The sequence below is a fragment of the Littorina saxatilis genome, linkage group LG1, assembly GCF_037325665.1.
Source record: "Littorina saxatilis isolate snail1 linkage group LG1, US_GU_Lsax_2.0, whole genome shotgun sequence".
Classification (NCBI taxonomy): Eukaryota; Metazoa; Mollusca; class Gastropoda; order Littorinimorpha; family Littorinidae; genus Littorina; species Littorina saxatilis.
The window spans coordinates 33,921,597-33,993,685 of NC_090245.1; the positions used below are offsets into that span (position 1 = coordinate 33,921,597).

Below are 72,089 nucleotides of genomic sequence, written 5' to 3' on the forward strand. Positions count from 1 at the left end.
ATTCCCCATTTTGATTTTTCTGACGTCATTTGGGATAACTGTTCTGACAGATTAGCTACTTTATTAGAAAACTTGCATCTTGATGCCATAAGAACCATTATAGGTGCAGTTCGTGGCACGAGTCACCAAAAATTGTACGATGAATCAGGATTTACAACACTGAAGGAGAGGCGAAAAAGACACAAATTGATTTTGTATTTCAAATTAGTTAATGCACGCGTGCCACCATACTTACTAGAACGTCTGCCTCCTCTCGTTGCTTCTGTGAACCCTTACCATAGACGAAGACCACTTGACAGACAGACTCCCCACTCTCGAACTGAATTGTATAAAAAGTCATTTTTTCTGTCTTCGACTTCCCTGTGGAATGAGCTTCCAGATACTGTAAAACAACTTGATTCTATTGGGTTATTTAAAAAACGTATTAGTTCTGATGATTCTGTTGTTCCCTCGTATCTATACACATCTGATCGAAAATCAGAAATTATCCATTGCAGACTGAGATTGAGGATCAGCAATCTAAATAGTGATCTATTTGACAGACATTTAATTCCCGACCCGTCATGCACTTGTGGTTATCCTGTTGAAAATGCGGAGCACTATATTTTTCATTGCCCCTTATCTCTTCAAATACGTGAAGTCACCTTGTCAACACTGCCCAACTATGATTTGCTAACCGCTGATGATTTTCTGTATGGCAATAGAGACAAGTCAGACAGCGAAAATGCATTGATATTTGACCAGTTATTCAGGTTTATCTTATTAAGCAAACGTTTTGAATAATGAATGCATTTATCTCATCCACCATGTGCAGTACTGTTTACATTTCTTTGTTCTGGTAGTATTCTATTTTCAACCATGTGGAAGTCATTGTATGCGTGTGTGTGCGAGTGAGTGTGCGAGCGCGTGTGAGTACTGTTGTTAGTTTAGCATTGGTTTTTTTTGTTTGTTGTTTTTTGTTGGTTTTGTTTTCACTTTTATTGTTACATGTTTGTCTACCATAATTTACCATTATTATTTTGACATTATTTCAAATTTGTTATATTAAAATCGTCCGCCAAATTTCATTTGCTTTTAAGAGTACGCTCATAAGCTTAGCTTGTTGTGCTCCATGTTCCTTATTTCATGTATGCGGTAATAGTACCAATGGAATTTACTGAATAAACTTGTTTAAACCAACGATCGACATCTATTCTATTCACCACCAATGAAAATATTCGTGATGATGTCGACTGTTAAGTAATTTATTCTAACATTGTACTAACAAAGAGAACAGTGATGAAATTGATATCCATCTTCCCTCAGTGGCAGAAAGTAATTGCCAGTTCGAGAGATGTGTTGGTAATACGCTTCAAACAGCATTGTCCCCGGCTGAATGGCTTACTCTCAGAGTTTTAATGTCCTCACCGGGCTTTTAACCTACTACTTTATTGGGGACATTCACGGATGATACGCCCAAAGACAAAAGAAACTGACTGGCTATTCCCGTTTAACGTCATCACAGCGGGCAACAATGACCTATTAGAGACAAACGCTTGATGCACGCCGCGTACAAACTTTTGGAAACGAACACTAACTTTTTTTTTTTTTAACTAAAGGGGGGAGTTAACGTCCTCTCAGAAAATGTTTCTATTTGGGACAAGAATTGGTGATACGCTAAGGTAAAACAAGTCGCGTAAGGCGAAAATACAACATTTAGTCAAGTAGCTGTCGAACTCACAGAATGAAACTAAACGCAATGCAACGCAGCAAGACCGTATACTCGTAACATCGTCAGTCCACCGCTCACGGCAAAGGCAGTGAAATTGACAAGAAGAGCGGGGTAGTAGTTGCGCTGAGAACGATAGCACGCTTTTCTGTACCTCTCTTCGTTTTAACTTTAGGAGCGTGTTTTTAATCCAAACATATCATATCTATATGTTTTTGGAATCAGGAACCGACAAGGAATAAGATGAAAATGTTTTTAAATTGATTTCGACAATTTAATTTTGATAATAATTTTTATATATTTAATTTTCAGAGCTTGTTTTTAATCCAAATATAACATATTTATATGTTTTTGGAATCAGCAAATGATGGAGAATAAGATGAACGTAAATTTGGATCGTTTTATAAAAGAAATATTTTTTTTACAATTTTCAGATTTTTAATGACCAAAGTCATTAATTAATTTTTAAGCCACCACGCTGAAATGCAATACCGAAGTCCGGGCTTCGTCGAACAATACTTGACCAAAATTTCAACCAATTTGGTTGAAAAATGAGGGCGTGACAGTGCCGCCTCAACTTTCACGAAAAGCCGGATATGACGTCATCAAAGACATTTATCAAAAAAATGAAAAAAACGTATGGGGATATCATACCCAGAAACTTTCATGTCAAATTTCATAAAGATCGGTCCAGTAGTTTGGTCTAAATCGCTCTATACGCACGCACACACACACACACACATACACACACACACATACACCACGACCCTCGTCTCGATTCCCCCCTCGATGTTAAAACATTTAGTCATAACTTGACTAAATGTAAAAACGAACACACTGCAGGTTGAGTGCTTTATACCGGGGTGCGTTGTCCACAGAGAAGGCCGGGTAAGGGAGGAGTCCGGAGCGGAGAGGGGGGTGGGGGAGTCGGTCGGGAAGGCACGAGTGCAGTAATGAGCTCGCCCCGAAGCGTCCCTCGTGGGGGCAAAACTCGCCCGACCTTTTTGACAGCCCCTTAAAGGTCACCGACTTGATAGATCTTTTTTCGGGGCACGGCGCCTATTTTTCACACGGAAGCCGGTAAAACTCCTAGCTCCCATCACAACATCGCCTGTGTAATGGTCCCTGTGTCCACGAGGGGGCCCTATGATCGATACGCTTGATGACCCTTTGGCACCCACCGCCTACACACCCCCCCCCCCCCTCCTCCGCATTTTTTCCTCCGTCTACCTTAGGCATCCTTACATCGTTCTTCACTTCACGCCAGTTCTACTTCTCTTTCGAGTCCTGCCTGTGAGTAGAAAGATATGAGAACTTTCGTTTTCAAAAAACTTTTCCCGCAGGTAACTAGAACCACACCAACAACAAAAAAACCACACAAACAACTCACACACACACACACACACACACACCATTCACACGGACACAGACGCAGACACACACAGACACAGACAGACAGACACTACAGACAGACAGACACACACACACACACACACACACACACACACACACACACAAGAAAAACACAAGAAAAACACATATATATACACTACTATCATGGTCTCCCCCAACCCCACCCCCCCCCCCAAATAAAAAAAGGTGTGTGTGTGTGTGGGGGGGGGGGGGGGGGCAAAAACCAAAAGGAAACATTACCAACATCAAACCAACAAATAAGCAAACAAACAAAATGTGATTACTTGAAAATTCGTATGAATCTTTCCATGTCAAACACGTGATTTCTGCCCGTCATTTGCAAATCGGAGATATCACCGTTTTCATAAAATGATCATCAGTGGAATGAATTCATGATTAAAAAGAGCGGGGGGGTATTTGTATACTTAGCCTACTGTGACAAAAATACAGAGAAAAATGGCGTATTTTTCATTCATTTCATTATATCATGTCACCACCCACACTCAACGAGTGAACATAAGATGTTTCTGTTTCCCCTTTACACATCACAGAACTATATGTCCCTGCACCCACTGCATATACCTCCCCGTTGTGTATTGTCCCGACAATATCTCAGATTGATTATGCAAAAGCTGAAAATGGCTAAACCAAATCCTCATGGGTCGATTGTGCCGGATGAATGCTGCCATTCAAATGTGACATGGAAATCAATGTGACTCCTGAATGCCCTGGCCAGGGATATTGTAACTGGAGCATTGTGTCAGCTTAGTGCACCAGCTGTGTATTGACCATTCCAAGAGCATCAGGTCTTGACCATTTATTTCTGTCCAGTCTGATGACCACTAAATTGTCTTCATGACCTGAGCTTTTTGTCCTGTTCACCGCCACTTTGAATTTTACTAGAAAAAAATGTCAACGGTTCCCTTGACAGAACGGGATTCCGCGAAAGAAATAACAAGCGGTGACGGTTATTTTTTCCACAGCTGAAGAGGCAAGCAGACATCGTATTCACCCATGCGCAATGTAATGCCTCACTTTGTCAGACTTCATTTTTTCTCCGGCAAAGGACGAACACCAGATCCACGTCGCAGAGAGTTGGAAAGAGCTGTTGCATTACCCAAGAGAGAAGCAATGGGTCGCAGCTGCTTTTTTCGAATTAATTTGTTGTTATCATCTAATCCTTTTGTTCTTGTTTGGTTGTTGTTGGTGGTGGTGTTGTTGTTGTCGTTGTTGTTGTTGTCGTTGTTGTTGTTGTCGGTTTTGCTACAACTACAGCTTCTGCTTCACACTAGTTGATCCAATTTTTCCCCCGAGTATCACATTCTTTTCAGCAACCACTAATTCAAGTAAACTTTTTTCTCTCCCATATTTGAACAGTTTATTATTCTACCGTGTCACTTATACCGTAAAAAATACGGTCTCAAACTTCTAAACTAAGAACAGCTTATCACTCTACCGAATCACTTATACCGTAAAGAATACGGTCTCACATTTCTAAACTAAGAACAGCTTATCACTCTACCGAATCACTTATACCGTAAAGAATACGGTCTCACATTTCTAAACTAAGAACAGTTTATCACTCTACCGAGTCACTTATACCGTAAAGTATGCGCTTTCACACTCCAAAACTAAGCTTATTAGGGAGTCCCTTACAAATTACATTCAACTATAGTAGTACTCGTAGTACACGCACGGGTGTACTAGATTACGGATAAATGGTGGATCAGGGTGTCAAACGGGGTCAGATGAACTTTTGCACGTGAACAAAATGCATATTAGTCGCGTACACGGCATGAATAGTAGTGTAGAACATGAGAGATACAGCTATTTTTTTTCTGTGCCTGTGCTCCTCTTGTCAACCAATGGACCTTGGCTGCACTGACAGCACGAATTAAATGCACGTATCATCAGCTTACTCACTGTTTGTGTTTGTCTCAACGCTCAGTCTTTCAGAGATTGCGATTATTTTTCGTATCGTACAAATCGGAAGACTGTTGGCAACAGCAAAGGTACATCGACATTGTATTGGTGATGATTGTTTTAGGCGATGAAGACCAGTTGAACTCACTATTTATCTACGCAAAACTATGCACATATCTGCGATGGTTTACACGTTGGTTTACACGGGAAGGAAGGTATGCTTAAAAAAGGATGCCCTGTAGGGTTTTCTGGCCAGGCCGACATTTGCACTTCTATTTCCGCGTAACCACACACAGCCAATCAAAAGGACCAAAGGTGGCCAGGTAACATTAATCTCAAAATTCGAATTTCTGTCGGTCGCAGGGTTACTCGTATTACTGTTGCACTGAGTTGACCAATCAGGCTCGACAAAGGTGGACACACTTAGGCCAGTTTGAGATGCCGTATTCATCTCTCTCGGCGAAGCTCGGGTTTCTCCAAGTTTGGACTAACCAATCCGAACGGCCCAAGGTGGCCAGGCTTGGGTGAAAATTGATGCCTTGAAAATGCTCTGGGCACAGATTAGTTTCCTGCTAAAAATATACTAACCAATGGAGAGAGACAAAGGTGGGGACAGGTCTATGCTCAGGTTCGACTAGGGTCACTTGTGCCGCAGAAATTATTTCAGCATTGAGGCTCATCAATTTTCTCTGAAACTGCACTCGCCAATCGAAAGCGCCAAAGGTGTATACTAGTGTAAGGTTGCAAGTTCACATCAAGAGCATTATAAGAAAAAATAATTCTCGTGTTTTCCGGTAACTGGATCTGAGCGGCCCGAATTCACAACAACAAAGAAGCACAGCAACGAAGCTTTTGAAAATGAATGCTTGTTCTCTGTCTGTCTATCTGTCTGTCTGTTTTTGCCACGTAACACTGACATAGCTTAAAAATGGGAAGCTCAAAGCGTTGGACTATGAACTATTGTGATGCTGAATTATTATTTTGCCTATACGTTGAACACTACGTTGATTTCTGCTGAGGTATATGTTTTATAAAAACTCGTCGAGTTTAGCAAATTAAATTGATCAGAAACCAGATATTTTGCGATCCGTTTTTTTTCTCTCCCAATAATCGATGAATACACCGGATACGCGTATAGTATTAGATTAACGCCTGCTGGGTACGTTGATGTTACAACCTCAGCAATGATTGCTGTTAAAAAACAACAACTGAAGAAAAGAAAAACACACACAAAAGAGACAAAACAAAACAAAACAAAGCAACCAACACACACACACACACACACACACACACACACACACACACACACACACACACGCACACACACACACACACACACACACACACACACACACACACACACACACACACGCACACACACACACACACACACACACACACACACACACACACAAACCACCACAACAACAACTCAGATGGTCATGAACTGTTTAATTGAACTGACACAGACTAAAAACAAACACAGAATATTAGAAAGGAGATTGTTTACACAGTTCTTGCGTTAAAAAAAACACGTCCGTCTTGCATCTACTTCTAATCCTTTGAGTAAATGCACCATACTAGTAGAGTCACTGAACGAATATTCATGAGTGATGCAATTTTCCTGCGTGAGACCGATATCAGATATCGTTCCGCAATTCAAGTCCAAACCTCTGTCTAGCCTTGATGTAAAATGGTAGAGCAAAAGACTGGCACTATTGTGCCAGATGTCACCGGCATTCATCCGATCCTCGTGAAACCCAGTCTTCCACGCGCAATTCAACTCTTTGATGGTGGCGCCACCTGGGCAGCCTCGTGATTGGTCAGCGTGGTTTTTCACGTGCTCGGAGTCCTGGCTGGATGACTATTAAATTCGGCGCCACCTTGATGACTCTGCGATTGGTTGAAACTGTGGTCACGTGACTGTGTCGATGCAGAATATGAAGATTTCGTACCACAGTTCTGTACCATTCGTGGCAATGAGATGCGTTAGAGAGGGTCCAGCCAAGAGTTCGGTGTCTCCGTTGCCGCACTTTCCTCTCTCTCATGACCTAGAAACCTACGACTTCAAACGACCGTATTTCCTTTGTGAACGAATCACATAGGAGATGTGCTGTGTGTGTAAAATTTAAAGACATTTAATCAGATCAATCGTTTTACAATTATATTCTTTGTGTATCAAAAAAGGCATAGTTACGCAGAAAACACTCCGTGGCGGGTCCTGATCGTCCTGACCTATCGTAGAACAAGGACAACTGATATAAATCGAAGACTGTCTTAACCAGAAAACGTAATCGCGCCTACTCATCTGATCGGTAAGAATCAACACGTTGATAAAAACCGGATACATGATATTCGCCCTGTCTAAAGCAAAGGTTCCGGAACCTTTTCTCGCGCCTAAATCAAGGATACACAAACCCTGTATCGCGCCTGAATGAAAGGTTCAAGTTCCCTTTCTCACGTCTAAATCAATGATTCAAGATCCATGCCTCGCACGTTAATCAAAGGTTGAAAACCCCACTTTCGTGTCTGAATCAAACGTTCAAGAACCTTTCCTCGCGCCTACATCAAAAGTTTTAGGAACCCTCTCTCGTGGCTTAATCAAAGGTTCAAGAACCTCGTCTCGCGCCTCAGTCAATCAAAAGTTCAAGAACTTCATCTTGCGCCTAAAATCAATCTCCAACACATCGACAACCATGTCGCGTAAGGCGTCCGTGACCTCAAGCGCATCAGGGGCGTCTGCAGACCTCGGGCGAGGGATGCGCAACATTCCAGAAGCCGATTCAGAATCGCTCTCCTCCGTGTCTTCCAAGTCCTCGGTGGTGATCTCCGAAGAAGGAGTGCGGCTGCGTAAACACCTTGGTCTGTCGAATGGCGTGGGGATCATCGTGGGCATAATTGTGGGCAGCGGGATCTTCGTGTCGCCCAAGGGGGTCCTGCTGCAGACGGGCTCCGTGGGTGGGTCGCTCATCGTCTGGCTGCTCTGCGGCATTGTCTGCCTCATCGGGGCCATGTGCTACGCTGAGCTGGGCACAGCCATCCTCAAGGTAAGAGAGAGGATGAGAGAGGCTGATGAGAGAGAGAGAGAGAGAGAGAGAGAGAGAGAGAGAGAGAGAGAGAGAGAGAGAGAGAGAGAGAGAGAGAGAAAAGAAGAGGAAGAGAGAAAGGAGAAGGTAAGTCTCATCCTTTGATGCGCCCATTCTCAAGGAAAGAATGTGAAGAAGGAGGACGAGAGAGAAAAAAGAGAGGAGGGGGTGAACGATGAAAAGAGAAAGGGGTTTGGCTGTCCGTTTTAGCTGGGAACGGCCATTCTCGATGTGGGAGTTTTTAAGAGTTTTTAACGTCCTTCATAAAAGTAGGGAAAAGATGCAGAGGGTGAAGGTAGGGGGAGAACAAGATTTTGACTGGCTTATTTTGTTTTGCCCGATCAAGGGTTGTCATGCAATTGCTTCTTTTTGGGGGCTTTTTAATCAGTTTCGAGAAAGGTACACAAGAGAGGAAGTGGCCTTTTGCGTTGAAACTTGTCAATGATATGAACTAATTCAACGGGTTTCTCGTCTGAGAAGTACTTTCTTTCTAATGATACCCGCCACGCCAGTCGCTATCCATATCTGTCCTGGCTACTACGTGGAATAAGAGCATCCTGCCTCTATGAGACACCCGAAACATCTATGCCCTTGCTGCCTCTGCGTAGAGTGGGATTTAAATAAAATCGTAGCGATAATCTGTGTCAATCTGCGCAATCAATTCAGGAACAGATGACCACTCTGCACATAAAGCAGCCAGGCTGTAGATGCTCAGTATGTGTCAAAGTGGAAGGATGCTCAGTCTTAACGCAAGCGAAATCTTGGACAGATCTGTGCATGGCGGCTACATGATCGTGTACAGGTATCTTTAATCATCTAGCTTTGGAGAACAGGTGAACAAGAATGAAAGCGGCCTTTTGAGTTGGAACTTCAGTGTGACGGACATGAGCAAATTCTAAAAAGTAAGAATTTTCAGGAGGGCAGCTTAACGTTGTTCCCACGCTTGGTTTACAGGTTGTAATGCTCACGCAATAGGACAGATCAGAAATGGCATGAGATATACGTTTGCGCTCATGTATCTTTCTTTCTTTATTTATTTGGTGTTTAACGTCGTTTTCAACCACGAAGGTTATATCGCGACGGGGAAAGGGGGGAGAGATGGGATAGAGCCACTTGTTAATTGTTTCTTGTTCACAAAAGCACTAATCAAAAAATTGCTCCAGGGGCTTGCAACGTAGTACAATATATTACCTTACTGGGAGAATGCAAGTTTCCAGTACAAAGGACTTAACATTTCTTGCATACTGCTTGACTAAAATCTTTACAAACATTGACTATATTCTATACAAGAAACACTTAACAATGGTAAAAGGAGAAACAGAATCCGTTAGTCACCTCTTACGACATGCTGGGGAGCATCGGGTAAATTCTTCCCCCTAACCCGCGGGGGGAGCTCATGTATCATTGTTATTAGTTTTAGATTGTTTTTTGTTGATTAGAATATATATATATAACCTGTTCCCGTTACGGCTTCGAGTTTCTATATTGCATGATACAACCAGAGACTATAGATACTCTATAGTCTCTGATACAACCCTGCTGGAGCTTATGCAAATCATACAGTTGTTCAACACATGAACACAATACCAGGAACATTATTTTCCAAAACCGTGAGATGAAAACAAAACAAAAGGTAATGACTAGATACAAAAATTAGCATTACTCATTCGTTGTAAATGCGAGAAGTTAGATGACAATCAAGTAAATGTATAAAGATAGTATGACACGCCACGTTTTACCCTTAAATTCTTAATTAGCTACTTAGGTCTTATTTCATGTACCTCGTGTTATATGACATATGCCTAATATAATGGCTATGGAGTCTCACAATAAAGAATAAATAAGGCCCCTTTGGAAATCTGCAACCGTGATATAAGTGCAAAGCAAAACAGGTTGAACATTTGCAATTTTATATACAGACAAATTTGATGCTTTCATGCTTTGAAACCAGTTTTATTATGTGTGTTATGTTTCTCTGAAGCGACAGCTTGTTGTATCCCAGATAAAACTTAATATGCAGGCAAAAAAAGAAGAAGAAAACGGATGGTAACAAGTGGCTTTCTTGCCAATGACGGCTGAAATATTGTCCGCACTACCCAACTTTTTTTCCCGCATAAAAAAATTAATATAAAACCAATATTAGCCTTGTCATAGAACATCGTAAAAAGTAGGAGGCCAAAAACTGCAAAAGGCACAATATTGGCCCCGTTCTGGTTAACTAATTGTAACTTGGTGTTTTATAAAAAAAAGTTTCAATATAAACGTGGGTTGTATTACAATTTACAAAGCATCGAAGCGCTCGGCCGTTGATCTGAAGATTCGTTGACGAGAACAGGAATAACCTAAGCTTCAGCAAATTTCCCGAGTTCATTGTTTGTCAATAAAAAAATACCTTTTTGCGGGGACGGCAGGGGGAGAGCCAAAGATATATTGCATGTAGATGTGCACATCTTCAATACTGGAACTCTACAGTGGGACATGAACATCGTAACCAACGCAACTTGGTACCATCTCAGTTTTGCACCAGTACAAAAAACGCTGACTTTAATTTGATGATTATGTAGCTTTTAGTTGTGAACTGAGAATACTTTTTTTTAAGTCAAAACTTTTGAGATAAATCCTAAAAGCTCACTTTTGTATCGTGTTGTATTGTCGTGTATTGGATTGTGTATTGAAGTCATCAAACCATAGAAGCTAGTGAAGTTAAAAAGCTTTGACTTCAAAAAACATCCGAGAACATGATAGATTTCCATGTTTTGCCTTTACCTCGACCCAACTGTGACCTGAAAATTGACGAGGGTCAACCAGACTTGCGGTATGTCTGGAGGTTATCGAACCTCATCTGATTACTCAGGTGGGTCAAAACAGAAGAGGGCGCAGTGCGGTGACCACATTTTTCAATAAATATCTTTGAATATTTTGTCAAACAAGCTTAGACCGGTCCGGATTATTGGGTTGCATTTCAGCTTGGAAGATTACAAATTCATTAACAAATTTGTTGATTAAAAGTCTGGTTGGAAATAAAATCGCAAAAAGATCAAAAGTGGTTTCATTGGATTGTCTTTAATCATTATTTCTTGAATTATAAAATATATACTGTACATGATAATGTGTTTGAATGAAAAATGTGCTCAGCGGAGTGAAAGATAATCCGCTTTATGCAAATCAGGTTCATTTGGCTTCTAGTCTGTCACCAAGACCACGGACTCAGCGGCGCTGTCTCGATCCAAAGGTTTTGGCCATCCCATGGTCAATAGTATCCCGTATGTTTTGATTACAATCTTGCAGGCCTACATCTTGACATAATGTTTTGATTACAATCTTGCAGGCCTACATCTTGACATAATGTTTTGATTACAATCTTGCAGGCCTACATCTTGACATAATGTTTTGATTACAATCTTGCAGGCCTACATCTTGACATAATGTTTTGATTACAATCTTGCAGGCCTACATCTTGACATAATGTTTTGATTACAATCTTGCAGGCCTACATCTTGACATAATGTTTTGATTACAATCTTGCAGGCCTACATCTTGACATAATGTTTTGATTACAATCTTGCAGGCCTACATCTTGACATAATGTTTTGATTACAATCTTGCAGGCCTACATATTGACATAATGTTTTGATATCAACTTGGTGTGCGTCTTGATTTGGAACGTGGGCAATCCATATGGTTCGGACATGCGGGATGCCCATAATTGGCCACTGAGGACTTAAACTCTGAATTCCATCATCATTACCGTTCCAGCCTTTCTTCCCTGTGTGTGCAGTCTGGTGCAGACTACGCCTACATCAACGAGGCTTACGGCAACTTCCCGTCCTTCCTCTACCTGTGGGTGGCGGTGGTGGTGGTCCTGCCCACGGGAAACGCCATTACGGCCTTGACCTTCGCAACCTACGTGCTGCAGGCCTTCTTCCCCAAGGACTGTCCACCGCCCGACACCGCCATCTCTTTGGTGGCCGCCATGTGCATCAGTGAGTCCACTTTTTTTGTACCTCCAGGGCTGGCAGAAACAACAATAGTGTGGTAACATGCACTAACAACAATATCGATGTAAATTGCACCAACCAGACTATTGTGATTACATGCACCAACGACAATATCGTGGTTACATGTACTAGAACCAACAACACAATCGCTGGTACTTGTACCAAAATTATAGCTGTAACTTGTACCAACAACAATATCGCGTTACGTGTACGTAGAACAATACAAAATGTGGTTACATGCACCAACAACAATATCGATGTTACCGTCTTGTACCAACAACACTATTAATAATAATAATAATAATGCAAACTTTTATAGCGCTATTCTAGAAAAATTTCTACTCTTAGCGCTTTACAATACATACATCGACCAAGCATACTATACACGCACAGGCAAAGAAACCGACCAAACATAACCAACAAACTATACATGCACAGGCAAAGAAAACGACCAAACATACAATACACGCACAGGCAAAGATAACGACCAAACATAAGCAAACATACGATGACCAAACATAACCAACATACTATACGCGCGCAGACAAAGAGAACAATCAGCGCATGTAATAATTACTGACAACTAATAATGCAGGCATACAGTGACAGTCCAATATTGTGGTTACGTGTATTACCAACAATAAAAAAAATTGTGGTCACATATGCACCAACAACAATATCATTGCTACTTGTACCAACAACAGTATCGCTTTCATTTGCAAGTTGTACCAACAACACTATCGCGGTTATACTTTTACCAAAAACAATATGGCGATTGCATGTACCAACAACAATATTACTACTTCGTGTACCAACAACATCGCAGTTACGTGCACTAACAACCTAACAACAACATAGAGGTTACTTGCACCAATACCAGTGATGATAGAAATACACAAAATGATTTATACGAGGGGGGGGGGGGGGGGGGGGGGGGTTCAGGCTGTGGGTGATCAGATTTTTTTTCGGTACAGGTAGATATAAAACAGCAGTGCAGGTGTCTGCAAGTTTGTCCGTGAAATCAAAAATTCTATACATGTAGTTTCTTCCTTTCTGGCTTGAAATGCAAGCAAGCCATGCTGTGCGGCATTTACTGTTACAGTGGCCCGAGCACCCCTTGTAAGACCTAAACAATCCGAGAAAGTCAGGTATTACAAAGGAGGACGTCTTAAAATGGAGCTTCATTTACAGAGGTTATGAACAAAACGTCTGAAAAAACTGGGTCTTAACAGAGATGGAGTCTTAAATTGGGGAGTCTTAAAAGGCGTGTTCCACTGCACAGAGTCAGTGGGGAGAATCTGCCGAACGGAAGACAGTGCAAGGAATTTTCCACGGCAGCGCTGCAATGGTGCTTGCGCGTGTCTGCGGGGTCATGGGGGTACTGTGACGCAACTCAGCATATCTGGTGCTCAAAAAAAAGAAGAAAGAAAAAAAGGGAAACCCAACTGCGTGTCGTGAGAGATAAGCGTAAGAAGCCGAACATTTTTTCCTGGGGGAACTTGAAAATAGACCCGCCACAGGCACTTCCCTCCACTATTTCTTTCGCTGATCAGTTTGTTACAAGAAAATAGGCCGTTATACTATTAGAAATTGGTAGCCCCCATTCTAACCATGTTTTTTTGTTAATGTAATTTACTTTGGGTTGCACTGCCACCAGAACACAACGATTATATACTTTCAATAGCCGGTCAGTTCAGCGACGGATTCCGAATGACAACATTGCATAAATTTACACTGCTGGAACTCATTTTCAAAGGTCATCAAATCAGTGCCTTACGGACTTCAGTTATGGTAAGAACGCATTGGGATCGAGACAGAAATCATACAAGCAATTCAACACAAACAAGCAAATTAAAACAAACTATAGTGGATTAAGGTTGCCGCTCGTGGCCACGTTGGTGTCATTTATTCTATTAATACACCTATGGCTGTGATTTTAATTATTTTTACAGGTTATTAGTTAAATATATGTACAGTCGCAGTAAAAACATACAACGTCAATGGTTTCCTTGCAGGTATTTAAGAGTAAAGCAATAAAAGCGGTAAGGACAGCTGAATACAAGGTACTTTTCAGGGCTGAAGCGCTACAACACGGGTACTGAGTTGGCTTCGAATGGGAGGAACTTCCTGTGCAGCTCCAAAAATAGGGGAGATAATAAAAGGAATTAAAGTGACCAGAATAGCAACCAGGAAAGGAAGGCAACATGTACGAGGCTAGCAGCATGTGAACCGTAGTAGAATAGCTATTTTAACACGGACTTGTATTCACAGTCCGGTAAATACCGCAGTATTGTCCGATATCGGTGCGTGCCAGAAGACACCAGCCTGGGCACCAAGTTCTGGGGACCCGCTGCCAACTGCTGAAGACTGACTGCGGACTTCATGGCAGCCACCGACCTGACGATATGACGGCCATAAATATCGAACGCAGAAGAACAAGAAGAAGAAGGTGCGTGATTGTAACAGGAAACAGCACTTCTTAAAAAAATGTCACATTACAACTTGAAGTTAGCCAATGATGAGGCTGCAACATGACATGTCTTGCCGGGGTGTAGCAAGTGTTCCGGCAGCGGTTACAGTGAGGGGTCAGTGCGTAGTGGTCATACTAATTGTTGTTGGCAATACAAATGAGTGGCAGGCGTAACAATGCGAAGCTGATTTCCTTTTCTGCACTTACCATAAACTCCTTTGTTGTGCAACAAGAATGTTTATGATGAACGGACTGTGCTAAACGGACTATGTCAAAAAGATGTTATGCCCAATAGAAGCAGTCTAGCCGACCGGTCGCGGAATGGACTTTTTGTAGAAACTGAGGACTACATGTATATGACGAAAGAAAGTATCGCGAATGGCATTTTAAACAGAACATCGCATTATTATATATTGTCCGGGCACCCATTTCCTTGACGGCTGACTTGATGTAGCTGGCGCGTGAGTCTCGGAGTTATACGGTCAAATCGTTTGTGGCTTGACTCGCACACTCAGTTTTTATATATCGTCCGTCTGTGTGTTTTACTGCATTGGATTTGAATAGAAGTTCCCCAAACCACCACCACTGCTGATTTGCCCAGTGTCGAAAATAAATTGACCAAATGATTTGAATGCCTTGTGCCCGTGGTCGAACTATCAACTGACTCAATATGGCAACACGGCAACAGACAAAATAAGCCGTTGCTGCTGCTGCTGCCGGGTCAGTCAGTACTAGCAGCCAGGTTGTCGATGCTGAAACAAACAAACTTCAAATCAGTCAGTCCGAAATCAGTTTGGTTCGTGGACTTAAAGGCACAGTAAGCCTCCCGTAAACCATCACAGATACTGTCAGGTTTTTACACACAGTACAAACACCCTTTCAGTTAAACACTCACCGCTTGAGAACATCCTAGGTGCCCTCCGTAAAGAGCGAGCAATTTTCAAAGAATTTATTTTTGCGTGGTTTATCTTACCCCTGAGCCATCGTGAACCCGTGTGATCCAGTTTCCCTTTTTCACAATGCAGTCGTCAGTTAGTAATTTGAATGCGACTCGCTGTGAGCTTATCTGCAATAGCACGTTATTATGTACCTCTGACTATGCACGAAACAAACGGCTGTGGTTCACAAAAACTCTAGCGATGGCTTTTGACTGTTCAGGGGAACTGGCGATAGGCATAAACCGTCGTCTGCTACGAGAACCACGACCTTGCGTGACCCTGCCTCCGGGCTTTTCTTTTTTCAAACTTTCAAAACTTCGAATTGTACTGATCTTGTCTTGATAAAAAAAGAATTCTTTTATGATTTATGAATGTTTGTGTAACAAGCTGTCAATTTGATATTTAGATTTTAATAGTTAGGTCTAGCGCCAAAACGCACCACGGTCCGATTGTGTGAGGAGACAATCCGCAAAATTAATTCTTTGAAAATTGCTCGCTCGAGGGCACCTGGGATGTTCCCGTTCGGTGAGCGTTCAAATGGAAGGGTGTTTGTACTGTGTGTAAAAGCCTGACAGTATATCTGTGATGGTTTACGGGAGGCTTTACTGTGCCTTTAAGTGTGACGGCCGGCTCTAAGCGGTTATGATTTTGTTAAATCAGCATTTATGGTTTGAGTAGATTTCCTGGGAATATTTGAAAGACTAGTCCATAAAAGGGCCATTGTAAACTCTTTGCCGGTAACTTAGTAGTGACTGATACTGAGTTCCCGGTGAGTAGATTCGTAATAGATCCGTCCTGCAGACTTTCCCGCGTATCGGGATAACAAAAGTCATCAAAGAACAGTTAGCCGGTTCCACTTGGACGCTTACCAAAATCAGGGGCGGATCAGTTGCTTTGTAAGGGGAGGGGCACTTTGAATCGAAAGTGAATGTGATGGGCGCGAAGCGCCCAAATTTGCTAGGGGGGTCCGGGGGCATGCCCCCCCGGAAAAATGTTTGGCCCAAAGAAGCAAAATGGTGCCATCTGGTGCCATTTGAACTTAGAAATAGTCATAGAATCAGCATTCCAAACCTTTTTTTCGGGGGGGGGGAGGGGGCACGTGCCCCCTGTGCCCCCCACCCCCCCCCTCGTCCGCCCCTGAAAATGATATACAGCCTGTTGCTGCTTTCTGTTGCCAGATTGTTATCAGTTCAAGTTTTGTGTGTGCGGCTAAACTTGACCAGTACTGAATTTCGCCACAGGCTTCCATAGGCTACGTGTCAGTCTGCGAAAATATAGTTTCAGCACAAAAGCAAACGACTGAAACACCCGCACTGTGACAAACAAGTGACGCGCACCGCACGCACTCAGTGCCGCTGGGCATACACACACACACACACTGACACCGTGACACACACACCGTGACACACACTGATTTGTTCAGTGTTTCACGCCGCACGAAAGTGAAAGCTGGTGATTTCATCATTTTCTTTGTTAACTGACTCGGTGTTTGTGGTACCCCAGAGTCACACTAGGCACCAAATAGTCGTTGTCAGTGGAGCGAAGCGAGTCTGATCACAGGCGGAAGGTATCGTCCACTGGACTACTACTATCACAGAAAGAAGTAGTCTTTCTGTGATAGTAGTAGTCCAGTGGACGATACCTTCCGCCTGTGGTCTGATGTGCTTGTCAGTCACAGATATGTGACCGAGGCTTCGACAAGGGCCTAATTGCCAGTGGTCTGTCGCAAAATCGGCTAAAATGCGACATGAATTGTGACAACGGCCCGCCCCTGGTTTCTGTTCTGAATCTAGTGTATACCTACGGCGCCTGTACTTGCCGCAGCCGACAACAAAGTCTTGACCGATCGGTGGGGAATGCGCATGCGCCCCAATCCAAGGGTCTTTCCCGCGAACGGAACCATGTGGCAAAGTTAGTGTACACAGCCTCTGGAGTGCATTGACACTGGATGTTAGTGAGGTGTGTGCATGTGTACGGGAGCACAGACAGCATGTTGGGAACGCAATATTCTATCACGGAGGCTGTTTGAGCCATTTCGGTTACCAGATCCTAGTCGCGTGGAAAGTTTTCACAACTTTGTGAATCAGGGCTCGCAGGCTTCTCCAGTTCCAACATGGGGAAGAAGGAAGTTATGATTGTGAACGAAGCAGTGGGGGGTGGTGGGGACGGCAAGATCCAGCTAAAGAAACAGCTGGGATTGATGAACGGTGTCGGCATTATTGTCGGAATCATCGTCGGCAGTGGAATCTTTGTCTCCCCGAAAGGTGTACTGCTTGAAGCTGGATCGGTGGGCCTATGTTTGACAGTGTGGGCGCTGACAGGCCTAATTTGCAGCGTCGGTGCAATCTGTTACGCCGAGCTGGGAACTTGCATTTTATCGTCGGGAGCGGACTACGGCTACATTTTACAGGCCTACGGCAATTTGCCGGCCTTTTTGTTCTTGTGGGTGTGTTTGGTGGTGTTAGTTCCCACAGGTAATGCCATCACAGCTTTGACTTTTGCCAATTACGTCCTGCAACCTGTATCCTGCAAGGAGGAGGGGCCCCCTCAAGCTGCCGTCACGCTTCTGGCTGCTCTTTGCATCAGTGAGTAATTTGTAAATCACCGAATAAGTGAATCACACGCACTACAATGCCTGCTCGATCAATTGACTGTTTAGATTGCTTGATGGGCTGTGCTGCAGTGTTGTTCGCACATGCTGATGAAGCACATGTTGGCAGTGATTGTTCACACTTAGTCAGTTTGTGTGTTTGCACACACATGTGGGTCAGTTTTGACAGCTGAGTGGGGGTGGAGATGTAGATTACTCCATTTAAAGGCTGTTGGGATGATGAAGTAGAGTAAATAAAAAAATGTATACTATAGGGCAAAAACCAGGTTTACTTTTAAATAAAATTCAGTAACCTAGTATATCAGCGTCTTTTGCTTGTTGCACCGACTTTAAGACGTTAATCTAAAGGCTTCAAAATAAGTGAAAATAAAAAGACAACGTTTTTATGAAAGAAAAATTATAGAAAGTTTCTCCCTCTCTTCGGGAGCTGATCGAGTCCTGTGTGTGAGTGTGAGGCATGTTAGTTAATTGTTACACTTTATTTTTTTATCACTAAATGCTTCCTACTTAATAAGTTAATCTCATGTGTCTTTAAAACTGAGACTGCGTAATGTCTTTTATATGTGGACCGGTTTAAATTTAATGGGAAACAATAGACTAGAGTAATACTACACACCAATACAGAAAACGCAGGGCAAGGCAGTCTGGGTTTGTTCCATTTCTGAATACCCTTTTTTTTTCTTTGTGACTCAACCTACTTTCTCAACTTCAAATCTGGTATAAAGCAAGGTATGCTGCATACTTAACAAAAGAAGAATAAAGTGTGTAGGTCAAGTGTGGGGAATCAGGATACCTCAGACTTGGGGGGTATTTGGATAAACATGTATACATGTATGTACTTGTTGGCATGTTACTTGCATGTTTAATTTGTCTGCAGAGCATTCAGGGAAGGTGATCATTTTCATCAACTAGGTTGTATGTTTGTTCCTATACAGCAGCATTTAGCCAGCATATTTTTGATAAGCTGGAATGCAAATTTACAGAAATCTAAACAAAGTACACATGACTTCTTTGAAGATCCCTTTCTTGGCTTGATCATGATTAGGCCAAAAAAAAAAATAGGTCTGTTTACGGTAACCCGACCGACCCTAGTTTTTTCGCGCGACCCTAGACTTTTTTTTGGCATTTGGGGGGGGGGGGGGGGGGGGAAATCTTGTTTTTTTGGCAAAATAACGTAAAAATATGGGGGTTTTTTTTGGGGAAAAAAAAATCCCGATCTACCGACCCTATTTTTGGGCCTATGTTACCGTAAACAGACCTATTTTTTTTGTTGGCCTTATGCCATGATACCTCGGATGTTTGCACTTATCAAAGAAGTTTGGCATTCAAAAAAGAAGGAACATGCAGTGGCAGTTTGCTGGTTAAAAGTTTCGCCCAAGAATAATGGACACACACTAAAAATAGAATGCTAAATCAGACAAACTCTTCACCGCTCTCCACCCACTCCCCCTCACCCCTAACCACAATCAAACTCAAAAGTGTGTTATTTTGTGTGTGTCTACGGTCAGTTCAACCAACACTGAAACAGGTTCACTGTCCGGGAGAAGGGAATAATAAAAGTGATATTTGATCAGCCACGCAATTGTTTGTACTTTCTTTAGTTAGCGTTTTGGGTTATCTTTGTAACCTTCAAATCAAAGTGAAGCTTCAAGTCAGAGGGTAGAACGCAGAGGAAAGTTCTGAAAGACGTATCTGAAGTTATTTTTAAACAGCAGCTCCCCTCCCTCACCCCCACCCCCCCCCCCCCCCCCCCCCACCACCACCAAGTAAAATCTGATTATGTACATAATATGTAATGTATGTATACACGTTTGTATAATACATATATACATTATACGTGTTTTAATTAAATAAGGCTGTGCTTATTGGGTAATGGATACCTTTGCTCAAGAAAACGTAGGGACCTGAGTATGGTTGTAATTTATTAGCCTGACAAGCACCTTTTCAGCAGCATGTATGGTAGCATTACTTGTGTCACTTGAGAAGAGTGATTGCTGAATACTGAAGTAAACCACCAGAGTCAGGCTAAGACAGGGAGGGAGTATGTATACATCTACTTGTGTTATTATTTGCATATATTTATATATGGTGAAATATGGAAGTTTTAAGTCCTTGGTACCTTTACTAACTTAGTCATTGAAAGGGGTACATAGTAAAGTAGTAAAAACAAACCAGCTACCCAGTGATGTCGATAGCCTTTTTTGTGTGTGTGCAAACCAGTACAGATCTCTCTAGGAGTAGGAGTAGGAGTACTGATTCTGATTAAGTTGTGTTAAAACTTCAGATTTTTTTTCAAAGTCTGTGAGTGCTAAAGTGCGTTATAATAGACTTGTAGGTGTAACAATACTTAAACTTTGAGTAACTACCCCTCCCCCTTTCCTAAGTGGTTCAAACGCTAAGTACTATGTCTAATCAGTTTTGTGATCATGTGAAATCTAGTACAGTTCAGGCAGAATAGTTTCTGTTCACTTGATTTACAATGCACGCTGAGAGTCAGATTAAGATAAATTGATTACTGCCTTTTGGGGTAATAGTAATACCATTTTAACTGTATCAGATTTTTATTTTTACTTCAGTTTCCTCCACAAAGAGGGTTGGGGGGGATTACATAGACAGTTAAAGCTGTCGATAATAAAATAAAGTAAAAGTGTATGCATGAATGGGGATTGGTTTTGCTGAATGTACAATTTTTCCTCCCAACATCAGGTCATCAAATGTTCCCCCTCTGTGGGTCACAGTTTGGTATTAACGCTGGCAGTTAAAAGGGGAATATTTGATCTCCCCTGAGATATTTATTTGACACTTCCCTTCCCTGGCTTGTAACTTGTATCACTTGTTCAAGTTGTTGGATGTATTTGCTGTGCCAAACAGGTTTGAGGCTGATGCATCTGATTTCTTATGTGAGGGAAGACAGTTGACTTCACTGCTGAAATGTCTGTGCCACCTGTGATTCAGCCAATTGATTATCTATGTGTCCAACGAACACACTGGTTGTGGCGACTTGATCTGTGTATGTTATTGTTATGTCAATATGTGTGTACACAAGACCGTTATTGAGTTAAAAATGTCTTGCAATTATGCAACACTGCACACCCTCACAATGATGTTTACAACCAAATTACTTCCCTTCGGTAATGCAACACTGCACACCCTCACAATGATGTTTACAACACAATTACTTCCCTTTGGTAATGCAACACTGCACACCCTCACAATGATGTTTACAACACAATTACTTCCCTTTGGTAATGCAACACTGCACACCCTCACAATGATGTTTACAACACAATTACTTCCCTTTGGTAATGCAACACTGCACACCCTCACAATGATGTTTACAACACAATTACTTCCCTTTGGTAATGCAACACTGCACACCCTCACAATGATGTTTACAACACAATTACTTCCCTTTGGTAATGCAACACTGCACACCCTCACAATGATGTTTACAACACAATTACTTCGCTTTGGTAATGCAACACTGCACACCCTCACAATGATGTTTACAACACAATTACTTCCCTTTGGTAATGCAACACTGCACACCCTCACAATGATGTTTACAACCAAATTACTTCCCTTCGGTAAAAATACGTCCCTTGCATTGTCATTACAGCCGTGGAGGGTATAAAGTTTATGGTATTCAATGTACTGATGGAACTGGAAGGCATCCGCTGTGCAGAGACTTGTTTTGACAAAGTTGAACTATTGACCTCTTTGTACATGATGCTAAAAGTTTATTACTTTCTGTGAAATCTCTGTGATTTTGGTTTTTATATTGGAAAACGGGATTAATCCGAGTGAACATGTTCTGAGAAAGAGATCTCTTTCACTTCCATAACAGTGTTTAATAACAAGCAATGTCTGTAGACTCCTCAACATTGACTCCTGCGTCCTTGTTTTTCCATGTCACAGTTTCTTTTGTCAACTGTTGTATTTGGGAGAAGTGTTCCATGCAGCTGTTTTGTGTGTGTGCAGCTCTCCTGACATTCATCAACTGCACAAACGTCAAATGGGCGACACGAGTCCAGGATATCTTCACCTGCACAAAGATCGTGGCTCTCGTCATCATTATCATCACAGGCCTCGTCAAGATGGTCATGGGTCAGTGTTCACTTGGTCTAATTGTACCTACATCCTTGTTTTCTCTCTGTCACCATACCCTTCTTTTTAGGACCTCCCAAATGTGCACAAATCAGGCTTTAAAACTACGAGTGAGCAAGTCTTGCAGTTACAGTTAAAATCAAGGTACTTTTACAGACAGGCGCTGTGGCGGGGTGGTAAGACGTCGGCCTCTTAATCGGAAGGTCGAGGGTTCGAATCCCGGCCGCTGTCGCCTGGTGGGTTAAGTGTGGAGATTTTTCCGATCTCCCAGGTCAACTTATGTGCAGATCTGCTAGTGGCTTATCCCCCTTCGTGTGTACACGCAAGCACAAGACCAAGTGCGCACGGAAAAGATCCTGTAATCCATGTCAGAGTTCGGTGGGTTATAGAAACACGAAAATACCCAGCATGCTTCCTCCGAAAGCGGCGTATGGCTGCCTAAATGGCGGGGTAAAAACGGTCATACACGTAAAATTCCACTCGTGCAAAAACACGAGTGTAAGCCCATGAACGAAGAAGAAGAAGAAGAAGGTACTTTTACAGTTGTTATAAACAGAGAACCTGAACAAAAATTGGGTCTTAAAAGTTAAGGGAGGGGAGGGGACGTCTTGAAACAAGGGATTTTCTAATGGAAGTTCCACTGTACTAACTACTTGCCCCAATTGGTTGAATTTCTCTACAGTGGTAATTAGCATCTGCAGTGAGAGGCCGTTCCAGTAAGAGAACACCTTCCAGTGAAGGACACGACTTGAACAAACATATAATGTAACTTGTCACAAAGAACTCCTTCAAACTAAGGACATTTGGGGCTGGTATCCTGTCATGACTGGTATCATGGTTTTTCTTTCAGTTGAACATACAGTTTTCTTCATAAATCTCCAGCTTGATATTATGTACATTCCCAGTCACCCGGATTCACTGCTTGTCTCTGTTGCAGCTGCTGTAAATTGTTTTGACTAAGGGGTTTGCAACACACTCACACCTACACATGCACCAATGTCTGTGAGAGTTGGTGTGTGTGTGTGTGATACTGATAGAGAGAGAGAGAGAATTTGTGTGTGTGTGTTTCTTGCATTTTCTCTCTCTGTCTCTCTTCCAAATACAGTAAAATGTAGTCCCAATTGTAGCAAAAAAAACCCAAATAAAATAAAATAATAAAATATGTTTGGGTTGGCATACATGATTTATGAGACTGGTTAGCAGGGTCAGCATATGCAATGTTTATATCAATCTGCCAGAAACTACGGGAATATGCAGTGGTATTTCAAGGTGCATGCACCTTCATTTGCGTAACCTTGCACTGGCTCTGTTATCCCATTTGCTTACACCTGTATGTCAGTCAGCAGCACAGCCTATCAGTGTTAGTTTAACCTTATTTTTCCCAGTCTGCTAGGACAACTTGGGAACATTGTGTCAGTATGTTTTAGTACTTAACCCATTTCGTGTTTTCAGTCACTTCAAGAAAAATAAAGCTAGCAGGCAATCGAAAACAGATGATTTATGTTGCGCTGACTTAACGAGGATAGAGAAATGATTCTTTATTATCTGGCAAGCATGTGGGTGCTTGTAAATGTGGGTGTACAGCTCACAACAGTTCAGGCTGCAGAAGTGCAATGTCTCCTGCCCGCCCTTTGTATAAATAGAAATGTGGGTCAAGTTCATCATGTAAACAACATGTCTTTTCCTGCATAGATCACTTTCAGCATTTGTTCCCCCCAGCCATTGTTACTGGGTCATGAACTTGGCTGGAAGAGTCAGTGTCCTATTTCTGTTCTATTTGGCTCTCTGTAGGGGTGTGTTTGTAAGTGTGGGTGTCTCGCAACCTTCACCAGAAAAGTCAGCATCCTATTTCTGATCCACCCCGCTGAAGATTTGGCACTGGTTGGTGTGTGTGTGAGTACTGTCTCCCTCTGTGTGTGTGTGTCACAACCTGCTGGAAGAGTAAGCGTTCTATTTCTGTTGGTGTTAATCAGCTTGGTGAATTTGGCACTGCATGTGTTTGTGGGCGCGGGCGTGTGTGTTAGTGTGTAGTGCATTTCTGTGTATGAGGTAGTGTTTGTGTGTATGACTATGAGCCATTTTTTTCCTCCCTACACCCACTTTCACACCTGCCTCCACGCTCATCTATTCTTTGCTCCGAAGAAATTTATCGCTGTCAGTGTCAAGACATGTTCCTGTTTGTAATGAGCTCTCTTCAGTTTTGTTAAATTTTTTCGTGTAGTGTACAAATATTAAGGTACAGTGGTACAGTGTACCCCCCTTTAAAATATTGCTTTGCACACAAATGCTAAATTATGATTTTACCTTATCGTAAGCACTACAACAGGCCTTTGTGAGTTTGTGTTTGTTTGTTTGTTCGTTCATGGGCTGAAACTCCCACGGCTTTTACGTGTCTGACCATTTTTACCCCGCCATTTAGGCAGCCATATGCCGCTTTCCGAGGAAGCATGCTGGGTATTTTCGTGTTTCTATAACCCACCGAACTCTGACATGGATTACAGGATCTTTTTCGTGCGCACTTGGTCTTGTGCTTGCGTGTACACACGGGGGTGTTCGGACACCGAGGAGAGTCTGCACACTAAGTTGACTCTGAGAAATAAATCTCTCGCCGAACGTGGGGACGAACTCACGCTGACAGCGGCCAACTGGATACAAATCCAGCGCGCTACCGACTGAGCTACATCCCCGCCCGAGTTTCTGTGTGTTTTCTTCAAAGACTGTCTGCATGTCTGCCACACTTTTGATTGCTTAGTTATAGTTCCTGTGTTTGTTGACCGTAGGACTAAAGGGTACAGAACTGTAAACCTGATCAGTTAATTGTGATTTTGCACCCCCCCAAAAAAAGGAAATTTGTATACATGTACATAGATTGGGCCCCTGTAGATTTGTGAGAGCTCAAATTGTAAAAATCAATTAATCAATGTCTCCTCCTGTAACTCGAAAGTGTGATGTGCAACTTATTGGTGTCTTCCAAAACACGGCCACATATATGGTTTACAGCAAATAGTAAATCCCTGAGTCGGCTGATGTGTTACCCTTACATTATTGGTCATGAAAGAAAAGGTAGTAAAACCTTGATGTGTTGTAGGATTATACAGTTGAACCTGTCTATTCAGACCCCTCAAGGGACCAACCAATTGCGGTCGTTGTAGACAGGTGGTCTCTTTGGAAAAGTGAATTTGAGAGAAGAAAAACTCATCTGGTATCCTTAGGAGTGGTAGTTTTGAATTCAAGCAGTTGGTCGCAAAGGCAGGTTTGACTGTATGTGAAAATAAAATGTGGGAAAATATGTCTGCAACTTCAGTGTGCTTAACAAGCAAGGGTCACGTAAAGTTTTATGATTGCTGATGCAGCTATTCATACCCGTCACAAAATGAAAAGGCAAAGAATAAGAAAAATAAGTACGAAATTGCAGTGCAGCAGCTAAAATAGCTATTGATTTCCATCTTCTGTCCTTTCCCATCAATGTTAGTGTATGCGTTTCTATTGCAAGGCAAAAACAGAAAGTTCAGATCAGTCAGACATAAACAAGAACGAAGAGGTATTGATTGTGGATTACAGGAAATAGAATCTTGTATGTTACTCACTTACTGTCCGAGGATTTCAAAGACCTTAGCTATTCAGTGTTGTTGCAATGTAAGGGTTATTTATGTACAGTCATGATCACCGATTGTTCAGTGATTTCCATTGTGTATTGTGGTTCAGCTAGGGTCATTGTTTCAAACTTTTCATTGTTTAATTGTTTTGACAAGAAGATAATTGTGTTAAAAAATGTTAAGCACCTCACCTTGACCCCCAACTCCGCACTGGAAAAGCATGTACAGTATGTATGTATACCCCAAACAATCAGCCAGCCATTCAATAAAATGTCCTAGCCCACCCTCCCCTCTTTTTCCCTTTACCATCCACTCATCCCAAATACAGTGATACCTGCGATTTGGGACCCATCCCATGCAAGGGCGGATCAATTCACTTTGGAGGGGGGGGTTACAAAATGACTGCGAAGATACAAGTTGACGGCGCCGAAGGCGCCTAAGCCTCTAGGGGGGTCCGGGGGTATGCCCCCCCGGAAATTTTTTTTATCCAAAGAAGCAAAATAGAGCTATCTGGTGCATCCTGAGCCAATAAATTACCTCTTTTTGGGTGGGGTGGGGGGGGGGGGGTTACGTAACCCGTGTAACCCCCCCCAGATCCGCCCTTGCCATGAGAGGACTCCTCTGTTGTCCCTTTAACTATTTACTGCATCAAAATATACCTGTCATGAAAGGCCACCTGCAATGTTAGGACACTTTTGGCTGGTGCCATGGGTATCCTTTCATCGCAGATGCACTACTGTGGAAAAATGGGGATGGAATTTTTTTTGTTAAAAGAACAAATAAAGAAATGAGCAAATTATGTGTAGAAGGAACTTTTGAATCTAATGCATTGAAGATTGCCAGACAAACCTATCATCGTTTTAGTGTTCAGTGTCAAGTTAGCTCTTGGCGCAAGAGGATTCTTTTTTATATTGTATTTATAATACTTTGTTCACTTTGTGTGGATTTTTGATTTTGTTCATTGTTGCGGTTGTATATTTACAGGATCGACAGAAAACTTTCAGAATGCTTTTGAGGGATCAACTAAAGAGCCTGGACGTTTTGCTCTTGCATTTTATTCCGGACTTTTCTCCTATTCTGGCTGGTGAGTAACTGAAGTGAATGTAAAGATAGATAGATAACACATCAGCATATTGGCGATAAATCTTTTGGCAAGAAGTTTTGCTTGACCTAATGATTAGTCCATTGCATGGTTGTAAGGGCAGACGGCGTACAGCTGTGTTTTATATTTTACCCTGAGGAAACTAAAGCGCTTGTTCAATGTACAGTATTTGGCATTAATGTTTTGTTCAGAAAAGTTAATAAACCACAGTTTTAAAGTTTATGTAAATATGAATTCTGTTGTTAATGATTCTTACTTAAGATTGTATTGAGTGCTTAAGACAGTGAATACGTTTTATGTGGGCAGATTATTGGTTGCTTGTTACTGTTGATACCTCTTTTTAAGTATGCTGTAACAGACAATTAAAGCCGAACATCCATCTCCAGGAGACCAAGCCTTGTTATAGTAGGCCACAAAGCTAAATTTATCGTTGGCAGTATGAGAAACTAGAGCCACATTTTCTACGTGTCGATTTTGGCCTTTAAACTATTTAACAATATAAATGATTTTTTTCTTTTTATTTCTTTTTCAGGAATTACCTGAACTTTGTAACTGAAGAACTGAAAGAACCATACAAGTAAGTTTTCATGTAGTGTGACTGTAACGAATTCTTAGTGTGGCAGTCAGCACGGTAATTCAGCCGAGTCTTCAATTCTTCAAATAGTCAACCGAGATGGTAAATCGTCTTAAGCATAAGCTAACCGAGACAGTGAATCTCCAAAGATTCTTTAGATAGTAAGCCGAGACTGTATTCGTCATAGTGACGTCACACTGTAAATGTCGATGACGTAATTTTTGTAACCCTGTCTCTTGTCTAGGAAACATGAAGGTTTGGAAAGTATTTCTTATAAACATAATATTATCGCTAAGACCAGCGATAATGGCATGAAGCGATGTCAATGTTTAGAATTGTTTCATGATTACTAACATTCTCGTCCATTCGAAAGCAATGTAACCTAGGTATCGCTTGGCGACAGACAATCGTCGTAACGTAAAACCAACGATCAGTTCCAGTCTGTTCGTCAAGACCCGAAGAAGTCCTGTACGAAAGATTCTAGGCAGACACTGAATTCTCTTCACCGAGGATCGGATCAGCTGTTTTATTTGTATACCTATATCTACACTGAATTCGCTAACCTGTTCGTCGATGAAGAATAACCACTTGGTGTAACCTGCTGTACCTGTTGTCTACGTCGACCTGTCGTCACTGGATCGTCGTCGTCCCAACGTTCGCTGTTCGTCATCCTGTCTTCATTATTTCTTCGACCTCAAGCTAAGCGTCTAACACTACAACTCATCGTCATCATATGTTCTAGATACTGTGTTTTTCACCAGAAACTTTTGAAGAAGAATGACTTGTGTTCTCCCATTGTTGAAGAAGAATGACTTGTGTTCTCCCATTGTGGGCATCTATTTATTAATTAACCTGTGATAAATAGAGGATGTTGTGAATTTTGAACAATATATAGTTAGCCACTTATAAACGAAATTGTTCAAACTAAATTAACGCTGTTGTGTATTCTTTGGGCAAGAGAGTACAGTGTCAGCACAGAAAGAGATTGTGTGTATCTCAACCAAACGTTTATACCCTAGACCAATTGGTAAAATCGTCACAGTGACATTCAGACTTGTCACAGGTAGCTCGGTTGTAACCTCGCATTCTGTTTGAGACATTGATTCCTGCTTTTATGTCCACCAGCATCAGATCTGTAATACCTGATTGTGGGTAAGAAAGATGTCAGATAGTTTGAAGTTTAGTTTAGGTTAGATGTACAGTAGAGAAAAGTTACCTTTTGAAAGTAAATTGACTTTTGTGACTGCCTTCTGGTGGCAGTAAGTCTAATGTAAAATGAATGATAATGGTTTATTAGATGAAAACAAATGCATTGTCTATTTTATTTTGAAAAGTTTGTCATAGACAGCCCTTATTATTTTTTAAGCCCTGTTGTAATGCACCCCATTTTTGCAACATCATAGGTTGACATACAAGACCCCATATGGTATTATCTTATTATTCTTTGGTCTTTGGAGTGCAGTGAGGCTTTGACATCTTAGTATTCTTTGGTCTTTGGAGTGCAGTGAGGCTTTGTCATCTTAGTGATCTTTGAAAACACAAATTATTTTAATTTCAATATATATTGTGATATGTACACTGGACTTAAGTTAATATTTGGATCTGTTTGCTTCAAAGTTATATTAGCTGATCATGTACAGTTTAGCAATGCAAAAATGCCTGCCCCATTGATGCGAATGTTAATGATGTTAATGATGCGCCTTGAGTCGCCTTGTAGTGTGAGATATGTGCACGTTATAAATTCTTGTATTATTATTATGTTGCAGAAATTTACCACGTGCCATCATGATTTCTTTACCCATGGTGACGGTTATCTATCTCCTGACCAACGTGGCGTACTTTGCTGTCCTGTCTCCAGCTGAGATGCTAGCATCTGACGCTGTTGCTGTGGTGAGTTGTTAACCCACTAAGGAACTTTCAGATAATTGGTGAATTTCAGAGGCTGTAGATTCAGTTGTTAAGAAAAGGTTATAGATGATGGCAATATACTGCCTCGGTAAAGATTTATTTTGTAAGTGTAGTTTAATATTCAAACTTGCTTTCAATGTTGCACTATTGCAGATCAAACTGACTACTAAATACTGTTTGGTAAATATAGGTATCAGACTTTCAACTTTTAAAACAAAGGTACACTAGGTGGTGTCTCCCAAGAAAATGCTGATTAAATTTGAATACACACGGCTCATTTTTAGAATGTTGTAAGGTTATAGTTTTATACAGTACTCTTACCATAACTTTGTTCATCTCACCACAGTCACTTTGTTGTTTGCCCCCCGTGGGTTAAGGGGAAGAATTTACCCGATGCTCCCCAGCATGTCGTAAGAGGCGACTAACGGATTCTGTTTCTCCTTTTACCCTTGTTAAGTGTTTCTTGTATAGAATATAGTTAATGTTTGTAAAGATTTTAGTCAAGCAGTATGTAAGAAATGTTAAGTCCTTTGTACTGGAAACTTGCATTCTCCCAGTAAGGTCATATATTGTACTACGTTGCAAGCCCCTGGAGCAATTTTTTGATTAGTGCTTTTGTGAACAAGAAACAATTAACAAGTGGCTCTATCCCATCCCCCCCCCCCCCCCCCCCCCCCCTTTCCCCGTCGCGATATAACCTTGAACGGTTGAAAACGACGTTAAACACCAAATAAAGAAACTTTGTTGTTTAGATTACCTTGACTGCTGAGTTGAACAGTTTTTAATGTGGATGACGCATGGATGGTGCTAGGATTAATTTTCTTTGGCATATTTGCTGAAATGGTCATACAAATTTGCGCCGTTATTTCAAAGAGCTTTTGGCAGTCATTAGCGTAAATAAACTTTGGCAGTTCTGCAATAATGGCGCCAGAGCTGTAGGCGTTTTGAAGTAAGTTTTGGTGTTTCACACATAGATTGTTAAAAACCCTTCCTCTCTCTCTTGAAATTATTGCAGAGTTTTCACTGACTGCTTGTCTGTGTTTTCTTCTCCAGACATTTGCAGACCGTACATTGGGAGTGATGGCCTGGGTGATGCCTGTCTTCGTAGCTTGCTCAACGTTCGGTGGTCTCAATGGAGCTATTTTTACATCTTCCAGGTACACTTTCCATTTTCTTTTTTTTTAAACAAATCTGTGATGACACCAGTCTTAGTTTCACTAAACAGGTCAATGTCTTACTCAGGGGTGAGACTTTTTCGCGAATCCGCGGATTTCCGCGGACACAACTTACGAATTCCGCTGGATTTATCTATTTTTCCAAGTCCCATTTCATCACAGTATCTATAACTTGTTGACTGAATGATATGGAGAGAAGTGAAGATGGAACAGAACACTGGAGGCTTGAGAGTTAAATTGTGCTGACTTAAAACTCCTGATAACTAATAGTAATTTTGAGCTTCAATGCATTGAATCATACTATTGCCAGTATTGGATTATGGATACATGGTTCATTACGTAAGTATGCACCATTACAATGTTACCATTGGTGTGTGAAAGTGGTTTGGTTTTTTTTGGTTGATGGGTTGTTGTGGGTTTTTTTGGAGGGGGGGGGGGGGTGAGGTGAATGTCTTTTTTACCTGATCCAAACGAGTTAAATTTTAGTCTCAAAATGCACCAGATTGCACAGATTTTAATGTACCATTTAAAAAAAAATTTGGGGAGCATGCCCCCGAACCCCCCTAGAAAAAAGGGATTTCCTCTTTTTTCATCACAAGAGAGTCCCACCCCTGCTTACTGATTTTACTTGGCTGGCTTTTGATCTGTGATGATGGCCACATCTTTGTTTAAAACTTTATAATTTACGAGATTACCATCTGATTTCTTGCAGAATAGTTCGTCAGTATTAGGTTCGATTTTTAATGATAAAATTGTTTGTTGTTGTTTTCTCAAAATAAGATGTGGGACATCTGATGTTCCCAGTCGCTTGTGCAGTATTCTTGTTAAGTGTGAATGAAAGGTGTTTTTCTTAAGTATTGCAAACAAGGTTCTGGGTTTCATGATGCAGCAGAAACATGCTTTTTGGGATAAAAGCGAAATGGACTTGAAATGTTGACCTTGTGTGCAGATTGTTTTTTGTGGGCGCTCGTAACGGACATCTACCTGGATTCCTGGCCACCATCAACATGAATAAACTGACACCATTCCCTTCCCTTCTCTTTGGTGTAAGTTATCATTGGACAGAAGCAAATTAAATTATTGGAGAATAATCCCTGGTATTTACTTATGAAAACAGCAGTTGCGGTCTATTCCCTACGTAGTTAAATGTTATGGTCACAACTATAAGCTTATAGCTTGTTGTTGATCCTAAACATGCTTATTATATATTATATCCATAAATTGTTGAATAAAACACTGTTTAAACCAAATGTTGAAGCATGTTCTCTTTTAGCTGCTGCACAGATCTAATAGTATGCTTGATTTTGATCAATTGTTTATCATTAGAATTTAGTTGAGCATTATTTTTTTTAAATTCTTATACTTTGAAGTGAGTTTGAACAGAAACCTGAAATTTATATTAAATAAGGATATGTATGCCTTAGCAATAACAGTTATTTTGTACCTGTGTATTGCATGTTGGGTGTCCATGTGTAACTTGCATGCTGGATTACAGACAAGGATTAAACCCTTGGTACAGGTGGCAAAACCTGATTCCAGACTTTTGGCAGTTTGGTAATTATTGGCATTGTGCCTGCAGAAAATGCAAATCAGAACCAAGAAACAGGAAAGATCATCACATGGCGTTGATGGCTGAACATTTTTCTGGTCAGGATTATTCAACTTATTGTGTCCCACACGCACCCGTGACCTGAATGTAAATTGTAATGACTGTGTGTATGGTTGCAGTGTCTGACGTCACTGATCATGCTGTCATCGAGTGACATCTATTCCCTGATCAATTATGCCAGTTTCGTGGAGGCTCTCTTCATCGGCATGTCCATTGGGGGACTGCTGATCCTACGTGTTACCAAACCAGAATTGGAACGACCAATCAAGGTAAGAGAGTAATGCTTGTCTGATAGGGATAAGAATCATGCCTTAACCTTCACTGGATTATGCAGATGGGGGCGGTGGCCTAGTGGATAAGGCATCGGCCTCCCAATCGGAAGGTCGTGAGTTCAAATCCCAGCCGCGGCCGCCTGGTGGGTTAAAGGCACAGTAAGCCTCCCGTAAACCATCACAGATACTGTCAGGCTTTTACACACAGTACAAACACCCTTTCATTTAAACACTCACCGCTTGAGAACATCTTAGGTGCCCTCCGTAAAGAGCGAGCAATTTTCAAAGAATTCATTTTTGCGTGGTTTATCTTACCCCTGAGCCATCGTGAACCCTTGTGATCCAGTTTCCTTTTTTCACAATGTAGTCGTCAGTTTGTAATTTCAATGTGACTCGCTGTAAGCTAATCTGCAATAGCACGTTATTATGTACCTCTGAATCTATACGAAACAAACGGCTGTGATTAACAAGAACTCTAGCGATGGTTTTTGACTGTTCAGAGGAACTGGCAATAGGCATAAACCGTTGTCTGCTACGAGAACCATGACCTTGCGTGACCCTGCTTCCGGGCTTTTCTTTTTTCAAACTTTCCAAACTTCGAATTGTACTGATCTTGTCTTGATGAAAAAAGAATTCTTTTATGATTTAAGAATGTTTGTGTAACAAGCTGTCAATTTATTATTTAGATTTTTAAAGTTAGGTCAAGCGCCCAAACGCACCACGGTCCGATTTTGAGAGGAGACAATCTGCAAAATTAATTCTTTGAAAACTGCTCGCTCTTTACATAGGGCACCTAGGATGTTCCCGTTTGGTGAGCGTTCAAATGGAAGGGTGTTTGTACTGTGTGTAAAAGCCTGACAGTATCTGTGATGGTTTACGGGAGGCGTACTGTGCCTTTAAGGGTGGAGATTTTTCCGATCTCCAAGGTCAACTAATGTGCAGACCTGTTAATGCCTTATCTTTCTTCGTGTGTTCACGCAAGCACAAGACCAAGTGCGCAAGGAAAAGATCCTGTAATCCATATCAGAGTTCAGTGCAAGGGCGGATCTGGGGGGGGGGTTACACGGGTTACGTAACCCCCCCCCCCACCCCCCCCCCACCCCCCCAAAAAAGAGGTAATTTATTGGCTCAGGATGCACCAGATAGCTCTATTTTGCTTCTTTGGATAAAAAAAATTTCCGGGGGAGCATGCCCCCGGACCCCCCTAGAGGCTTAGGCGCCTTCGGCGCCGTCAACTTGTATCTTCGCAGTCATTTTGTAACCCCCCCCTCCAAAGTGAATTGATCCGCCCTTGCAGTGGGGTATAGAAACACGAAAATATCCAGGGTACTTCCCCCGAAAGCAGCGGATGGCTGCCTAAATGGTGGGGTAAAAACGGTCATACACGTAAAAGCCGTGGGAGTTTCAGCCCATGAACCAAACAAACAAACAAACTGGATCATGCTTTAGATGCACAGTCCAGGTATGGTACAATCCATAATTTTCAAAGAACGACACACCATTAAAAGTTACGGTCAGACAGGACCAACAACATAAGAATAGGAATACAGACCTGGAAACCCATATGATTTCACCATATTTTGTACGCATGATTGTCCAGAATACGATCAGTACGGCCAATGGAGAAGAATAAAAAGGACGGGAAAAATTCCTAGATTACTTTTCTTCACAAGCGCATCCTGAAGCCGATCCAGTATTTTGACACATGATTACAGTTTTTGTCAGTAAACATTGAAAGAAGCATTCGTTTTAAATGTATTGGTTAACTTAATCAACGGTGCGACAGACGCGTGTGAAGCATGTTTGAATTATGGATGTTCAAATCATTAATGCTGTGTGGAGTACGCTCATTTTTCTGAAAATACACCAACTTTGTTTGAGAACACTCCAAGTACAAAACAGGGGTTCCCAGGTCTGGGAATAAGTGTTTAACAGCCTCTTGGAAGAGCATGGGTTTTACCCGACCTGTGCCACGCAATTAATGATAAACAGCAAAATTATTTCACAAATTCCCTATTGTTCGTAATCGATTGACACCATCCAGACTGTGTAGTTCACATTTGTTTGTTTAGCAAGGTAAGTGTTCAAGATGCAGTCGGGAGAGGATTCATGGTGTTGGGAGATTGCTTTAAGTCTCGAGATAACTTCATATAGTTTCCCAAATCAGCCACTTTGATGAGGCTCTGTTCGGAGATTACATTAAATCTAAAAGAAAAATCCATAGAATTTGCCAGATACGGCCGCTTTCGTGGGGCTCATGGTCATACACAGCCCAAGAACCCTGAACATAAAGCAAGTAATGGAGCGTCAGCATATTTGCTCTGCTGTCGTTTTTTGCCATGTAAAAACACCAATCGTTGAGAAAAAGATTTCAGTCTTGGTTGACTTTACAAATGTATGCCTTGCTGTGTTTGACAGATCAGCCTGGTGTACCCCATATTTTACCTGATCGTCTGCGTGTTTCTGGTGATCACCCCGCTCACCTCCAGTCCCTGGGAGTGTCTGATGGGTCTCATCGTCATCGCGTCTGGCATTCCCTTCTATTTCCTGGGCGTTCTATGGAAGAAGAAGCCTGCTGGCTTCATGATCATGCTGCGTAAGTGTTGGTGAAGATGAAAAGGGAGGTAACTGTTCTGACATTGGCTTTGTGAGAAGATGAGAATGGAGGTTACTGTTGCCGCATTCCCTTTTACTTCCTGGGCGTTCTATGGAAGAAGAAGTCTGCTTCATAATCATGATGTGCAACTGTTTGGGTTTCATGTGAAGATGACAAGGGACTGCTTGTTCAAGTTCAAGTTCAAGTTTTTTAGTCCATAACCCATGGGGGCATTTTGAACAATAAATACAAGCAATACAATCATGATATATGCTAATATAGTAAATAAAATTTTTTTAAAAATTAAAAAAATTATGAAACACGTTACAAATTCTATTAATAAAGTCCAAAATATTCTTTAGCAATTTGTGTGATGCTGAATGCTTTCCAATGCTGATGTACATTATGAAGTTGGGTATCATTTGGCTTTGTCGCTGCAATCAAAATCGTGGTTGTGGTGCATTTACACTTCAGGTTGCAAGCGAAAACAATGAGTATCACTTGATGTCAAAAATATCATCATAATAAAGTATTTTGTGTAAAAATAGGGTTTGTTTGCATTATACCCTAACATGTGTGTTTGCTTGAAGTACCTGCATGAGTAATGTGCTGATAATACATGTGTATAAGGTTTCAGCGAATTCTCTGTTTTCCATTGGTGAAGCCCTGGTTTGTGAAACTCGATAGTTGACAATAGGATGAATTATTTCAGTTTCTTGTTGGTTTTTTAGAAAAAGAAAGTCTTTGCTTCATAATGAACAGATTTTGGTTTGTGATTCAGTCTAAATACGTGCGATGGCGTTATATTTATTACTGCTGTTTTTTTATATTTCAGGCAAAGTCACCATCTTGTCACAAAAGCTTTTCTATGCTGCCCCAGAAGAGCAGAAGGAAGAGTGAGCCTGTTCTGTGAAAGTTTCGACAACGCGACAATGGCACTGCCAATTATCACAAGACTCGCAGGCAATATCATAAAACTCTTGGATCAACATTGGTGATGGAGCTTATTCTTCCTGTAATGAAGGCAGGTCTGTTTCATGTCATGGCTTGAGTGCTGTGAACAGACACTGTGATTCCTTCATTGTTAGTCATGCTGATAGTCTGTCTCAGATTGTGACGGTTTTTATAGGCTAAAATTGTGTGAAACAGGATTTGTTGTTTTATTTTTATGCTAGGAATGATTTTATGTCTAATCTTACTAATGTTTAATGATGAGAATCATGCTGTATACAGTTTTAACATGACCTTTGAGTTGACCTTACATGTTTTAAATTAAAACAGAAGATTCCTATTTTGAATGAGAATTTTGATAAAATGAGGCAAAGAGCTATTTTAAGATCTGAGAAGACGTAAATGCACTAACTTTAGAAATCTATTTTGAATGATTAAATGAACGTGGTTTTTTTTCAAACTACCACTGGTTGTCGATGCTGGATTTTTGTTTTTAAGACTAACTTGCCATGACTGTAACTCAATATTGACAAAACGTTTTGAAGAGATTTTTAAATGCAGGTATTTTTATATCACAGGCTTTTTTGGGGATTGGTTTGTTTTGATGCCTTTATTTTGTAAGACATGTTTAGCATTTCTTTCACTTTTCTTTACTATTGTGTTCAATAGTATTGAAGATCTGCTTATTTGCCTGTGCTATATTATTTTTATGAGCAAAAGTAAAACAGACATATGTCTTTGGGTATCTGTGCAATCTTTTTCGCAGGTTAAAAACAAATGATTTATGTGAAATTTATTGGCGAGATTAAGAAATGGAAGTGTGTGTAGAGTTTAATGCTCTATTAAACCTTTATTGGTGGATCTGTTTTCGACCGGCACGGTTGGCCTAGTGGTAAGGCGTCCGCCCCGTGATCGGGAGGTCGTGGGTTCGAACCCCGGCCGGGTCATACCTAAGACTTTAAAATTGGCAATCTAGTGGCTGCTCCGCCTGGCGTCTGGCATTATGGGGTTAGTGCTAGGACTGGTTGGTCCGGTGTCAGAATAATGTGACTGGGTGAGACATGAAGCCTGTGCTGCGACTTCCGTCTTGTGTGTGGCGCACGTTAAATCTCAAAGCAGCACCGCCCTGGGCGTTAAGCAAACAAAGAAAGAAAGAAAGGATCTGTTTTCCCCTGTTTCTTTAAATTATGTTCTGTTGAAGACAAAGGGAAGAAGTATGAGTATCAAACCTGGTGAAGTGTGTTGAAGGTTTTCTAAAATCTTATTTTTGTTACATGATTATTCATAGACCATGAATAGCACAATAGAAGAACACTTATTGAAAGAAGACAGTGTTCATATTTGTTTCAGCAGTGTGTGAATGCACTGCCATGCTGATTGCACACCGTGTATACAGTTAAGACTTGTCATGAAGTCACCCTCAGTATGTAACCTGTGCTGATCAGAAGAAATCTTTAAATAAAAAATAAAAACCCAAGAAAACAGAAACAAGAAAAAGATTGTTAAAAAAAAACACACACCTCTCATTCCATGTTCATTTACTAAGAAATGTTACAATTATTCAATAGTTGATCAGTCAAGTCGTTTTTGTTACATATACAACAAACAGTTACCTTGCTCAACCCAAGATGTCCATGCAGTGCTCCTATTCCCCAAACAGACATATGTACAGGTACTCAAGAGTTAATGATGTGGCATTCCTTTTTCGTTGTACTAATGTGTGTATTAAGCCCAAAGATTCTGCTTAATAATAATTTGTTATCTGCAACTGATTTGACAGTACCCAGATTATGGTGCATTCCCAGTATAGCAAGAACTGTATTACCCATACCTGTGTGCGTGTGTGTTTGCATGTGTGTCCATGTCTGTACATGTGTGCGCATGCTTTTGTGAGAGGAGGGGAAAAGATGAGCTGGAAGTTGATCTAAGTATGAGCGCGAGAGAGAGTTGGCCGCGTGACATTTGATGACAAGGCTGATACTATTGGCATGTGTAGAATGCTTACTTTTCCTTTGGTGTGTGCATTTTTCAGGGCATACACATGGGTGGGATTCTTCCGGAAATCCGGATTCGTAATGTCTGTGGTGATGGTTTTTTTGGTTGTTAATCATACAAATCCTTCAGCGTCTGGGGGTCCACAGACCCCCCCCCCCCCCCCCCTTTAAAATTCTTAGGATTCATGACATTTTTCAGTCCCACCCATGCATACAGAATATTTCTGTTAATTGTTGTACATAGCTTAATCAAGATGTCTGTAACTAACAGCATTGATCATGTCAGGTAATTAGTGTATGCCTTTGTTGTATTTCTTCCTTTCGCCAATTAATGTATACCTTTGCAGCATTCTGTAACTTTCCCTCAATAAATATGTCGGCATTTAACTGCAGAATATCTTTTTAATCGCATGCGTTGCTCTTGGGATACCCCCTTCGGCCTCTCTCCCACCTCTACCCTGTTTCTGTTTGCTGTTCTTTATCAATCGGTCAAATTATTTTGTAATTCTAATAGCTGCCTGCCAAGAGTCTCATTTTATCTTTTTGTGGTGATTAGTTTTCATCAGTTTCATGCATACTCATTTCTTCGTTGTGGTCTTCGTTTAATGGGGACTTGGACAGTGTTTTTATTCCATACATGACAGAAGGCGCTATATACTTTGACGATGAATATACTGTATTTGTAAATACAAATGTGTACAAAGCATCTCCTTAAATTCATTTCAATGTGAATGTTGTTTCATATGGATAGGATTTGTATGTAACCTGAATGGAAATATACAGTATTTTTTAATCTGATCCTAGAAACAAACACACACCCAAAACACCAAATTTTGGACAAGTATGTTTGGAAAATAGCCATGTCAGTGACTGATCTTTAGCTTTGTTGTAGCAATACACAATGTTCGGAAATAACTCTGTAGGGATTTTCAGTGGACTAGTAGAGTAAGAGCCTCTTTTACAGGGTGAAACTTTGTAAAACGATGTACCACGCTTCTGATCGGCTTTTACATATATCTGATGTGTATGTTATGCAGCGTGCGCAAAATATGATGCCCCACATTTTTATATTTAGTCAAGTTTTGACTAAATATTTTAACATCGAGGGGGAATCGAAACGAGGGTCGTGGTGTATGTGCGTGCGTGTGTGTGTGTGTGTGTGTGTGTGTGTGTGCGTGTGTGTGTGTGTGTAGAGCGATTCAGACTAAACTACTGGACCGATCTCCCGCAGTGGGGCACTGCGGTTATGAAATTAAAGGCCCCTCCTGTTTTTGGAACCGCAGGAGCTTTCTAGTTTGCTGTTAGGTAGATTTTTGGTTCCTCTTTCCTGTCATGCTCTCTTTTTCTTCATGAATTCTTTTCCTTTTTCTGCCTTCTTGCTCATTCACCTGTATTTTTTCCAAAAATCTCTTCTCTTGCCGCTTGTCTCGCGATTCATGTATAGTTTAATCTGTTAGTGTTCTGATGTAAGTCCAGCAGTAGATAGGTTAAGCCTATTTTAACATACTGGAAACTGGTAATCTTCCAGTAGGTATTAATTTAGTTTTACTAAAGCCTGCTGGGACACAAGTAATGGGTTAGTGCATTTGTAAACAGGAATCGCTTGACAAGTGGCCCCCTTCATCCCCCCCTTCCTCGTCCTGATATGGCTCTGCGTAGTCGGCTGGACGTTAAGCAACAAATAAACAAACTGGACCGATCTTTATGAAATTTGACATGAGAGTTCCTGGGTATGAAATCCCCGAACGTAATCAAGTAATCTTCGACGAAGCCCGGGGTTCGGTATTGCATTTCAGCTTGGTGGCTTAAAAATTAATTAATGACTTTGGTCATTAAAAATCTGAAAATTGTAAAAAAAAATAAAACTTTATAAAACGATCCAAATTTACGTTTATCTTATTCTCCATCATTTGCTGATTCCAAAAACATATAAATATGTTATATTCGGATTAAAAACAAGCTCTGAAAATTAAATATATAAAAATTATTATCAAAATTTTTTTTTCGAAATCAATTTAAAAACACTTTCATCTTATTCCTTGTCGGTTCCTGATTCCAAAAATATATAGATATGATATGTTTCGATTAAAAACACGCTCAGAAAGTTAAAACGAAGAGAGGTACAGAAAAGCGTGCTATCCTTCTCAGCGCAACGAATACCCCGCTCTTCTTGTCAATTCCTCGGGCACTGCCTTTGCCACGGGCGGTGGAGTGACGATGCTACGAGTATACGGTCTTGCTGCGTTGCGTTGCGTTGAGTTTCATTCTGTGAGTTCGACAGCTACTTGACTAAATATTGTATTTTCGCCTTACGCGACTTGTTAAAACCTTGTCCCTGTAAAAGGGGTTACTCTACCACACTGCTTAAAAATCCTGACAGTTATTTCCGGAAAATGTCTTGAGCGCACACGCACACAAACAGACCTTTGCTCTGTTTCGGTTTATTGAAAAAAACTGGATTTACTCTATCTACAATTATATTTGTGGAATCAGGTTTTAAAAAAAAGGTGAGCCAAGTCTTCAATGATCTGATACAATTGAAGAGGAGTGAATTAAAATGTTATGCAGTAAAAAAAAACAGATAAGAAAGACAGAAAAAAACAGCACATCTTAGTGATGTGAAATGCCCAATCTGGTCAACAAATCTGTAGCAAAAATGAAAATATTTAACCAGTATTCCAGTATTCAGAGATGACAATCATATATCCAGTAACTAATTAACTTTTTGCTGCAACCCTTAAAGTAAGAAATATTTCAGTTGAGCAGTAAATAAATGATATCTGAGTAGTAAAAAGAAATCCTTCATTCTAAACTTATCTGCCTGCAATTTGAAGTTGTAGGACCTACCTACCCAAGATTTAAAAACAGACAGTGTTCAAAGAAGATCAACATTCTGTCATCCACAGTATATATACAGGTGAGAAACCTAAGAGTTTAATCTTTTTAATGGGTACTACGTTTTACTGATTTATCATGACAGGTGAGGAGTTTCATTTCCATACAAAGAGTTTAATCTTTTTAATGGGTACTACGTTTTACTGATTTATCATGACAGGTGAGGAATTTCATTTCCATACAAAGAGTTTAATCTTTTTAATGGGTACTACGTTTTACTGATTTATCATGACAGGTGAGGAGTTTCATTTCCATACAAAGAGTTTAATCTTTTTAATGGGTACCACGTTTTACTGATTTATCATGACAGGTGAGGAGTTTCATTTCCATACTAAGAGTTTAATCTTTTTAATGGGTACTACATTTTACTGATTTATCATGACAGGTAAGGAGTTTCATTTCCATACAAAGAGTTTAATCTTTTTAATGGGTACCACGTTTTACTGATTTATCATGACAGGTGAGGAGTTTCATTTCCATACATTGTGCAAGAGGTGTTAGCTTGTGGGCAAGGGAATGACATTGCACGTGAAGCAAACATTTATGGAGAGTTTTGTTATTTTCATAAGTCAAACCTGTCTATAATGATCACTCAAGGGACTTGCCAAAAGTGGTAGTTACCGACAACAGGTCGTTACCATAGAAAGGTGATTAAACAAAACACATTTGTTGAGTGGTCGTTGTGGAAAGGTGTGGTCATTATTGATATGAGGTTGCCAGGGCAGGTTCCACTGTATCATTTTTGAGGGCAGATATGCAAGCTTTGAAGACATAATCTTTTGTGGACCAGTCTATCTCCTCTTCTTTTCTGCGAAAGAAATGCTGGAACTGAGTAATGTACTCATTCTGGCAAGCATTGGTCAGCTGCAGTAATATGTATTGATGTTTCTTGACAGGAAACTGTACAATATTGTTTTGATAACATTATTTTTAATAGGTATTTTAAATCTGTTTTAATGTTCATGAAATCTCATATTCTTCAGATGATAGTGTGTTTTTATTCTACCTGACGATACAGTCTGTTCCACTTTTCCTGTTTTGTCTTATTGCGATTGACACCAACATGTTTTGAAACTTTCTGTCAGCATTATGTTTATAAAGAACAGAACATTCGGTACTAAATCAAGACTTCTTGAAATTGCTTTGAATATGGTGTACATTAAATTAATTTAACATGACACCATAGTTTTACAGAACAGACACATCTGCTGGTTGCTTTTCCATCTATACATCCACTGTTGAAATGAATCTTCACGAGCCTTTTCTCTCGCATTCTTGGCAACAAAATATGCTGTTCTGTACAGTTTACATCTTGAACTCACAGCTGGTTAAATGCAAATAAATCAGCACAGATCATAACACACCAAGTAAGAGTGATAAATGATTATGTGAGATTGTTTTTGTTTTATCACAAGCAGTTTCAGGAAATATGGTACACTGTTTGGATTAATTTCCTAACTTTGTTTAGGTTCTTTCATTCAGTGCTTTTATTATTAAATTGCTGCATTATTATTGCATATGATTTTACTTCTCATATATTTACACTCCTGGTTTCCAGTCCATTTATCTGTCTTAGCCTGACTAACATTAACACATTTTGTTTCAAACTGTTTTAGTTTTAAAACAGTTCAATATGTTTGAATCGTCTTAGATATCAGATGTCACATTGTAACGCCATTTAGTGAAACACAAAAATGTTGGTATTGAACACTTTTTAGCAAGGGTTCTGTTACCTTAATAGCTTACTTAAAAAGTCTTCCCATATTTTTTTTCTTTTTTTTTTCTCAGTAGTAGGTGAAACTGAGAGACGTATTGATCAATAAAGATTTTAAAGAGAAAAGTCTTGTAATTCTGATACTTTAATTTCTGGTACACATGTAGAACTGGCCAAATCAGTCACCACGTTGCTAAAGTCAAGAGAGAATTTTTCATGAAGATTGACAATTTCAGTTAACTCTTTTCCGGTGCTGTTTATTACGCCTGACTACCTAAAACTTTGTTTTAGGCAAGTCATTTTTCTATGTGCTGGGTGAGTGAAAGTCAGAAGTTGCCTGATGGGCAAGTAGAAATTCGAAGATTTGGCCAGTCCTGCATATGCTTGGTCTCTTTTCTAACCCTGTCCTTGTCTCTGTGTGATTCAAGCAATGTAATTAAGAACCAAAATGTGGTGGAAACCGTTTATTTTAATGACACAAGACCAATGTAATGTCACTTCTAGACTATTGTGGACAGAAAATGACCCATATGTTGCGCGGGATAGTTTCTTTTGATGTGTTCGTATTTTCTGTCAGAGTGTAAAACATGTGTTTGTTGTTAATTTCTGTGAGTTTGTGTGTGTTTTTGTGAGTGTAAAACATTTTAAGACAAAATAAGGCAAAGTATGCCATGTACAGTGTAACCCCCTTTTTAAGACCCAAAATGTATGACTCCCTCTCTTTTAAGACCCTGTTTTCTAAGATTTTCTGTTCATAACCTCTGTAACTTTACCCCCATTTTAAGAATGTTGTTTTTAAGACCAGATTTTTTCTGATTTTTTCAAGGTCTTAAAAGAGGGTTCCACTGTAATACGGAAACAAAATTGAAAAGTAAATATAACAACATTGACTGAACACAATACATTTGGAGCATACTAGCATTTTTTGTACTCTTCAATGTACAAGTGAAAGCTTGCATCACAGCATTGCATGTTTAGTCAAAACTAAGCCTAGAGAATAACCGTCGTCATAAGTCCTTTTTGTGCACTGAGCCCTGACGTGCATTCCGCTCGGCAAACCGCTTGAGGGCATCTTGAACCACTGCTTTGGTCACTCCATTCTCCACAAATATGCACAGAACACCTGGCACAGATGAAAATAAATGGTAACTATTACCTCGGAGATAGCAGATAATCAAGAAACAATTTTGTGGAAATTTAAGCCTTTTATATTACTCGAGGTATATATAATATAGTTATTCCGAAGAGCAGGGAGGTGCTCGAAAAACAGCGGCATGACAGCACAACCTTTGAAGTGCTGACGGCAGCTATGTCAGAAGAAAGCCTTGTTTTATTCTGTCTTTATTGTTTTCTTAGTCACAATGAGAAAATCTGCATACTAATTGGCAGAAATAACTCGCCCATAGAATGGACTCGACAGCCCTGTAATGCCACCAGTCTAGGAGAAGGACCACTCCGATATAAAAATAAGCTGAAGCCAGATGAGCTGGGCCATGTATGGCGCATAACGGCAGCTTAACGCATCAACGCTCAAATGACACACTCACCCATTTTTCCAACTTCAACAATGTTTCTGTGCTCATCATCGAAGAAGATCATGTCTTCATAAGCAATCCCTGAGTCTTTGTGCAACCTGCAAAATAAACATACATGTACCAGTAATCAGACAGACAAACTAAAGCTGATGGGGTCTATGTCGACCAAAAGAGTTGGATTCCCTGTTGGTGGAGTTCCTGTAGGTGGATTCCCTGTATACAGGGAATACCACAGGGTGTAGTTTCTGTAGCGTTTCACTGATATTGCTGAAAATCACAAGACGCTTAGCGACATCGGTAGAATTTGACGTTTTTCGATCTTATTACATTTAGTAAAGTTTTGACTAAATGTTTTAACGTAGAGGGGGGAATCGAGACGTGTATGTGTGTCTAGAGCGATTTAGAGAAAACTACTAGACCGATCTTCATGAAATTTTACATGGAAGTTCCTGGGTATGATATCCCCAGATGTTTTTTTCATTTTTTTGATAAATGTCTTTGATGACGTCATATCCGGCTTTTCGTGAAAGTTGAGGCGGCACTGTCACGCTCTCATTTTGAGAGCAAATTGGTTGAAATTTTGGTCAAGTAATCTTCGACGCCGCCCGGACTTTGGTATTGCATTTCAGCTTGGAGGCTTACAAATTAATTAATGAGTTTGCTCATTAAAGTTGTCATTAAAATCGATTTTTCGCAAACAGATTTAAAATTGATTGCATCGTATTCTTCATCACATTCTGAATCTAAAAATATATACATATGTCATGTTTACTCTTAAAATGTGATCACAATTAACAAAAATAGATTAATTAGGCCTAAAAAAAAAAAAGGTGTGGTTACGGTAACCCGACCTATCCTATTTTTAGGGGCCGACCCTATAACTTTTTTTTACATTTGTATTCGTGTTAACTTTCTGAGCTTGTTTTGAATACAACCTATCATATCGATATGTTTTTGGAATCAGGATGCGATGCAATCCCGGGGAGAAAGCAGCCCGAATTTCCATGAGGGTAACCTCACTGGACTGTAAGTCTTATCCAATCCAATCCAATCCATCCAATCCAACAAAAAAAAAAAAAAATTGAGTATAGAAAACGCAATGAAAGCGAAAGCGCTCGAGTCTCACACTTATTTCCCTGTCAAGTAAGTTTAATTTGTACACATTAGAAAAAAAAGTTAAAAAAAAAAAAGTGATTGCCTACCTTCCTACCCTATTTGTTTTGGCTATGTTACCTTAACCACACCTATTTTTTTTGGGGGGGCCTTAGTCTTACGATTAAAATTTCAGAAATCGATCCAAAAATGATTTCATCTTATTCTTTATCGTTTCCTGATTCCAAAAACATATCGATATGATAGGTTGTATTCAAAACAAGCTCAGAAAGTTAACTCGAATACAAAAAAAGCGTACTTTCCTGCTTAGCACAATACGTTACCGCGCTTTTCTGGCATGTGCATATCACTGCGTTTTGCATGTGGGACGGGTGAGCAATTTCCTTCTCACTGGGATTGACGAAGCTGTACTGTCTTGGTGAAAAAAATACAGTGCGTTCAGTTTCATTCCGTGAGTTCGACAGCTTGACTAAATGTAGTAATTTCGCCTTACGCGACTTGTTTGATATTTCTTAGAAATTCGAGTATTGTTTGCAAGTTTTATTGCAAAACTCCAGTATTCCGTGGGTACAGTTCTAAGCGCTTGTCGAAGAATCCCACTCTTTTGGGAATCCCACTCTTTTGGTCGACATAGCCCCCATCTGCTAAACTAAAGGGTACTGAAATTGATTAGCAAGTATTGAACAACCACATATTTCTGCTGGCCTGTATTTCTACTGAATTGCATTTTTAATGTTTGCCTTTTTTTTCAATTACGCTTTTTGCATCCAAATGCATTTCAAATATTCTTAAATTATGTAACGGTTCAAAGTGCTCAAACAATCACCAGCCAGACATGTAGCACTCCCCCTCCCCCCCCCCCTCACCCCCTTCTCCAACTGGCTAGTGATCCCTTTAAAAATACAGCCCATTCACAAATTTTCATGAAATAGAATACACTGAGCTCACTTTTTGAAATGGGTGGTTTTTGAGCCTGGGTAGATTTCCCTGTAGTGGAAGAACTTGTCCCAGTCGAACAGTTCTGTCAGCTCATCTGCCTCGGGTCGACAACTTGTCCTGCAACATTTTACATTCACACATTTTATCATCTAGAAATAGAAACAACGCCCAATATGCAGAACTCATTATTTCAACATTTTACATTCACACATTTTATCATCTAGAAATAGAAACAACGCCCAATATGCAGAACTCATTATATCAACATTTTACATTCACAGATTTTATCATCTAGAAATAGAAACAACGCCCAATATGCAGAACTGATTATTTCAACATTTTACATTCACAAATGTTATCATCTAGAAATAGAAACAACGCCAAAAATGCAGAACTGATTATTTCATTTAGTGAACTGAACTGTGATTGCAGTTAACATCTCGCCTACCGTTACTGCTAAACATTTTCAAAATTACCCCCCCCCCCCCCCCCATCTGAATAAGCTGACAAAACAATCAATCAATCAACAAATCAGTCAGTCAATATTTCAAATAATCAATCAATAAAAACAGGACCTGGAGGCAATGCCAAGCATGTAACCCTTTGAACGGAGATCCTGCAGAACATCTGGTACATCCGGAAAATATTTCACCTCTTGCCCACGGACATCATACACTTTGCCATTCCTGGAATTATACTGAGAAGTTAACTGTCAGTGTCAAAACACAGAAACACACACTCACATACTATCGGCATAATAGGCAGCTTCATGGACATACCATTACATACACATAAATGCAGTCTCACTCTCTCTCAGTCTCACACTCTCTCTCTCTCTCTGCACACACACGCACACACAAACACACACAAAGTACCTGACACAGTGACAGATTGACACACACACACATGGCTATGTTAAAATCATCTGAAAAAGAGTTACATGTAAATCTATACACAGCACAAACACAGACACCCATCCTGTTAACAGCGTTTAAAAGAGAATTCAGTTCGGCAAAAACATGTTTAAAAGTAATCTTAAACTTACTTTTCCTTTATAAATGGTGGATCAACATGAGTGTCAACCCAGAAAGGCCAAAGCGTGTAATCTGCAAGTCAGAAAACAAAAACTTACATAGGTGAAACGAGCAGGTATTCATATATTGCTGTAATCAATTAAAGCATGCAAATAATAAATGCATGTATTTAAAAAATGACAGTTTTTGTATACGTGTAGTTACAGACTAGCCACAGCAGTACCCTGGATCATAACTACTGAACTAGCCCCAGCTGCATAGAAAGCATTTTTATGAATTATTTTTGAATTTGACTCATTATTCTGACCTCTGAACGGTCAACCATACGACAGTTCTAACATGTAGGAGGTCTTCTGATCGAACTTTTGTTTTTGTTTGTTCGTTTTTGTTGCAAGTACATTTTTTTGGCATCCGAATCTTGGGACGACACTGTTTAAAGGAGATTACTATGATAGTTCATCTCAGTAAAGAAGGTTCACAATTCTTAACTGATTAAAATATTGAACACTGCTACACCTAACAAACAATCAGATCAGACACGATACCACATTTCTATCAAAGGGTGAAACCTACCTAAATCGAACACAAGAAGTTTTGGTTTGGACAGGGCGCCTGTGCCCTCTGCAGAAGCCATCACACTAATAAATACGAAACAAACTAAGACAGAAGAACCATGAACTCTGTATAGTAATAATAGACAGATCAAGTTTATAGTTTCTAGAGTAAAACGGCACAAATGTCGCGAAACCGTGGTTTTATATCAAAGGGTAAGGGTTTCCTTAGAAGAAGAAACGGAGACTGTACAAACAAGCCAAACGGACCAGACACTGGGACAACTACAACTTCTTCAAGAAAGAATGTAGACGTGAAATACGCCGCGCCGAATGGGAGTACTTGAACAGTGTAATAACTGAAGGGATGAAGGGAAACAACACCAAACCCTTTTGGCGCTATGTGAAAGCCCGTCGCCAGGACAACGTAGGAGTGGCACCACTACAAAACGGAAGCACCCTATACAGTGACAGCATCTCCAAAGCCAAGATCCTCCTAAACCAGTTCCAGTCTGTCTTTACCCGAAACGACGGCTCACCACCCCCCCAGATGAAAGGCCAGCCCTATCCCAGTCTAAATGAACTCTTGATTAGTGAAAACGGAGTGGCAAAACTCTTAAGAAACCTGAACCCCTCCAAAGCCCCTGGCCCCGACAACATACCCAACACAGTACTAAAGATATGTGCAGATTCCATTGCCCCATCCCTCACCCTGATCTTCAATCTTTCAGTCAGCACAGGCCAAGTCCCATCTGACTGGCGCTCAGCGAACATCTCTTCCGTGTTCAAGAAAGGCGACAAGAACAAAGCAGAAAACTACCGCCCCGTGTCCCTAACCTCGGTAGCCTGTAAGTTGCTGGAACACATCATCTGCCGCCACCTACACACTCACCTTGAGAAACACAACATCCTTACCAGCAGAAACCATGGATTTAGAACCGGACACTCCTGCGAGACCCAACTGCTTACCACTATGCAAGACCTCCTCCACTCAAACGACCAGGGAAGGCAAACTGACATTGCCATTTTGGACTTCAGTAAGGCCTTCGACACAGTCCCCCACCACAAGCTGCTCGGCAAGCTGGACCACTACGGTGTCCGTGGACCCATCCACACCTGGCTCTCCAATTTCCTGACAAAGCGGAAGATGAAGGTGGTGCTGGAAGGAGAAGCAAGCGACGAAGTCCCAGTCATTTCGGGAGTCCCACAGGGAACGGTCCTTGGACCTCTTCTCTTCCTTGTGCACATAAACGACCTCCCCGATCAAGTGAAGACAAACGTACGACTCTTCGCAGACGACTGCCTACTCTACCGTGACATACGCTCATTCCAGGACCACATCGAACTTCAAAAAGACCTTAAGAACCTAGAGTGCTGGGCAGAACAATGGGGCATGAGATTCAACGCGCAGAAATGCTACATCTTATCCACCAAACCCAAATCCCAGTACTTCTACACACTGGACAATACCATCCTTAAACACGTCAGCCAGAGTACCTATCTCGGCATCCAAATATCCTCCGACCTGAAATGGTCACCCCACATCTGCAACATCTGCAACAAGGCAGGGTCCGTCCTCGGATTCCTACGAAGAAACCTGCACAACTGCCCGCAAGAGTGCAGACGCATGGCGTACGTCACTCTTGTCCGATCGACCCTTGAGTATGGGGCAGTTGTGTGGGACCCTTATCTAAAACAGGACATCGACAAAATCGAGAAGGTACAGCACAAGGCAGCCAGATTCATCTGCAAAGACTACAGATCCAGAGAACCTGGCTGCATCACAGCAATGCTACAGCGACTAAACCTACCCACACTTGCAGATCGGCGCAAACAACTCCGCCTGACAATGCTATATAAAATAACGGGAGGACAAGTACCAGCTATACCCCCAGAAAGTTTCCTCACCCCCGCAGATAAGACCAAGCGGAAAATTATATCAACAAAGTTTTACGGGTGCACATCAGAAAACCCCGTTGAGAAGCGAGTCTACAACAACTCGAGACCCTTCAAAATTCCGGATAGCCGATCTGAACCGTATAGAAACTCTTTTTTTGTCAGGACGCCGACTGAATGGAACCGCCTACAAGACTCCGTGGTACATTCAGCAACTGCCAACACATTTACATCAGGTGTTGGCAGGGCCCCACCACCATAGGCGCACCGCCAGGTGTTTTTATCCTGCTTTTAAACACTGCCCAAATTCCAGCAGTTGACACCACCAACCTGGAAGGGCATGCATGTATAGAAAGTTTTTAAACTCCGTCACGCTGCGCTCTCTCGCCCATTGCGACGACAGCCATTATTGGCTACTGCAATGTACTACATCCAGATCCAGATCCAGATCCTTTCAGTTTCATGTGAGCGGCCATTTTGATTGAGAGTGACTGCCCTTGATTTGAGTTTAACCACTGAGACACCGTGGACCTCGACCTCTGCTTCGAGCACAGGCGCCAGAGGCACTAAGGGAAGATGGGTGGGTTTCTTGTGTGAGGGCGATAACAGATCAGTTTATTCAGGAGCACCTACGGTACTTGGTATTGGTACTGATTACGTTCACTTGGTACATTGTGCAACTGTGGACCATTACGGATGTATATGTTACTCTCCTTCTATACTGGTGATGACTATGATTGTAAATAATCTCATTGGAAACTTTGCTAGTTCACTTGTTGATCACATGTAAAATCAAAACAATGAAAAAACACAGAAGAAAGAAAACAACAACTTCAAACACACACACACTAAAAGCACAATCAAACATACCGTCAAACAAAATCAGTGATAAACGCCAGAAAAACGACAAAAACTGCTTTACCTTCTGAAGCCAAATAAAACATAATTTTAGGTGGGACATGTTTATGTTGAACCAAATTGTCAGAACACTAAGCTTTTCTTGATAATCTTTGCTTAAGAAACAGAAGTCAAACTTTAATAATAACAAGACCGTCCAAAAGTATTGTGACAACACATTTTCAGTTCCCGGCTCCCACTCAGTATGTCACCTTCTCTAAAGGAAAGAGAGAGAGAGAGAGAGAGAGAGAGAGAGAGAGAGAGAGAGAGAGAGAGAGAGAGAGAGAGAGAGAGAGAGAGAGAGAGAGAGAGAGAGAGAGAGAGAGAGAGAGAGATCAAATCAAATGTTACGTATTTGTTTTTGTTTTGAAAATTGTGGCATAAGCATACAAATGAGCTATTTAAATCAGCCCTCGCCCGGTGAGGGACTACACACACACACAATACTGACACACACACACACACACGCGCGCGCGCGCGCGGCGCGCACGCACGCACGCACACACCGTCGCATGGCCGCTTGCGCCGTGACACTGACACACACACACACACACACTCACGGCACACTCACAAACACACACACACACAAACACACACACACACTCACACACACACACACACACACACTCACACTCACGGTCACACTCACACACTGGCACCGCACACACAGCAAAAGTGAAAATACATATAACTCATACTTTGCCCTAGAGAGAAAAAAAGACGTACTGCACTGAAGCTTTTACTTCCCTGTGTATGGGTTGGGAAATTGAGATCGAAACATTTAGTGACAAACATTTAATCGATACAATTCAAGAGGAGACACTGAGAATTTTGTTTGTTTGTTTGTTTGCTTAACGCCCAGCCGACCACGAAGGGCCATATATCAGGGCGGTGCTGCTTTGACATATAACGTGCGCCACACACAAGACAGAAGTCGCAGCATAGGCTTCATGTCTCACCCAGTCACATTATTCTGACACCGGACCAACCCCATAATGCCAGACGCCAGGCGAGCAGCCACTAGATTGCCAATTTTAAAGTCTTAGGTATGACCCGGCCGGGGAGTTCCATGATTGTTCTGTGTGCAAAGACATGGAAAAAAGAATCTAAAAAGAAAAGAAGAAGCTGTGCAGTAAATGTACAGCGGACAATAACAACAGGAGAAACGAACATTAAGTGCTCTTGAATTATGTATGTAATCAAAACAACGCCTGCACCTGGGAGAAAAGCCCGAAGTCAAGTGCCTGTGAGATTTGGCGCGCCGAGTCTACCAAGCCTCGCGTTCACGTTGTCACCAGCAACACGGCTGTCCCATACACGCTTTCTTTTGATGCACTTTGCGGTCGTCTGGTTTTTCAAGTTGTGTCGTCTGCTTCTATTGCTCTTTAAATTGACTGGGGCAGTCTTTTGACTTTTCACTTCTTTCGAGTTGGATTAGTTATTGCTTGTTTTTGAGGTAAGTGCTCATTTTATTAGAAGTGGACAACTTTGTTGATTCAACGCCGAATCAGTAGTGTTTCCAAAAGCGAACGTCGGTTGACAGAAAGAAAAGGAAAACTTGAAAAAAGAAGGAATGAAAAAAGAACCAAGAGGAAAAGAAAAGAACAAAACAGAGCAATTTGTGGGGGAAAAAAGGAGAGCAAAAAAAAAGGAAGGCAGTGGGGAGGTGAAGTAGACTATGCCTTGTGAAATCACTTCCTTCCGAAAATTCCCCACGGAACGTATCGTACTCCCTATGTGTGCATGTGTATGGCTGTTCTCCAAAAGGTGAACGTACTGCATCACAAGAAACCAAAGGCTAATCATTTCTTTAAGATTTCATCTGTTTCAATATGGAAAAAGCAACGCACGCCCGCACATACGCACCCACGCACGCACAAATACACACACACGTACGTACGCACGCACGCACGCACGCATGCACACACACACTCACACACACACACACACACACACACACACACACACACACACGCACGCACGCACACACACACACACACACACACACACACACACACACACACACACACACACACGCACACACACACACACACACACACACACACGAGACTAAAATCAAAGCTGGATGGCCGAGTGGTAACGCACTTGCGCTCGGAATCGAGAGGTTGCGTGTTCGACCCTGGGTCAGGCCGCTATTTTCTTCCCCCTTTCCTAACCTATAGGTGGTGGGTTCAAGTGCTAGTCTTTCGGATGAGACGAAAAACCGAGGTCCCTTCGTGTACACTACATTGGGGTGTGCACGTTAAAGATCCCACGATTGACAAAAGGGTTTTTCCTGGCAAAATAGTATAGGCGTAGATAAAAATGTCCACCAAAATACCCGTGTGACCTGGAATAATAGGCCGTGAAAGGTGGATGCAGCGCCTAAAGGCAGTCGATCTACTGGCCGATGTGAATGCGTGATATATTGTGTAAAAAATTCCATCTCACACGGCATTAATAGGTAACATGCGCCTTGAGTCGCCTTGTGTGGTGAGATACGTGAGCGATATAAATCCTCGTAAATATACTGTTCAAAAAAAGAAACGCATAGCTTGTAATATTTGGTTAATTTAGTTATATGGCTACAAGGATATCCACCAAACTGCAGAAAATGTTTATCTGGTCGTCGACCTTTCGTCCATTGCCACAAGTGAGCTCTGCACGTGACGCATGCGTTATCAGTGGCTACAATGTCAAAATTGCTCATTTGGCATGACCACTCGTCATGCTTCAGTGTAATCTCGTGAAACTCGGGGAATATTGAGCTCTCACCATGTCTTCCAAAACCCATAAAAGCGGATTGTTCGCCACAAAGAAATCAGAGGACAATTCAGCGACGAAAGATGGCCCGATTGAGCAGAGAAGACCGCCAAATTGCATTGGGTCGTTTACAAGCAGGCCAAAGTCAAAGTGCAATCGCCAGGCACTTCCACGTGTCCCAGAGCACCATCAGTAGACTGTGGGTCAGGTTTCAAGCCACTGGCTCCGTTGCTGACTTGCCACGAGCGGGAAGACCAAGGGCGACAACTGCTGCTCACGACCGCTTCATACGGCTCCGCCACCTCCGGAATCGTTTCCTGTCGGCCTCATCTTCTGTCCAGGCTCTCCCCGGGCCACACCGATTATCGGACCAGACCGTGGGGAACCGCCTGCATGAAGCTGGTTTGAGAGCTCGCAGACCTCACAGAGGAGCTGTCCTCACCCGCCGCCATCGCCAGAACCGAGTGCAGTGGGGCAACCAGCACCTTCGCTGGACCGTCCGGAATCACTGGAGACACGTGTGGTTCAGCGACGAGTCCTACTTCCTGCTCCAGCGACATGATGGTCTGAGGAGGGTCTACCGGAGAGTAAACGAACGTTACGCGCCCAACTGTGTGGATGAAGCACCCGTTCATGGTGGTGGAGGCGTCATGGTGTGGGGGGCGATCAATACCGCTGGAAGGAGCACCCTGGTGCACGTCCAAGGGCGCATAACTGCCCAGCGATACGTGGAGGAAATTCTGCGCCCATACGCCCTTCCTCTTCTGGCTGACCAGGATGCCATATATATTCCAGCAGGACAACGCTCGCCCGCACACAGCACGACTCACCACCCAGTTCCTCACCGACCACCATGTCCAGGTGCTTCCCTGGCCATCCATGTCGCCAGACATGAACCCGATAGAACACCTCTGGGATGAATTGGACAGACGTGTGCGCAGGCGAGAAGAAGCGCCGGCAAATCACCGCGATCTATTGCAGGCACTTCAGGAGGAGTGGGACACCATCCCACAGCAAGATATCCGGCATCTGATCCAGTCCATGCCCAGAAGGTGCCGGGCAGTTGTTGCTGCTCAAGGCAGTCACACCCCCTACTGACTTGACAGCCTCGGCACCCAATCGTATTGATTGACTGATTGATTTGAAGATGCAAATGAACTGTGTGTGCATTCAACTGTGTCCATACCAAATTTCAAACAAATAATCTAAATATTGGATTTTCTGTTAAAGGCATACTAACGCACTCCCGTGTTTACAAAGTGTAGTTTGCCCACAATCGATGTCAAACGCACCATAAGACCATATAATGACGATATGTCACCATGCGCGGACCATAATACATGCATTACAGCTTGTTCTAGCCTCTGAAAAAGTGAGGATGTCAACAAAGCCGCGGTGTTAGCTCCCTTGCATCAACGTTACATGTGTTGCCAAATCTATAAATAGGACCATCTAGATCAAAATAAAAATTCAAATATCTCAACATTTAAGGGCTCCTAGACCACAATATTTTGCAGGGAACTTAATTTAGTCTGTCTCCAGCTCTGGGTAAAGCAATTAGCGTGTATATATATTCATCAGCTTTCTATGCCTTTAATTTTTTCGAAAAATAAAACAAATTTGGCAAGTAGCAACTATGCGTTTCTTTTTTTGAACAGTATAAATAAATAAAATAAAATAAATTTGATGGGATGTTTAATTCAACTTGAGAGACTGACAATAATTATAAAACAAGTAAATAAGTAAACCGTCAGTTCAAGAACCTTCTGAGTGCACGAACAAGACAAGTAATCGACATGCGCCCAAACTGACACCAATGAACGGATATGGACAGAAAAGAAAAACACACAAACCAACGAAAAAACAACAACAACAAAACCCATTTCCATTTGTATACATGTACTAAAAGACATAATATCTATCTATGCAAGGTAGAACAAGTTGAAGGGTGCGCCAGGGATCCTGTACGCGGCCGATGGCTTGGGCACATAGTAAACAAGTCGCGTAAGGCGAAATTACTACATTTAGTCAAGCTGTGGAACTCACAGAATGAAACTGAACGCACTGCATTTTTTCACAATGACCGTAGTCCGCCGCTAGTGCAAAAGGCAGTGAAAGTGACGAGCCTGTTCAACGCGGTAGCGGTTGCGCTGTGCTGCACAGCACGCTTTAATTTACTGTACCTCTCTTCGTTTTAACTTTCTGAGCGTGTTTTTAATCCAAACATATCATATCTATATGTTTTTGGAATCAGGAACCGACAAGGAATAAGATGAAATTGTTTTTAAAACGATTTCAGAAATTTAATTTTAATCATAATTTTTATATTTTTAATTTTCAGAGTTTTTTTTTTAATCCGAATATAACATATTTATATGTTTTTGGAATTAGAACATGATGAAGAATAACATGTAATTTTGGATCGTTTTATAAAAAAATAATTTTAATTACAATTTTTAGATTTTTAATGACCAAAGTCATTAATTAATCTTTAAGCCTCCATGCTGAAATGCAATACCGAAGTCTGGCCTTTGTCGAAGATTGCTTGGCCAAAATTTCAATCAATTTGATTGAAAAATGAAGGTGTGACAGTGCCGCCTCAACTTTTACAAAAAGCCGGAAATGACGTCATAAAAGACATTTATCGTAAAAATGAAAAAACTGTCTGGGGATTTCATACCCAGGAACTCTCATGTAAACTTTCATAAAGATCGGTCCAGTAGTTTAGTCTGAATCGCTCTACACACACACACACACACACACACACACACACACACACACACACACACACACACACACACACACACCACGACCCTCGTCTCGATTCCCCCTCTATGTTAAAACATTTAGTCAAAACTTGACTTAATGTAAAAAAAAATCTAAAGCCTTGTTGCTTTCTGACGTAGATGTTTTTTGTTTTTTTTAATGAATCAGTTTCACACAAAGCAACTATTGTCTATTTAAGAAATTCCCAGTCTACACAGAAAGCAAGCACACAGCTGTTGATTTTGTATGTGTCCAAGCAGACACTGCCATTGTGTGCCATTCTTATCTTCCGCAGTCAACAACAACAGAAGCATGACGACGATAGGAGTACATTCCAAGGTGGTGGATCGGGTGGCCGCCATGCAGATGCCCAGCTATTCCTACCACTACCCGCATCTGAAACGGGTGCAGCTGGCCGCTGTGAAGAAGGGTATTTTCCACCCGAACCCTCCCACCTTCCGTCGTATGGACATGGACACCGCTCGACATCTTCTTCCCGATGAGCACAGCAGGACCACCACCACTTGTGGACCTTGTGAGTGCTCTGTGTGTGTGTGTGTGTGTGTGTGTGTGTGTGTGTTTCTGTGTGTGTGTGTTTCTGTGTGTGTGTGTTTCTGTGTGTGTGTGACAGAGAGAGTGTCTGTTTGTCTGTTTTACTGTGTCTGCGTCTGTTCGTTTTGTCTGTATGTCTCTCTCTGTTTGCTTGTGTGTCTGGGTCTGTGTGTATGAGTGACAGAGAACGTGTCTTGGAGTAAGGCAATTTGAATAAGTGTTTGTAATGGTGTACTTAGCGCAGCAAATCAGTCCACACAGACCACGAGAAAATGTGCTTACTTTTTTTGTCAAAAAAGCGAGAAATGTATGAAACATCGTTTCAGACATCATACATTTCATTATTGTGTAGAAAAAGAAGGGCCTGTTCTCAAACTTCACCAGCCCGGGAACATGCGGCATGAGCCACTGCGTTTCCTTTCCCCAATCATTCCCACTTTCTTACAGGCTTCCACCAGTTTGTATCTATCCTAGCGATCAAATCATAAATATATTTCATTTTCGCGCAAAGAGGGTTGAGGACTACTGTGAAACAGTAGAGTAGTGACGTACCAAGCGGTACACGTCACCAATTCAAAATGAGGAACTGTGTTGTCACAGATGTCTGAGGTCATGAGACAATATTTGTGCCCCCTAAGTGACCCTGGGTCAACCATAACAGACTATTTCGAAATGATTTGACACTGGTGGTGCACGGAAAAAATAGCCCCTACGTTCGTTCTAGTCCACTCAGTGCTGGCTATGTTCATGAAGGATTAGGATACGTTTAATTGATAATCCCCCCTCACACACACCGGCACACACACACACACACACACACACACACACACACACACACACACACATACACACACATCCCTCACCTTCTCTTAGTTGGTCTGTACATACTATCTGAACACATCAATCAGATTTATACTGATCGATTAATTATCGTGACTGGAACTGTTTTAGCACGCATGCAAGCAATATGATTGCACATTCCTTGTTTATATCTTGTCGCGAACAGCTTACGTTTATTTCAATAGAACTTGTAATCATGTAATGCATGCAGACCAGAAACTTAATCCTCATTCAAAAAACAAAAAACAAATCTTTGAATCTCATATGAGTAATACCCGTCTGACAGACCGAAACTGTGCCAAGACAAAGAACAATGTCTTCACGGTTGTTCACATTTATTATGGGTACTAAGACCATAGAGTAGAACTTCAGTGGCACTAACCCTGCAATGGTTGGTGTTGAGTATCAGACATTACCACAACATTCTACCAGATATGTTACACTGACATGAGGTCGTGTATCTTACAGCATAAACCACTGGCGACATGCTCTCTATAGTGCCAGCAATGTTAATCCGAGCGGAAGGCAAGATTTTCACGGCGGATTTGGCAATCCAATATTGCGGACACAGCAAAGAGATTAGTGTCCACTGCACGGCCAGACATCGGCTAATATTTGTTCTTTCTTTATTTGGTGTTTAACGTCGTTTTCAACCACGAAGGTTATATCGCGACGGGGAAAGGGGGGAGATGGGATAGAGCCACTTGTCAATTGTTTCTTGTTCACAAAACAGCACTAATCAAAAATTTGCTCCAGGGGCTTGCAACGTAGTACAATGTACTGGAAGAATGCAAGTTTCCAGTACAAAGGACTTAACATTTCTTACATACTGCTTGACTAAAATCTGTACAAAAATTGACTATATTCTATACAAGAAACACTTAACAAGGGTAAAAAGAGAAACAGAATCCGTTAGTCGCCTCTTACGACATGCTGGGGAGCATCGGGTAAATTCTTCCCCCTAACCCGCGGGGGGTCTAATATTTGTCGGCAATTAAGCCTTTGTAGCTAGCTGTTTTTCCTTACTGGCAGCACTATAAAAGGGAAGTGTAGGGAACGGCTGCCAGGAATAAGAGTTGTCGAGTGTTTGAAGTGGTGGGAGCAAAGTATTTTATAGTGTAATGGGTAGGTCAGAATTGTAGTACAGGTCCTAAACTCATTCGCCTACCATTCATAAACTAGGCAAAAATCCAATCTAGTTCAAAATGTTTCAAAATTGAAACGGTCATGATGCTTTCCAGCTTTTCAATTTGTCAAGTTCGATACTCATTCTTTTTAGTTAACACCGAAATTTACAATGGACCTTTGGTGGTACTTTTCATGAAATACTCAAATAATTTCTCCAAAGGAATAATTTTTGTGAAATCTTGCCATTGTAATTTTATGGCAAGATATTGTGGCCACTAAAGTTTTCTTGAAATGAATACACATAATAAGAACTAAAATGATTATGCGGAGCTCGTAATGTTGAGGATCAGAAGGACGGAAATAGATAGATATAATCATTAGTCTAGGTCATTTCCTTTTGCATCGATGTGAGAGGAATGAATTCAAACAATAACGTGCAATTTCTTATCGAAGCTCTTACATTCTGTACTATGTTGTAACCGGCACAGGCTTTATATAAATATATACACAGCAGTGCACCTTAACCTCAGCTTAACCTCAAGATTGACCTCATGTGTAACCCACCCCGTCCACATTTCAGCAGTCTTGCAAGACTTGCAAATTTACGTGATTTGTCCGTGCCTTTCAAGCGAGCCATCTTGCTTTGATTGATTTTGGGAGTGTTCAGCTTTACAGATTTAAAATGAAATTAAATTCTCTGTGTCAGAACAAGTGTTTTACTGGTTTAATATTTTTAATAGCTGATTGATTAGTTTCGATTAGTGTCAAAGGGAAAACGCCAGCATGCACAGACTGAAAGACTCAGGCAGACAGACAAGACAGACGAACGGACAGACAGGCACGCACGCACGCACGCACAAACACACACACACACACACACACACACACACACACACACACACACACACACCTGGGCTACACTTACCAGCCCCACCATTATCTGTATATATCCTTTCAAAACGACTTTAACGTTTGAGTGTATTCGTCAGCAATAAAACGACTCTTTCATGCTGTGAACTGAGCAGTACACTTCAGCCAAAATACTGCAGTTCTTTTTCACATGGAAAATAAGTGTTAGGCCCCCTTCAAAGCATTGAGCACGAGTCAATGAAAACGTCAGTCTTTAAGCCCGAGTAGAATATATCGAACATTACCTAGCGTCTAAAGGCTTTATGTACTGCACGACAGGTGTTCTGAGATAAGAAAACACCACACGGTCTATCGCTAAGACGGCCAAGAAAGCCCCCCCCCCCCCCCCCCCCCCCCGTCACTTCGCTAAAGCGCTGATATGATCAGTCTCCGCATTTGATCGATCGTTAATACTTTGTTGGTAAAATAAAACGGTCGAGTTATTTGGTCAGTTCGTGCGAATGTACTTGAAGGATATATCCTGTCTGTGCACAACAAAAAAATCCCCTCTGCAGTGATATTGACGTCAGCTGTTTTTATTGACCTCGGAGTTTCTGATAAATGAAATAAGTATTGATTAAGTTGGAGAATAATACGCATTTATTCATAATCCTATTACCCAAGCCCGTCCACATTTTATTTTCATATCCTCTTACAAAAGAGGATTGAAGCTAAACCGAACACTGGATTTCAGCAAGTCAGAAAATGTAATCCAGAGAGTAACATGTTTTTCTTATTACACCGCAATGTATTTTTCAGTTAGTGTTTCGGATTAATTGATCCTGGATTGTGTTTGGTCCTCAACTTGAAACCGTGTTGGGTAAACCATGCCTGTCCGTCTGTCAAGGATTTTTTTCCTGGTATACATTCTTTCATGCTATATACCGTATATCAAAAATTGCGTAGTTTAAAAATATTTGCATACATCGCAATATGTCACACGCTTTACTTCTTTGCCACTACTAAAGCAAATGTGTGCAAGATTGTATGTTACACGCTTTAGGAGCATGGCAAGAACGGATTCAAACTCAAAATCGTCCCTCCAAAAGCAAAAAAATGCACACACGACTTTCATTTCTCCTGTTGTTATCGTTTTTTCTCTTTACAAATTTTTCAACGCTCAGAATACATGTACTGTAAACGGCATCCCAGACGACAGAACTGTTTCCATACGCGAATTTAGCTTCCCTTGGATCGCGGATGCAGACACAGAAAGAGGTCATGAAGAACGCATGCTTCAACTGAAAGATACAGACTGTGACGATGACTGTGACGTCATTCGCATATCACCGAGACGTCATTTACAGTTGTTCGGTCACTTCCGTCAAAAAGTAGATCTCTCCACAATGGCTGCTCCTGTGTTTAGGGTTTTCAAGCTTGAGTACACAAAACGTGTTTGTTCTCTCCTCTGTTGAGGCTGTGAGACATAAATGCTATTCCGACTTGGTCGCGTGACAGAGTTTTCTTCCACACTCTATTAGCTGATGTCTAACTGAGCCTGACGGCTTCGTTAGACAATCAACGTAATCTCGTGTGGAAGAAAACGTCTGTCAAACGACCAAGTCTGAATAGCAGGTAGTATCACAGAACAAAGATTTCGTTAAAAAAACAAAACAAAAACAAAAGTCCATTTCAACAAACAGTGTTTTTTTTCTGAGAGACTACGGGTAGGCCTGCCTTTCATCTTTTTTTGTTTAGCACTGAAACTTTCGTAAAAAAGAAAAGTGGTTTTTTTTTAAATCGAAATTACGTACTTTTAAAGGTACTGAACTTGTCAAATCCAGGTGCACGGAGCCCCTGGGGCTTTTAGTCATACCTCAGACAGCTATCCGTTAGAAGAACTACCAAGTTTCATTGACTTGCACCCAAAGAGTCAAGAACTGCGATTTTTGAGTCACTTGAGAAAAAGGGACTATGTAATCGGTCAGTGTTAGTCTGTCCGGCCGGCCGTCCGGCCGGCCGTCCGGCCGGCCGTCCGTAGACACCACCTTAACGTTGGACTTTTCTCGGAAACTATCAAAGCGATCGGGCTCATATTTTGTTTAGTCGTGACCTCCAATGACCTCTACACTTTAACGATGGTTTCGTTGACCTTTGACCTTTTTCAAGGTCACAGGTCAGCGTCAAAGGAAAAATTAGACATTTTATATCTTTGACAAAGTTCATCGGATGTGATTGAAACTTTGTAGGATTATTCTTTACATCAAAGTATTTACATCTGTAGCCTTTTACGAACGTTATCAGAAAAACAAGGGAGATAACTAGCCTTTTCTGTTCGGCAACACACAACTTAACGTTGGGCTTTTCTCGGAAACTATAAAAGTGACCGGGCTCAAATTTTATGTGAACGTGACTCATTGTGTTGTGAATAGCAATTTCTTCCTGTCCATCTGATGCCTCATATAATATTCAGAACTGCGAAAGTGACTCGATCGAGCGTTTGCTCTTCTTGTTTTACGAATTAATTTCGTACTCGGACCCGGCTGGTCTTGACCTATTTTTGGATCTAAATTTAGATCAGGTAGATCACCACATCATGCACAAAAAGACAGTCACTAGCAAACTATGTCAGACGTCATCATGAGTTTGTGTAAAACAAAATGGAGGCCGGAATCACTCAGTTGAATCGAACTCCGACCAAACACCACGTAATAACTAGGTTAATTTATGCACTCGCGTGAACAAGAAACTGTCGAGCTTCACAGATGTCGTCGTTGGGTAGTTTTGGGTTTGTTTTACTACCATAGGAGGATTTTTGAACTGTAAATGCACTCACTGCTGCAACAAAAACGCAAAACGAAGGCTGTGAGCTGCACTGTGCCTTTAAAGGTGAGCTGGTGCAAGAGCGATGTACGACTAAGAAAAGTTCCTTTGAACTATCCCGGTAAAAAAAAACAAGTCGCGTAAGGCAAAAATACAACATTTAGTCAAGTAGCTGTCGAATTCACAGAATGAAACTGAACGCAATGCAACGCAGCAAGACCGTATACTCGTAGCATCGTCAGTCCACCGCTCATGGTAAAGGCAGTGAAATTGACAAGAAGAGCGGGGTAGTAGTTGCGCTGAGAAGGATAGCACGCTTTTCTGTACCTCTCTTCGTTTTAACTTTCTGAGCGTGTTTTCAATCCAAACATATCATATCTATATGTTTTTGGAATCAGGAACCGACAAGGAATAAGATGAAAGTGTTTTTAAATTGATTTCGAACATTTAATTTTGATCATAATTTTTATATTTTTAATTTTCAGAGCTTGTTTTTAATCCAAATTATAACATATTTATATGTTTTTGGAATCAGAAAATGATGGAGAATAAGATGAACGTAAATTTGGATCGTTTTATAAAAAAAATAATTTTTTTACAATTTTCAGATTTTTAATGACCAAAGTCATTAATTAATTTTTAAGCCACCAAGCTGAAATGCAATACCAAAGTCCGGGCTTCGTCGGAGATTACTTGACCAAAATTTCAACCATGAGAGCGTGACAGTGCCGCCTCAACTTTCACGAAAAGCCGGATATGACGTCATCAAAGACATTTATAAAAAAAAAATGAAAAAAACGTCTGAGGATAAAATTATCATACCCAGGAACTCTCATGTCAAATTTCATAAAGATCGGTCCAGTAGTTTAGTCTGAATCGCTCTACACGCCCGCACACACACACACATACACACATACACCACGACCCTCGTTTCGATTCCCCCTCTATGTTAAAACATTTAGTCAAAACTTGACTAAATGTAAAACGCAGCAGCATTCTGCAAGTAAGGGAAAGGCTCCTAATATGGACCGGCTCCTAATATGGACCACCTCCTGTTCTGACAAACTAACGGCGCTAGAGCGCTCAAAACAATTTCATTCGCTTTATTCACCCTCTCTGGATACGTTGCACATGTCAAAACAGTTGCAGAAACACAAACCTCAAACCCGTTAGGCTTTTTCGCTTTTTACATTTAGCCTAGTCAAGTTTTGACTAAATGTTTTAACGTAGAGGGGGGAATCGAGACGAGGGTTGTGGTGTATGTGTGGGTGTGTCTGTCTGTCTGTCTGTGTGTGTGTGTAGAGCGATTCAGACCAAACTACTGGACCGATCTTTATGAAATTTGACATGAGAGTTCCTGGGAATGATATCCCCGGATGTGTTTTTCTTTTTTTCGATAAATACCTTTGATGACGTCATATTAGGCTTTTTGTAAAAGTTGAGGCGGCACTGTCACACCCTCATTTTTCAATCAAATTGATTGAAATTTTGGCCCAGCAATCTTCGACGAAGGCCGGACTTCGGTATTGCATTTTAGCTTGGTGGCTTAAAAATTAATTAATGATTTGTCATTAAAAATCTGAAAATTGTAAAAAAAAAAATTTTTTTTAAAACGATCCAAATTTACGTTTATCTTATTCTTCATCATTTTCTGATTCCAAAAACATATAAATATGTTATATTCGGATTAAAAACAAGATCTGAAATTTAAAAATATAAAGATTATTATTAAAATAAAAATTCCGAAGTCGATTTAAAAACAATTTCATCTTATTCCTTGTGGGTTCCTGATTCCAAAAACATATTGATGTGATATGTTTGGATTAAAAACACGCTCAGAAAGTTAAAAAGAATAGAGATAAAGAAAAGCGTGCTATCCTTCTCAGCGCAACTACTACCCCGCTCTTCTTGTCAATTTCACTGCCTGTGCATCGAGCGGTGGACTGACGATGCTACGAGTATACGCTCTTGCTGTAAAAATGCAGTGAGTTCAGTTTCATTCTGTTAGTTCAACAGCTTGACTAAATGTTGTAATTTCGCCTTACGCGACTTGTTTTCACTTTTGGCAGCGTTCACTCTAAATTTGCCGCCTAAAACGGACTCGTTTCTGTCCACAGCCAAAGCTTTCGTAACACAAAAATGGCTATATATGACAGCTAAGACAGTATTTGTTGCATTTTAACTGTGTGTACCACGAGTTTCTACTGCAAACAAAAAATAATAGCAAAACCTCAAAAGTATGTGTGAGTCCCCTAATATGGACCACCTTCAACAAATCGAAGAAAATAAAAACTAAAGGCAATTTCATTTCATTCATTCATTAAGAAGCTTGCTGAAAATAACCTATAACTAGCCGGCCCTCGAGATTTCAAAAAAATATAACAAATAGTCCTTTTTTTTGTGGAAGTTGATAATTTCACTTATTTTCACTCTGTTTTTTATAAGCTTCTTCAGTTTCCTGGTGTGCTTCAAATAATGCTCTCATCAACCCGAAACAGCTAAATTTAAAGCATATTTGAATTAGTCTGACTTGCACACTAAGTTGTATCATGTTATTTTGAAGTATGGGGGGCTTTTTACAGTGATTTGTGAAGGCCGCTTCACTGGTCCATATTGGGCGCCCAGGCTCCTCATATGGACCATTTGTGATTTTTTCTGTATTTAATTTTTGCTCAAGGTCTATCAAAGCTATTTCACTCTAATTAGGCCTAACGGTTATAAACTAAGAGAGAAGGACTACCAAACACAAAATGAAACTTCTTCGCAAGAAAACAAGCTAATTATCAGCAATAAACAAAAAGTGGTCCATATTAGGGGCCCTTCCCCTACAATTCAAACACTCAGTATTCATGAAATTGGAAGTTGACTACGAGAAAAACAGTGACTGTGAATCGCCAGACACTTTATGCAGTCCACGTAATACAAACTATCAGCTACCAAAACTCTTAGCAGGGGAAAGTGGGAACACGGACTGCACATTGTCTACACACAAAATTCAATGACCTGTCAAAGCTTTCCACAGACGGAGACAAAGTGGGGTCTAACTGCAGGAAATCAATGGCGTGTTTGCACAACATATAATTTCCTTAATTGTTCCCTCCTGCTGTGGCCACTGCTAAGCCAAACTTCTCTGCTGTGTGTGCAGTGTTCTGTATTGTTAGCACCCGGTCAACGTTCTGTTTGGGGGGCTATTCGGCCGGTGAATCAGACTTCAATTGTCTGCAGAGAAATACCAATACCTGTAGACTGTAGATTACCTGGCGGTACCGATAGATTATTTATCACACGACCACCCGGGGCAGGTTAAGAGATTTGTGCTGCGATACGGAGGTGTTTCGGTCAGGCTGCAACTTAACGGGCGGGCGAATAGAACCAAATTGCGAGAGCGTCAAATAAACCAAATAGGAAGGGGTACACACACACACACACACACATACATACATACATACACACACTCGCGCACGCACGCACGCACACACGCGCACGCACACACACACATACAACACACACACACACACACACACACTCATTAGCACGCACGCACGCACACAAACACGCACGCATGCAGGCGCGTTCTACAAAAAAACAAAACCCACACCATTCGATCAACGTACTCGTGAATGTTTCGTTCTGTCTACGTATAACTGAACGGTCCATAACCTAACCTTTTTTGCTTATTTTATTCTTTTTTTCTGTTTTACACTCTAGCTGCGACCTCATACGACGAACAAAAAATGCAACGTATTAATTGCAGCGCAGACGTGCCTTACCGGCTTTTCAGTCGTTCTGTAGGTCGCCCTCCCCACCCCCACACCCCTTTTCTACTCCCGTCCTCCTCCCACCCTGTCTCCAGAGGCAGAGCACGCATAAACATGCCCTTTCCGAGTTTCACCCCTTTCTTCAGCTCTTTTGCAAACATGACAAACAGGCATTGTGTAATCGCGTTCAAGAACCCGAGATCCATTTCTCATTGAACGTGAAAGGTAATAACTTGGCGCATAGACTTTCCAAACAATGTGCTGTGAGCTTATATATATATGCCAAGGATAGTTAATGCTATTCAGCTATGCAGGATTTGTTTGAAAACTCTTTTCTTTTAATCCTCACCGTGCACTTGATGACTTTGGAAGTATTTGCCACGGTGCTCGCGACTGACATTTATGACACGGTCTCGATTCGGAAATGGAATCAGTGTATGCGCTTATAAACCTGAAATCGATGTTCTTTGAAAAGTGCTCAAAAGGCATTCAGCTGTGCAGTAATTGCACCAGGACACACACTCACACACACACACTCACACACTGACACACACACACACACACACACACACACACACACACACACACACACACACACACACACACACACACACACACACACACACACACACACCCACCCACCCACACACACACACACACATACACACACGCACGCCAAGAAACAAAAAACAGAAACCCAAATAACTACTTAATTTTTCTCTCTAGTCTTCTTCCCCCAAAAGTCAGTCTGTATTTATCGTCCTTCTTTAAATGTAAACTCTCACTTAACATACCCTGTACGTTATTATCAATCAGCGTTACATAGCAACATCGAAAGTAATAATGTACAAGAGATGTGTAACACTTTTGCCTGAAATGTCTTAAAAAATACAAATGCAAACACAACTGTACATCTCATTACAAAAGACGATGCTCAAACGTGACTTTTATGTTCTTCTTCTTTGTAGTACGTAGTTCCTCTCAACGATTTATAATTGACTCACATGCGAAGCAAAAGTGAGTCTATGTACTCACCCGAGTCGTCCGTCCGTCCGTCCGTCCGTCCGTCCGTCCGTCCCGGCGTCCGTCCGTCCGTCCGTCCGGAAAACTTTAACGTTGGATATTTCTTGGACACTATTAAGTCTATCAACACCTGATGTGGCCTGATGGTGTATGGTTACAAGATCTCAAAAAACATGTGCGGCAACTTGACCTCACTTCAAGTTCAAGGTCACAGGGGCCGTAATTGTTGTCTTAAAAACGACCATTTTTCACATTTTCGCATTTTTTTCTGAAGTTATCGAGAATGGCAACCTTAGCTATGTATGCTATTCAGGGCAATGTAAGCCCTATCTTTGGACACCAGTTTGGTTGACCTTGCTTCAAGGTCAAGGTCGCAAGGGTCCTTTAAAGTTGGATTGTATACATATTTTGAAGTGACCTTGACCCTGAACTATGGAAGATAACTGTTTCAAACTTAAAAATTATGTGGGGCACATGTTATGCTTTCATCATGAGACACATTTGGTCACATATGATCAAGGTCAAGGTCACTTTGACCCTTATGAAATGTGACCAAAATAAGGTAGTGAACCACTAAAAGTGACCATATCTCATGGTAGAAAGAGCCAATAAGCACCATTGTACTTCCTATGTCTTGAATTAACAGCTTTGTGTTGCATGACCTTGGATGACCTTGACCTTGGATGACCTTGACCTTGGGTCAAGGTCACATGTATTTTGGTAGGAAAAATGTGTAAAGCAGTTCTTAGTGTATGATGTCATTGCTAGGTTTAGTTATTTGACCTTGACCCTGAAGGTCAAGGTCATGTAAAGGTCAAGGTCAAGCATGTGAGTCGTATGGGCTTTGCCCTTCTTGTTTGCTAAATGTGTATTGTAAACAACAACAAACAAGTCGCGTAAGGCGAAATTACAACATTTAGTCAAGCTGTCGAACTAACAGAATGAAACTGAACTCACTGCATGTTTACAGCAAGAGCGTATACTCGTAGCATCGTCAGTCCACCGCTCGATGCAAAGGCAGTGAAATTGACAAGAAGAGCGGGGTAGTAGTTGCGCTGAGAAGGATAGCACGCTTTTCTTTATCTCTATTCTTTTTAACTTTCTGAGCGTGTTTTTAATCCAAACATATCACATCTATATGTTTTTGGAATCAGGAACCCACAAGAAATAAGATGAAATTGTTTTTAAATCGATTTCGGAAATTTTATTTTAATAATAATTTTTATATTTTTAATTTTCAGAGCTTGTTTTTAATCCGAATATAACATATTTATATGTTTTTGGAATCAGAAAATGATGAAGAATAAGATAAACGTAAATTTGGATCGTTTTAAAAACAATTTTTTTTTTACAATTTTCAGATTTTTAATGACCAAAGTCATTAATTAATTTTTAAGCCACCAAGCTGAAATGCAATACCGAAGTCCGGCCTTCGTCGAAGATTGCTGGGCCAAAATTTCAATCAATTTGATTGAAAAATGAGGGTGTGACAGTGCCGCCTCAACTTTTACAAAAAGCCGGATATGACGTCATCAAAGGTATTTATCGAAAAAAAGAAAAAAACGTCCGGGGATATCATACCCAGGAACTTTCATGTCAAATTTCATAAAGATCGGTCCAGTAGTTTGGTCTGAATCGCTCTACACACACACACACACAGACAGACAGACAGACACACAGACACACACACACACACACACACACACACACACACACACACACACACACACACATACACATACACCACAACCATCGTCTCGATTCCCCCCTCTATGTTAAAACATTTAGTCAAAACTTGACTAAATGTAAAAACAAGACACACACCCCACATCTCATGACGAAAGACGACGCACAAACGTGGTTCTTATCTTATTTGTTTGTACTAGTTTCCCACCAACGTTTTATAGTTTGTTAAATATGCATTCATTGATTAATTCACTACTGTATATATAATTGATCCAGTACACTGGTTTTTTTTCAGTGAACTTTTCCAAAGCCAGCTCCACCGTATTTGCCCCTCCTCCCCAAAAGTTGTCCAGCATGGTAAGTATGGTGGCGTCACTCGCTTGTCATACAAGTGGTGCGGTTTTTGTTTTGTTTATTAAACAGTGAATTATTATATTAGTTTTTTGAATGGATAGTTATTGTCTTAGGTCGTAAAGAAAGGAACATATTAGGGAACTTTCTGAAAAAGAAAGCTGAAGCTGTTGTTATAACAACACGTATTGCGATTAACATTAATAACGGGGGAGACAGGACGGAGAGGCAAACAAATTCACATCCTGAACAGTGCTTCACATAGCCATGACCCCCCATCACATTTTTTTTTGGGGGGGGGGGGGATTTACCACTAGTTTTTCTGGAAAGCCCATTTAGTATGAAGACTCATGGCACTTGTTTGCCATCTGAGCTCCTGCATTTTCTTAAGTTATGCCCTTACCCTGCCTTCAAGCTGCTATTGAAAAATGGGGGTAGGTCTCGTCTGAAGCCCTTTTCACGACCTAAAACTGGCCTATATCAACAAAAATGATACCAATGGAAAGGAAATTGATGCACTGATAATGTTACATTACATTACATTATAATTCTGGCAGCAAAATCTGTTACTTCCGGTTTTTATCACCATCTTAACTAATATTTTGGAAACAAATGAAGCATCAACCGTTCCCCGTAGGGTAGTCCAAGGATGCAATATGATTGTATCAATAATGTCTACTCTACTCTTTTTTACATTTAGTCAAGTTTTGACTAAATGTTTTAACATAGAGGGGGAATCGAGACGAGGGTCGTGGTGTATGTGTGTGTGTGTGTGTGTGTGTGTGTGTGTGTGTGTGTGTGTGTGTAGAGCGATTCAGACTAAACTACTGGACCGATCTTTATGAAATTTGACATGAGAGTTCCTGGGTATGAAATCCCCGAACGTTTTTTTCATTTTTTTGATAAATGTCTTTGATGACGTCATATCCGGCTTTTCGTGAAAGTTGAGGCGGCACTGTCACGCCCTCATTTTTCAACCAAATTGGTTCAAATTTTGGTCAAGTAATCTTCGACAAAGCCCGGACTTCGGTATTGCATTTCAGCTTGGTGGCTTAAAAATTAATTAATGACTTTGGTCATTAAAAATCTGAAAATTGTAAAAAAAAAAAAAAATTTATAAAACGATCCAAATTTACGTTTATCTTATTCTCCATCATTTGCTGATTCCAAAAACATATAAATATGTTATATTCGGATTAAAAACAAGCTCTGAAAATTAAATATATAAAAATTATTATCAAAATTAAATTGTCCAAATCAATTTAAAAACACCTTCATCTTATTCCTTGTCGGTTCCTGATTCCAAAAACATATAGATATGATATGTTTGGATTAAAAACACGCTCAGAAAGTTAAAACAAAGAGAGGTACAGAAACGCGTGCTATCCTTCTTAGCGCAACTACTACCCCGCTCTTCTTGTCAATTTCACTGCCTTTGCCATGAGCGGTGGACTGACGATGCTACGAGTATACGGTCTTGCTGAAAAATGGCATTGCGTTCAGTTTCATTCTGTGAGTTCGACAGCTACTTGACTAAATGTTGTATTTTCGCCTTACGCGACTTGTTTTGGATTTGCATGTGAATAGGAACAATGCTATATGCAGTTTTGCAAAAAATACACATCATTAAAGTTCTGAGTTGTAACGACTGAACCCGATGATTCCTCCTTTTGACTTTGCATGTCTGTTGATAGTCTGTTCTTTTGTTTGATCGACTGGGTTCCGGCATGCAGGTACGGGAGATCTTGAGACGCTGAATCCCCCAGCTTTCAGCAGCTGCGTGGCACTTGGGTGACTGTGCTTCAAGTTCAGCATTTGAAGAAAGTAGATTGTTATATATATATATACCTCGTGTAGTTTTGGTGATCTGTGGCGAAGAGAAGGGGTGTCATGTCTTGAACGCAGGTAAGGTGCAGGTCAAAATCATTTTCTTTTGTTGCACGGAGCAGGCGAAGTACAAGCCAGATCCTCTCAGCATACATAAGCCATAACTGGCTAGTTTTGCCCATCTCGCCATTCAAAAATGCCGGTACTTAGTGTATGAGTCGTGCAACTGAATGACAGAATCAAGTTGCATGATTGCCTCTAAGTCAGGTCTGCTTGGATCCTTCACCATCTCAGCTACTTCTTCAAGCTGATCTTTTGCGACCTGATTGTTCATGAATTTCTCCATCAGCATGCGTTCCAAGGCCTCCAGCACTGTCTTGTGCACTCGAAGAGCGCGATTGTAGTGCTTAGACATCATCACTGCCTCAATGGAGCCACTTGCGCATATTCCAGATTGAATGACGATCTCCTCGAGACCTGAACCTCTCATGAGTTTGCCCAAAGCACCCAGGAATGAGCAAATGAGGTGGAAAACCCCAAGGCGGACCACCACATTGTTGAAGCGTTGATCTTGCCAAACAATCATGTAGGCTTTCTTTGCCACTGCCAAGTCGAACGTGACCAAGGTGCACTCCTGGTCCACTTCTTTGGTTGCGCACTGTGACAGATGAAGAATGTGCTGAACTGTCGCGTTGTCAGTGACTGGATGGAGGACTGGAGGCATGTAGTCAACAACGGACTGCTCTTGTATGGCTTGCACTTCTCTCCCAGTTAGTGATATCCATCCTGCCCATCCTGGAATGTGCTGGTCATCCGCACACTTACGCCGAGCAAGGATCCAGAGAAAGTCAGAGAGTGAAGCGTAAGTCACAACTTCTGGCACAGAAATAGTTGTGTCCACCAAGGTGAGCTTAGGCTCCACTTTCTGCTTTGCATAGCAAGGAGGGAGATCTTCAGGGCTGAACTCAACACTGTCACGGCTTTGCTCAGGACGCGCATCTCCTGTAGGTGGGACTGATTCAGAGACCTCCTGAATGACAATGCCGTGTGCGGAATGTGTTGTACCAGATCCCGAAACTGTTTCTTCCTGCAAGTCAAAATTATCCCAACAGAAGTGG

The 72,089-nt window shown here is 41.2% G+C and overlaps 3 protein-coding genes across 4 annotated transcripts in view; 2 read left to right on the plus strand and 1 right to left on the minus strand.

The window, feature by feature from the left end:
• The first annotated feature begins 6,581 nt into the window (after positions 1-6,581).
• Positions 6,582-37,160, plus strand: LOC138967652 (Y+L amino acid transporter 2-like). Of its 2 annotated transcripts, XM_070340281.1 has the most exons (11): positions 6,582-8,091; positions 11,909-12,113; positions 22,129-22,254; positions 26,835-26,934; positions 27,485-27,529; positions 29,293-29,416; positions 30,488-30,591; positions 31,559-31,655; positions 32,338-32,487; positions 34,909-35,086; positions 35,922-37,160. In XM_070340281.1, the coding sequence occupies exons 1-11, from the start codon at positions 7,741-7,743 to the stop codon at positions 35,984-35,986; spliced, it is 1,545 nt and encodes a 514-aa protein (XP_070196382.1). In that variant the 5' UTR covers positions 6,582-7,740; the 3' UTR covers positions 35,987-37,160. The 2 variants fall into 2 exon arrangements, with proteins under 2 accessions (XP_070196382.1, XP_070196392.1); XM_070340291.1 differs by lacking the exons at positions 6,582-8,091; positions 11,909-12,113 and adding an exon at positions 17,328-18,121.
• Positions 37,161-43,559: 6,399 nt separating this feature from the next.
• Positions 43,560-48,036, minus strand: LOC138967661 (magnesium-dependent phosphatase 1-like). The gene is made up of 6 exons (XM_070340301.1): positions 47,835-48,036; positions 47,273-47,333; positions 46,803-46,913; positions 46,237-46,344; positions 44,188-44,273; positions 43,560-43,763 (listed from the first exon to the last, which is right to left on the minus strand). Exons 1-6 carry the CDS (start codon positions 47,893-47,895, stop codon positions 43,648-43,650), a joined length of 543 nt encoding a protein of 180 aa, XP_070196402.1. The 5' UTR covers positions 47,896-48,036; the 3' UTR covers positions 43,560-43,647.
• A 3,870-nt stretch (positions 48,037-51,906) lies between these two features.
• LOC138967676 (sperm microtubule inner protein 8-like) overlaps positions 51,907-72,089 on the plus strand; it is a 26,396-nt gene continuing 6,213 nt past the window's right edge. The window contains exons 1-3 of the mRNA XM_070340321.1: positions 51,907-52,061; positions 56,430-56,669; positions 69,089-69,150. Of these exons, the coding sequence (XP_070196422.1) occupies positions 56,447-56,669; positions 69,089-69,150 (285 nt within the window). The 5' untranslated portion in view covers positions 51,907-52,061; positions 56,430-56,446. The remainder of the gene's footprint in view (positions 52,062-56,429; positions 56,670-69,088; positions 69,151-72,089) is intronic.

Excerpts from the sequence above, each read along its gene's own strand:
- LOC138967661 (XM_070340301.1), bottom strand. The coding sequence starts at position 47,895 with ATGGCTTCTGCAGAGGGCACAGGCGCCCTGTCCAAACCAAAACTTCTT. Across the intron at positions 44,274-46,236 it reads AAAACCACCCATTTCAAAAA|GTTGCACAAAGACTCAGGGA; the intron begins GTGAGCTCAGTG and ends TTTATTTTGCAG. Across the intron at positions 43,764-44,187 it reads TGTTGAAGTTGGAAAAATGG|GTGTTCTGTGCATATTTGTG; the intron begins GTGAGTGTGTCA and ends CATCTGTGCCAG.
- LOC138967652 (XM_070340281.1), top strand. The coding sequence starts at position 7,741 with ATGTCGCGTAAGGCGTCCGTGACCTCAAGCGCATCAGGGGCGTCTGCA. Across the intron at positions 27,530-29,292 it reads GAACTGAAAGAACCATACAA|AAATTTACCACGTGCCATCA; the intron begins GTAAGTTTTCAT and ends ATTATGTTGCAG. Across the intron at positions 31,656-32,337 it reads TCCCTTCCCTTCTCTTTGGT|TGTCTGACGTCACTGATCAT; the intron begins GTAAGTTATCAT and ends GTATGGTTGCAG.